A 72,089-nucleotide genomic window follows, 5' to 3' on the forward strand; every position below is an offset into this window, starting at 1 on the left:
CGACATTTCGTAATGATGTGGAACGTGTCACTTTAACATAAGTTTTCTTTACATAACATGATTAATTAATTTTTTTTTACTACTTCATATCTAAGAATTCATCTATTAAATAGAAGGAGTTGTCATTCAGAAATTCTTTTAATTTGCTTTTAAATGTTGGCTGTCTGCCTGTCCGACTTTTAGTACTATTTGGCAAATGACCAATGATTTTTGTGGCAGTATAATTCACCCCTTTCTGTACCAAAGTGAGATAATCCAGAATAGTGAATAGCATCCTCTCTTCTAGTGTTGTAGCTATACACTTCGCTGTTATTTTTGAATTGGGATGGGTTATTAATGACAATTTCCATAAGTGAATATATATATTGCGAAGGTACTGTGAATATCCCGAGTTCCTTAAATAAATGTCTGCAAGGTGATCTTGTCTGGGCTCCAGCTATTATTCTGATTACACGCTTTTGTGAAATGAACACTGTCTCTCTTAATGACGAATTGCCCTAAAATATGATGCCATATGAAAGCAGTGAATGAAAATAGATGATGATGATGTTTGGTTTGTGGGGCGCTCAACTGCGTGGTTATCAGCGCCCGTACAATTATCCAATCTTTGCTCAGTCCAATTTCGCCACTTTCCGGGATGATGATGAAATGATGAGGACAACACAAACACCCAGTCATCTCGAGGCAGGTGAAAATCCCTGACCCCGCCGGGAATCGAACCCGGGACCCCGTGCTCGGGAAGCGAGAACGCTACCGCGAGACCACGAGCAGCGGACAGTGAATGAAAATAGGCATTGTAGGCTAATTTACTGATGTGTTTATCACCAAAATTTACAATAACCGTAATAGCATAAGTAGCTGAACCTAACCGTTTCAGCAGATCTTCCAATTCAATTTCCCATCAAAGCACACACCCATCGCCGGAAGTGGCGAAGACCCAAGCATCATCAGGCAAGGCAAGGCTGGGTGTGTCTTTGGGACTGTCATTGCGTGGTTCTAACATATCACGCTCGCAAGAGGCGAGCCATCACAGTAGCATATTACCGAAATCTCCTGACGAGCGTGCGGAATGCAGTGAAGACAAGAGTGCCGCGAGAAGCTGTTCGTGGAGATGTTCCTCTTTCATGACAGTCCCACAGGTCATCCTGTACTGGGCAGAGCTACACACGGTGCTGCTAAGGTCTGTCATTTTTGACTCATCCCCTTGTTCTCATGCCATGGTATACAATGACTTCTTCCTCGTTCCTTGGGTGAAGAAAGTAATGCATGCAGGAATTTCCAGATTGACAAAGAGGTTATTTTCAAGGCATAACGTGCTCTGAAGAGCCAAAATGCAGACTTAACTACAACAAAGATCTCAGCCTTGTCATCACGTGCTGGGAAAAACGGGCCACGTAGGAGGGTGAATATGTAGAGAAAGGCAACACTGTTTCATAGTCGCAGCTTTTTTTATGTGATGATAACGCTTTGTGGTTAGCCTCGTACTTACACGTTTCATAGATCGCATTCACGGTTAACGTTATGATGTGGGACGTCAATCGAACAAGAGAACGCAGAAAACACAGTTTCAGAAATATGCATTGATATAACTAAACGCTGGTCATTTCCAGTTTTGTGATTTATTATTTATTTCTAATCAAGAAGTCCTCTAGGGCACAGAAGGATTTTTTAAGGAGAAAGGGCTTTAATAAACACTTGGAAACACTGTTGCTGTCTGGGTAAATGACGAAAGAAATTTGTAGCTGTCTATTTAACACTTTTCTGCCCCAGATTTGTTTGCAATGGAGCGAAGTGCAGATTATTTTTTCTCTTTGTATTTGCGAATAACTAAATTACGAAGCATTCGATTGTTAGCAAGATATTTCATTATTGAATTAATGTACAGTGCGGATTTGACTAATATTGCCAATTGCTTAAAGAGGTGGTATAGAAGATAGAAAACGTCTGCGTAAGCAACATTTCTTGCTCGAGTCAGGAGTTACCCAGGAGTCCTGTTGTGTATGCAAAATACTTTAACTTGCTGATTTTTATGTCACCCAAAGTTGGCAATGGTTATTATGGCAAAAGTAGCTGAACCTAATCAGTTTAACAAGTTTCCTATATGCTCTTTTACTTTAAATTGTCATCAACATCAGCTGGCCGCTGTGGCCGAGCGGTTCCAGGCGCTTCAGTCCGGAACCGCGCAGCTGCTACGGTCGCAGGTTCGAATCCTGCCTCGGGCATGGATGCGTGTGATGTCGTTAGGTTTAAGTAGTTCTAAGTCTAGGGAACTGATGACCTCAGATGTTAAGTCCCATAATGCTTAGAGCCATCTGAACCATTTCATCAACATCCATTTCCAAGAACTTCAAACTCGTAAACACTTTATTATTTATGGTTGTATCGCTACTTTAATGGGCAGTGGGATATTTTCAACAGTAAAAACCTCGATGATTGTTTCTCTTCATGGTTTAAAGATTTTCAAGTTCTGCAAACAAGTTAATAAATTTAACAAAAATATGTTTCCTGTTTCAGTTTTGGAGACTTTCTTGCTTTGCTTGGAATTAAGCCTTGAATCATCTACAAAAAGACTATTCAAATAAAATGTTATATCATTAACATACAGCAAGAACAGAAAGTACTGTGAGCTAACTCTGTGGAACTCCGTTTGTAATTTCACCCTATAAAGATGAAGTGGCCTCTGTGTTTGTATTATTCGAGCATCCTAATGTAACTTCCTTTGGACTGATTCTTAAATGCATACTAAACCAGGTAAATGCTGAACCATGCATCCTACAAAATCTTAATTTGTCTAATACGGTATTAGGACTAACAAAATAGAATGCCTGCGTTAAGCTGCAGAAGATTCCGATTGGTAATATTTTGTCATTTAAAAGCTTTATTATGTTCTCAGAGAAAGTATAAATTGCTGTCTCAGTACAGCAAATCTTATGAAATCCAAATTATGATCGGTTAAGCGTCACGTTACTATACGGGGGTTGACAGTCCTCAGTACATTAACGTCTCAAAAATTGTATAAATCTGAGGGGATTTCTTATTTAATGGTGCTACTACTCGTGACTCTCACAGTAGCCAGTGGCACGGTTTATAACGTCTTAACGAAGCTTCCGTGTTCGGCAGGTATCTGCCTCGCTGTTTAATGCATACATGGAGTGGGTCAGATGAACGGCAAGAGTCCATGCGCGGTGCGCGCTTTGGTCCCAGTATAATGGAAGGGCAGAAAGACAAGCTGCCAGAAGCCGTGACAAGTCAAATAATGCATGCTAGTGACCGCAGCTGCTGTTCAGTTCAACATACACCACAGTCGGACGCAGTTGGCTACTAGCTAGAGGACTGCCCAGGATAATAAACAAAGGTAGGAATTCAGTTCCAATTTTAACATATTTTAAGGTGATTAATTTCACAAGTCTGTCAGAGTCGAAATATTATCTTAAATTCAGACAGTAGTAATTACGAATGAACTTTATTTATTTTGCATCAAGTTGTGGGATCCAAAACGACGCTTTGCCAATTGCTACAGACACGATTCATAAGGTAGTTGGGTTGGGTTGTTTGGGGAAGGAGACCAGACAGCGAGGTCATCGGTCTCATCGGATTAGGGATGGACGGGGAAGGAAGTCGGCCGTGCCCTTTGAAAGGAACCATCCCGGCATTTGCCTGGACCGATTTAGGGAAGTCACGGAAAACATAAATCAGGATGGCCGGACGCGGGATTGAACCGTCGTCCTCTCGAATGCGAGTTCAGTGTCTAACCACTGCGCCACCTCGCTCGGTCATAAGATAGTTCAAATGGCTCTAAACACTATGGGACTTAACATCTGAGGTCATCAGTCCCTAGCCGAGCGGTCTAAGGCGCTGCAGTCGTGGACTGCGCGGCTGGTCCCGGCGGAGGTTCGAGTCCTCCCTCGGGCATGGGTGTGTGTGTTTGTCCTTAGGATAATTTAGGTTAAGTAGTGTGTAAGCTTAGGGACTGATGACTTTAGCAGTTAAGTCCCATAAGATTTCACACACATTTGAACATTTTTTCATCAGTCCCCTAGACTTAGAAACTACTTAAACCTAACTAACCTAAGGATATCACACACATCCATGCCCGAGGCAGGATTCGAACCTGCGACCGTAGCAGTCGCGCCATTCCGGACTGAAGCGCCTAGAACAGCTCGTCCACAACGGCCGGCCGCTTCATAATAGCGTGGCTCTATCGAGGGTTACATGTAACAGTAAACGCGAAAGTGTACTGGCACGCTGTAGCAGCCTACTGTGATGCCTAGCGCCAGTTTCTTTCTCAGGGAGCTATCCGTCGATACTGTGTGTCTGATGTCTGAGATGGAGTAGTCTGTTGCTTCAAACAATCTAATAACCTGTACTAAAGGAGAAAGTAACTGGTTAGATACCTGCATATTCTGTGACTCATAACTGCGAACTCTCGTTATGTTGTGAACTGAGCTATTTTTACAATTATTGCACAGTCAGGAATTCCTTAAGCGAATAAAAAGAGTTGTCAAGCAGAAATAATTTCAGGTTTCGTTTAAAGTTACTTTTACTATCTGTTAAATACTTTACATCACTGGTCAAAGATTTTCATGGCTGAATATCTCAGTCTCTTCTGTCGCACGCTGCAACTGTGCAAAGATATACAGTGTACAGAGTACGTAACCTTGTTACTCAGACGAAAGCTGCTAGGTCAACAGAACGCTGAAGGACAACACAGCCAAACAACGGGACAGACACTTGCGAGAAATTTTCTCTGCAGGCTCTTGATTGAGCAACTTGTCTTACTGTATGAAATTTGTGGAAACTATAGTGTCTGAAATGGATAGAGAAAGCGAATACTTTACCAAAGAATTGCGTCTGCCGTGGCACAAATCCTGGATTGTCATCGCGCTGACAGTACTAACCTGCAAGAAACACGAAAAAAATGCATGAGACATTACGTCGTTGACGCACAGTTACACAGCAATAAAGTACTAAATCAAATACAGAAACTGTTCATACTGAAAGAAAACGTAAAACGGAATTCATTTTCTTCTACTTGGGCTCCATAGACTCAATAGATTTAAAGTACGATATTTTTCCATCAGACTGTGTATAAAACTTTATTTTTCACACCATCGGTTTCGAGCTATGCCCATTCTCAAGTGGGTCACGAAACATAACCACGCATCACAGAAAAAGAAGCCTAACACAAATCATGAAATTACATTGAACGTACCATTATACAAAGATAATATTTACCTCTAGTAACAAATGTAGCAACATCTTCGTCATTAATTAAAAAATCGAACAGAACAGTCGTCAAAGGTTCGCATCTAAAATTTAATTGTGCATGTTATGAAACTGCTTATGAGAGAAAGTATTATCACGTTAACATACAGCCAGAAGCACTAAGAAAACAAACCTTGCAATATATCCTACGAAACACATGGTATACACTCACTAAACGAGCTGCTAAACGTGCAGTTTGTATGGGAAAAATTTTAACTCTCAGTCAGAGAATAAAAATACAAGGATCTTACAACTGTCGGCACGACTTCAAAAATATCTCTGTCTCTTAGTAATAGTTACATGAAAAACACATTATACAAATAAATCGGTGTCACACGTAAGCACCATTATAAAACACATGTCGAGACATATTTCATGGATTCAATAAAAACTATTTACATCGCATATATACAGTATAATATATTACTAAACGATGTAATTAATTTCGAATCTCAAATGTAGCATCTTAGTACGTAAAGTATAAAAATATGTTAAAATATATCAATATCTTTCATGTAAAACAAAGTATTCACAATTACTACATGTGACAAACATGGGGAAACGATGTCACCAATAGATTGTGGGCAAAACTTACTTGTTAAGTGTCATAATAACCGTGTCCGTATAGAGGGTAATTACGATAAAACATTAACAGTTGAATCCTGCAGGGCTGGCCATAAATCCGTAAGAATATGAGCGGGTGGAGATCTCTTCTGAAAAGCACGTTGCAAGGCATCTCACATATGCTCAATAATGTTCATTTCTGGGGGAGTTTGGTGGCCAGTGGAAGTGTTTAAACTCAGAAGAGCGTTCTTGGAGCCACTCTGTAGCAATTCTGGACGTTTAGGGTGTCGCATTGTCCTGCTGGAATTGCCCAAGTCCATCGGAATGCACAATGAACACGAATGGATGCAGGTGATCATACAGGATGCTTACGTACGTGTCAGCTGTCAGAGTCGTATCTAGACGCATTAGGGGTCCCATATAACTCCAACTACACAGGCCACATGCCATTACAGAGCCTCTATCAGCCTGAACATTCCCCTGCTGACATGCAGGGTCCATGGATTCTTGAGGTTGTCTCCATACCCGCACACGTGCATCCGTACGATATAATTTGAAACTAAGACTCGTCCGACCAGGCGACACGTTTCCACTCATCAACAGTCAAATGGTTCAAATGGCTCTGAGCACTATGGGACTCAACTGCTGAGGTCATTAGTCCCCTAGAACTTAGAACTAGTTAAACCTAACTAACCTAAGGACATCACAAACATCCATGCCCGAGGCAGGATTCGAACCTGCGACCTTAGCGGTCTTGCGGTTCCAGACTGCAGCGCCTTTAACCGCACGGCCACTTCGGCCGGCTCATCAACAGTCCAATGTTGTTGATGGCCCAGCATTGAAATAGGCAGCAGTTTGCCGAAGGGTTGCACTTCTGTCACGTTGAAGAATTCTTTTCAGTCATCGTTGGACCCGTTCTTGCAAGATCTTTTTTGCGGCAGCAGTGATGTCGGAAATTTGATGTTTTACCGGATTCCTGATATTCACGGTACACTGGTGAAATGGTAGTACGGGAAAATCCCCACTTCATCTCTATCTCGGATATACTGTGTCCCATCGCTTGTGTGCCGACTATAACACCACGTTCAAACTCGCTTCAATCTTGATAACCTGCTATTGTATCAGCAGTAACCGATCTAAAAACTGCGCCAGACGGTTATTGTCTTATATAGGCGTTGCCGATCGCGGCGCCGTAATCTGACTGTTTACATATATTTGTATTTGGAAAATTCAAATGTCTCTGAGCACTATGGGACTTAACTTCTGAAGTCATCAGTCCCCTAGAACTTAGAACTACTTAAACCTAACTAACCTAAGGACATTACATACATCCAGGCCCGAGGCAGGATTCGAACCTGCGACCGTAGCCGTCGCGCGGTTCCACACTGTAGCGCCTAGAACCGCTCGGCCACGCCGGGCGGCTTGTATTTGAATACGCATGCCTATACAAGTTTCTCTGGCGCTCCCGTGTATACGGGATAAGTTGCGGCGCAAGGTGGTCCTTAAAGAACCATCCCCGAATTCGCTTGGAGAGACAAAGAAGGATCAGAATACAATGCTAGGATTTGATCTCTTCGTGCTCCACACTCAGAGCCTGTTGTCTCGATCAGCGGCTGGCAACAGACGCAAGGCTTCTGAATCGAGATTTTAAACAGCAATCCGTAATGATAGTCTGACCATATTTTATTGTATTATTTTAGTTGCAACCGGCAATTATTCGCAATTATTGACTGCTATAGAGGCAGCATGTCTCAATATATCTGTAGGAGACTTCCATCTAATTTTTGGGTCCATGCCACGGCGAGTGGCTGCACTATGTGGGATTATGGAAGTCCGATATGATATTAAGAGGCATCCCATGACTTTTGTCATCTCAGTGTACATCCATGAATGGCTGCAAATTATCTCCAAGTGGCCGAATACAACCATACCCAATCAATGATGGGTTCAATCTGGCTAGAGGACACAATCCACTGTGTGTAAACACAGCCCGTAACATTATGTAGCCAGCACTAGCTCGATCAGTCCGTTGTTGGCAATTTGTGCATGGCTACGTGGGGTCTGAAAAAATGGTTCAAATGGCTCTGAGCACTATGGAACTTAACATCCGAGGTCATCAGTCCCCTGGAACTTAGAACTACTTAAACCTAACTAACCTAAGGACATCACACACAACCATGCCCGAGGCAGGATTCGACCATGCGACCGTAGCAGCAGCGCGGTTCCGGACTGAAGTGCCTAGAACCGTTCGGTCATCGCGGCCGGCACGTGGGGTCTCCGCCACACTCGAACCCTATCATCAGGTCACAACAACTGAAACCGAGACTCAGTCGATCAGGCCACAATTTTCCAGTCGTCTAATTCCCAGCTGATATGTGTAGGAGCCCAGGACAGGCATTGCAGGCGATGTCGTTCTGTTAGCAGAAGTACTGGCGTCGGTTGTCTGTTGCCACAGCTCATTAACGCCAAATTTCGCCACACTACCCTAAGGGATGCGTTCGTTTATGCACCACATTGATTCCTGCGGTTATTTCACGCAATGTTGCTTATCTGTAAGCACTGACAGCTATACGTTAACGCCGCTGCTCTCTGTCGTTAAGTGTATGCCGTCGGCCACTGAGTTGTCCGAGGTGAAAGGTAATGCCGGAAATTTGGTATTCTCGACACACTCCTGGCACAGTGGACTTCGGAATATTAATTCCCAAACCATTACCTAAGTAAAATGTCCCATGCGTATAGCTGCAACTACCATTCCGTGTTCAGAGTCTGTTAATTCACGTAATGTGGCCATAACCACGTAAGAAATCTTTTCACATAAATCATGTGAGAACAAATAACAGCTGCGTCAACGTATTGCACTTCTACAGCTTGTGCACGCGGTACTACCACCATCTGTGTATGTGACTATTGCTGTACCATGATTTACCATCCAGTGTAACTAACCATCAACAGACTGACAACCGAAGCAACCCAGGTTACGTACTCTTATGAGCTATTCGTCGAAAATATTACTGGAAGCGAGCCATTTAATTTCATACGAAAGACGTGAGAAATTCATTGGTGAAACGGAGTTGTGGTTTAGAAAAGATTTAGGTATTAGGGAAGCAATAGTTAGTTATAGTACAAATTCAAGTGCAAAAATGCTACCATCAGCATATTTTACTGCTTTTGATAGAGTACTCTGCTTCCGTAGCTGAGTGGTCAACAGAGATGGCTGTTGTGTGTAGAATCCGGACATGATTCCCGGTTCTGTCGAGGGTTTTTCGTTGGTGGGAAGACAGCACTCAGCCTCACGATACTTGAATGATAAATAGAAGCTCCACTATATGGAAAGTCGGCATACTGGACGGGACAGCGGTGTGCTGACCCCATGTCAAACATGTTCAAATGTGTGTGAAATCTTATGGGACTTAACTGCTAAGGTTATCAGTCCCTAAGCTTACACACTTCTTAACCTAGATTATCTTAAGGACAAACACACACACCCATACCCGAGGGAGGACTCGAACCTCCGCCAGGACCAGCCGCACAGTCCATGACTGCAGCGCATCACACCTCTCGGCTAATCCCGCGCGGCTGACCCCATGTCCCTCCATATCGCACCCACATGATTCTACAAGGTATGGTGTGGCGGCCCCCCAGCCACTGGACGAAGAGCTCGTGTTCTTTATAGGTACATCATAAACTTATTATTCTCAAAAGAATGGGATCAGAAAGCAGTTGTATAGATAATTTATATTTGTATCAGATAGCAATAGATTAAGTTTGATGATGAGGTCACCGACTTGGTGAGAGTATCTTTCGGGAAGCGCTTGGTGATAAACAAAACGGCGTAAAGGTTACTGGATGGCATCTTCATCAACAATATTCGCTGATACAGTCCTGACTGCTGCTAGTTTAGAAGATTTTCAGCATGGTGGAGGATAACAGCTGTAATCTAGGTGTCATCATTAACACCTACAAAATTTTTTGACTGTCACATGGAAGCCCGATTCCTTCACAAGTGCAAATTATGATTCAGTGGCTCCTTGATACTATATTATTTTCAGGACATGTTCTGTAAAGACTGGAGATTAGACATGTAGATAAAATGTTGGACAGAGAATGTTTTCGCGAAATTCAAGAAAATTAAAAAAAAAAGCCCACCACGAAGGAATTATCCTAGTGGGATGGAAATCGGATGATGCGATGTTCATGTACAGAAAAGAAATGATCACAACTTCAGAATAATTGGATGATTTATTCACGAGAACGAGCTTCACAAACCGCACAAGCCAAGAATGCGTTGATGCACATCTGGCCATCAAGCAAGTAGTTATTCTATTTGGCGACTGATTGAAAGAGTTGTTGAATGTCCTTCTGAGCGACAGCACTCGTCTTCAGGCCAGAAGTGGGCCACCGGTACCATCCGACAGCCGTGTCATCCTCAGATGAGGATGCGGATAGGACGGGAGTGTGGTCAACACACCGCTCTCCCAGTCGTTATGATGGGTGTCTTTGACCAGAGCCGCTACTATTCGGTCGACGAGCTCCTCAGTTGGGATCACGAGGCTGACTTCACCCAGAAAAATGGCAACAGCGCATAGCAGCCCGGATGGTCACCCATCCAAGTGCGGGCCACGCCCGACAGCGCTTAACTTCGGTGATCTGCCGGGAAACGGTGTATCCACTGCGGCAAGGCCGTTGCCTCTTTCTAAAGGACAATGTGCCAAATTCAGTGTAATACACGCGTTACATCTCCCAAATCCCGAATTGGTAGGAGGGCCCTGCCACTAACGCTCCAAACGTTCTCAACTGGTTTCTGGATTTAGGGGCTCATTTCGAAGCGAGACTCTTCGCTGAACACAGTTACACTCCATTCAATAAGATCCCAGGCCGAAGATGTGTCTGGAGACGACCCAGACAGCATTGGCATACCATCGTGATTGTCGCCCGCCATACGAACCGATATCGAGGAGTGATGGTCTGGGATGCCATTTGTTTTCATAGCAGGACCCCTTTGGTTGTCATTCGCGGCACCCTTACAGCACAGTGGTACGTCGATGATATACCACGCACCGTTACGTTCCCCTTCATGGCAAGGACTCCTGGGCATACATTTTGGCAAAATAAAGCCCGCCTGCATACAGCGAGTTTCTGCTGCTTGTCTTCGCGCTATTCGAACACTACCTTGGCCAGCAAGATCGCCGTATCTCTCCCCAGTTGAGAACGCTTGGAGCATTATGGGCAGAGCCCTGCAACCAGATCGAGATTTTCGTGTTCTAAAGCGTCAATTGGACAGAATTTGGCACGATATCCCCCAGGAGGACACGCAACACCGCTCTCAATCAAGCCGAATATCCGGTTCCATAAGGACCACAGGTGGAGCGACGCTTTATTGGCTTGCTCAAATTGTGAAACACTTTCTCTTGTATAAATCATCCAATTGTTCTGAAACCGTAATAATTTGTTTGTCTCTGTAAGTACATCACATCTACCGGTTTCCGTCCCATCCGGATAATTATTTCATAGTGCATCATTTTCTTTTTTGTGTTTTGCAGTGTGTACGAATAGCAAAGAAGATCGAGGGCTTATATGTGTGGATTGACTGCAGAATGCAGAAAAGACCATGGACAGCTAGAATAACTAACACCGATGTATTGCGAAGAATGCACAAACATCGAGAAATGTTGAAAGCCTAGAACCGCCACAGCGGCCGGCTGATAGGATACCAAGTACAGATCAATTACTATAATACTCTGGTCCATAGAATAATGATGCATCGCATGGTCGCCAACATACATTAATGGATAGGCATAAGAAGAATAAGAAAAATCACCTTCCGCAGCTCTGTATTAAAAACTGAATAAACCCGTGTAGCGTACAACAGTGCCTTCACACGACGGTCAGAGTGGCTTGTAAGTAGGTTGTTTAGGTTTTTACGTTGGTAACGCCACATAGCGCTCTATATGAAAATCACTGACTGTGCTGTGTGAAGTCTGTGGCTGGTTTGCATTGTTGGAATATTTGTTATTGTAGTGTTGGGCAGTTGGATGTGAACAGCATGTAGCGTTGCGCAGTTGGAGGTGAGCCGCCAGCAGTAGAGATGTGGGAAGAGAGATGGCAGAATTTTGAGAGCGGACGATCTGGACGTATGCCCATCAGAAAGAGTAAATTTGTAACATTGGTTATCATGAACAGATTATGACTTTTGAACACTATTAAGGTAAATACATTGTTTGTTCTCTATCAAAATCTTTCATTTGCTAACTATGCCTATCAGTAGTTAGTGCCTTACGTACTTAGAAACTTTTATTTAACTAGCAGTATTGGCGCTCGCAGCATTGCAGTAGTTCGAGTAACGAGATTTTTGTAAGTGATTCATGAAAGGTATAGGTTATTGTTAGTCAGGGCCATTCTTTTGTAAGGATTATTGAAAGTAAGATGCGTTGCGCTAGCCGGCCGGTGTGGCCGTGCGGTTCTAGGGGGTTCAGTCTGGAACCGCGTGACCGCTCCGGTCGCAGGTTCGAATCCTGCCTCGGGCATGGATGTGTGTGATGTCCTTAGGTTAGTTAGGTTTAAGTAGTTCGAAGTTATAGGGGACTGATGACCACAGATGTTAAGTCCGATAGTGCTCAGAGCCATTTGAACCATTTTGCGATGCGCTAGAAATATTGTGTGTCAGTTTAGTGATGATCAGAATAAGTAAAGAGCGAAATGTCCGAGTACGTTCAGTTCTGCTCAGCTGTTTGAAAATCAAATAACGTAAGAGGTTTATCAGCACTGTAATTCATTAACTTTTCTAAGGGGACTTCTCATATTTGTTGCGATGGTTTGTGAATTAGTAAGTTGTTGTCGTTTTTGTGGTCTTCAGTCCAGAGACTGGTTTGATGCAGCTCTCCATGCTACTCTATCCTGTCCAAGCTTCTTCATCTCCCAGTACCTACCGAAACCTACATCCTTCTGAATCTGTTTAGTGTATTCATCTGTTTGTCTCCCTCTACGATTTTTACCCTCCACGCTGCCCTCCAGTGCTAAATTTGTGATACCTTGATGCCTCAGAACATGTCCTACCAACCGGTCCCTTCTTCTTGTCAAGTTGTGCCACAAACTCCTCTTCTCCCCAATTCTATTCAATACCTCCTCATTAGTTATGTGATCCACCCATCTAATCTTCAGCATTCTTCTGTAGCACCACATTTCAAAAGCTTCTATTCTCTTCTTGTCCAAACTATTTATCGTCCATGTTTCACTTCCATACACTCCATACAAATACTTTCAGAAATGACTTCCTGACACTTAAATCTATACTCGATGTTAACATATTTCTCTTCTTCAAAAACGCTTTCCTTGCCATTGACAGTCTACATTTTATATCCTCTCTACTTCGACCATCATCAGTTATTTTGCTCCCCAAATGCAAAGCTCATTTACTACTTTAAGCATCTCATTTCCTAATGTAATTCCCTGACCATCACCCGATTTAATTCGACTACATTCTATTATCCTCGTTTTGCTTTTGTTGATGTTCATCTTATATCCTCCTTTCAAGACACTGTCCATTCCGTTCAACTGCTCTTCCAAGTCCTTTGCTGTCTCTGACAGAATTACAATGTCATCGGCGAACCTTAATGTTTTTATTTCTTCTCCATGGATTTTAATACCTATTCCGAATTTTTCTTATGTTTCCTTCACTGCTTGCCCAATATACAGATTAAATAACACGGTGGAGAGGCTACAACCCTGTCTCACTCCCTTCACAACCGCTGTTTCCCTTTCATGCCCCTCGACTCTTAGAACTGCCATCTGGTTTCTGTACAAATTGTAAATAGCCTTCCGCTCCCCTGTATTTTAACCCTGCCACCTTTAGTATTTGAAAGAGAGTATTCCAGTCAACATTATCAAAAGCTTTCTCTAAGTCTACAAATGCTAGAAACGTAGGTTTGCCTTTCCTTAATCTATTTTCTAAGATAAGTCGTAGGGTCAGTATTGCCTCATGTGTTCCCATATTTCTATGGAATCCAAACTGATCTTCCCCGAGGTCAGCTTCTACCACATTTTCCATTCGTCTGTAAAGAATTCGCGTTAGTATTTTGCAGCTGTGACTTATTAAACTGATAGTTCGGTAATTTTCACATCTGTCAACACCTGCTTTCTTTGGGATTGGAATTAATATATTCTTCTTGAAGTCTGAGGGTATTTCGCCTGTCTCATACATCTTGCTCACCATATGTTAGAGTTTTGTCAGGACTGGCTCTCCCAAGGGCATCAGTAGTTCCAGTGGAATGTTGTCTACTCTCCGGGCCTTGTTTTGACTTTCAGTGCTCTGTCAGCTCTTCACGCAGTATCGTATCTCCCATTTCATCTTCATCTACATCCTCTTCCAATTTCCATAATATTGTCCTCAAGTACATCGCCTTTGTATAGACCCTCTATATACTCCTTCCACCTTTCTGCTTTCCCTTCTTTGCTTAGAACTGAGTTTCCATCTGAGCTCTTGATATTCATACAAGTGGCTCTCTTTTCTCCAAAGGTCTCTTTAATTTTCCTTTAGGGAGTATCTATCTTGCCCCTAGTGAAATGAGCCTCCTTACATTTGTCCTCTATCCATCCCTGCTTTGCCATTTTGCACTTCCTGTCGACCTCATTTTTGAGACGTTTGTATTCCTTTTTGCCTGCTTCATTTACTGCATTTTTATATTTTCTCCTTTCATCAATTAATTTCAATATTTCTTCTGTTACCCAAGGATTTCTACTAGCGTTCGTCTTTTTACCTACTTGATCCTCTGCTGCCTTCACTACTTCATCCCTCAAAGCTACCCATTATTCTTCTACTGTATTTCTTTCCCCCATTCCTGTCAATTGTTCCCTTATGCCCTCCCTGAAACTCTGTACAACCTCTGGTTTAGTCAGTCTATCCAGGTGCCATCTCCTTAAATTCCCACCTTTTTGCAGTTTCTTCAGTTTTAATCTACAGTTCATAACCAATAAATTGTGGTCAGGGTCCACATCTGCCCCTGGAAATGTCTTACAGTTTAAAACCTGGTTCCTAAATCTCTGTCTTACCATTATATAATCTATCTGATACCTTCTAGTATCTCCAGGTTTCTTCCATGTATACAACCTTCTTTTACGATTCTTGAACTAAGTGTTAGCTATGATTAACTTATGCTCTGTGAAAAATGCTACCAGGTGGCTTCCTCTTTCATTTCTTACCCCCAATCCATAATCACCTACTGCGTTTCCTTCTCTCCCTTTTCCTCCTCTCGAATTCCAATCACCCATGACTACTAAATTTTCGTCTCCCTTCACTACCTGAATAATTTCTTTTATCTCATCATACATTTCACCAATTTCTTCATCATCTGCAGAGCTAGTTGGCATATAAACTTGTACTACTGTAGTAGGCATGAGCTTCGTGTCTATCTTGGCCACAATAATGCGTTCACTATGCTGTTTGTAGTAGCTTACCCGCACTCCTATTTTTTTTATTCATTATTAAAGCTACTCCTGCATTATTTGTATTTATGTTATTTGTATTTATAACCCTGTATTCACCTAACCAAAAGTCTTGTTCATCCTGCAACCGAACTTCACTTATTCCCACTATATCTAACTTTAACCTATCCATTTCCCTTTTTAAATTTTCTAACCTACCTGCCCGATTAAGGGATCTGACATTCCGCGCTCCGATTCGTAGAACGCCAGTTTTCTTTCTCCTGATAACGACGTCCTCTTGAGTAGTCCCCTCCCGGAGATCCGAATGGGGGACTATTTTACCTACGGAATATTTTACCCAAGAGGACGCCATCACCATTTAACCATACAGCAAAGCTGCATGCCCTCGGGAAAAATTACTGCTGTAGTTTCCCCTTGCTTTCAGCCATTCACAGTACCAGCACAGCATTGTCGTTTTGGTTAGTGTTACAAGGCCACATCAGTCTATCATCCAGACTGTTGCCCCTGCAACTACTGAAAAGGCTGCTGCTACTCTTCAGGAACCACACGTTTGTCTGGCCTCTCAACCTCCGTTGTGGTTGCACCTACGGTTCAGCTATGTGTATCGCTGAGGCACGATGCACGCATGCCTCCCCACCAACGGCAAGGTCCGTGGTTCGGCGGGAGGGGGGGGGGGGGGTTGGGAGGGGTGGGGGGGGGGGGAATTAGTAAGCATTTCAATATAAAATTGTACGTGGAGATGCTAAACTCTCAGCGATGTTATTCATTGCTGCGTGATGCATTTGTAATTTTAAGAACATGTTTCCCAGTTTCATGTAAATATTTGATAATAACTGAAAATGACCCGCAACGCGTGGTATTTTCTCCACTCTGGTGCAAACACGAATGGTTTGTGGCTGTCTCACACACTAACATGCTACGTATAGTTTTCTCCCAGAGAAACACGATACTTTCAAATTCACTCCACAACACTGGAATTTATGCACTTGTCCTTTACTTAAAGTCACACCATGTGTTAATCTTACAAGAAACTGGCGCCTTTAAAGCTGAAAATTAGTTCAAATGAGTGGAATTCGTGGTACGAATACTAACATGCCATCTCCGTTTCCGGTTAGTATTCCGTTTATGTGATATTGTTGACGACCGTAAAGTGATGCCCACCACTACACTGGTATCTTTACAATATCTACAGCTACCACTGCACAACCACTATAGCTCACAATGAGGAACCAAGGATAGCACCTGATATAGAAACCAGTGACGCGATGAGAGTGCTTCGACGGATAATAAACTTCATCTACAAACATTTTATCTGTTACTCATACACTGATCAGTAGACGACTTGTGCGCACTGCAGAAACTTTTAACCTTACACGTCAAACTGATTGTGATGTCCTTCTCAACGAATGATTTACCGTGACTCAAAATCTTGACAGATGTTAGCGCTTAACATTAACAACAGTCGCAATCTACCTCTAATGCCAAGGGAGCAGAGCACAGTGCGTCGTTTGGCTAAGGTGGAAATGCAGCGGCTAGCCGACAGCCATATCCGTCGAAGGCCATAAAGAGAATAACGGCAACTCCGCCGAAAATGACCGCTGTAAAACCGAGCTCCCACTTCTCTAGAAAATGGTTTTCCACTGCTAGCAGGCCCTTTCTGATATGCGTTCTTGAAGATCTCACGTACATTTTATACTGCTCCTTACTTGGAAACTATTTTGTGACTGAAAACTCAAAGTAAGAAGCCATATTGCTGAGAGAGCACTCCCGTCACATGTCGTGGAAACAATACGTCGGATCACGCTACTCGGATGACGTCTTAACTTGTACCAACTGTTGGTGTAACAATTGAGAACAGATCGATCAAGAAAGATAGTAGCACATTATTTATTTAATGCACCTGTGTGTACACCAATACCGCCAGCACAAATTCACATGCTAGCTTTTGAATTGAAGACAAAGAGTTTCTTTCCCACAAATAGCTAAGTAATATTTCTTCCGCAAATATTTCGGGCGCATACATTCCGGCCGTCTTCAGACGTAGCCGACAGATCGACGCCACGACACTTGCTACGTCCTTTTAAACCCGCAGACAGTATCACTGAGCATGCGACCACAGATACACAAGCGTCACAGAGATTGTTCAGTGGCAAAGAAGTGTGCACAAATTGAATCTGTGCCTACGCGCTGGATACACGTTGGAATATCGATGTATTATTACGAGGTGCACTATAGCGACATCGTTGCAATTCTATTAAAGAAAGCGCCGGATTTCCTAATTTCTCCACACTAAAATTGCTACACTATATGATCAAGTATCCGGACACCACCAAAAATATACGTTTTTCATGTTAAGTGCATTGTGCTGCCACCTGCTGCCAGGTACTCCATATCAGCGACTCAATAGTCATTAGACATTATGAGAGAGCAGAATGGGACGCTCCGCGGAAATCACGGACTTCGAACGTGGTCAGGTGATTGGGTGTCACTCGTGTCATACGTCTGTACGCGAGGTTTCCACGCTCCTAAACATCCCTAGGTCCACTGTTTCCGATGTGATAGTGAAGTGGAAACCTGAAGGGACACGTACAGCACAAAAGCGTACAGGCCGACCTAGTCTGTTGACTGACAGAGTAATGCGTAATAGGCAGACATCTATCCAGACCCACACACAGGAATTCCAAACTGCATCAGGATCCACTGCAAGTACTACGACTATTAGGTGGGAGGTGAGAAAACTTGGATTTCACGGTCGAGCGGCTGCTCATAAGGCACACATCACGCCGGTAAATGCCAAACAACACCTGGCTTCGTGTAAGGAGCGTAAACATTGGACGACTGAACAGTGGAAAAACGTTGTATGGAGTGACAAATCACAGTACACAATGTGGCGATCCGATGGCAGAGTGTGGGTATGGCGAATGCCCAGTGAACGTCATCTGCCAGCGTGTGTAGTGCCAACAGTAAAATTCGGAGGCGGTGGTGTTATGGTGTGGTAGTGTTTTTCATGGAGGGGGTTTGCTTTATCACAGCACAGGCCTACATTGAGGTATTAAGTATCTTCTTGCTCCCCACTGTTGAAGAGCAATCCGGGGACGGCGATTGCATCTTTCAACACGATCGAGCACCCGTTCATAATGCACGGATGTGGCGGAGCGGTTACACGACAGTAACATCCCTGTAATGGACTGGCCTGCGCAGAGTCCTGTCCTGAATCCTATAGAACACCTTTGGGATTGTTTTGGAACACCGACTTCGTGCCAGGCATCACCGACCGACATCGATACCTCTCCTCAGGTCAGCACTCCGTGAAGAATGGGCTGCTATTCCCCAAGAAAACTTCCAGCACATAATTGAACGTATGCCTGCGAGAGTATAAGATGTCATCAAGGCTAAGGTGGGTCAACACCACGTTTAATTCCAACATTACCGATGGAGGGCGCCACGAACGTATAAGTCATTTTCAGCCAGGTGTCCGAATTCTTTTGATCACATAGTATATATATTACTTGAATTCTTCGCCGAACGAACTTCATCCGCTTCTTTCAACATCAAGCCTCAAAATGATGAAGTCGACACTAGACTCACGAAATTTTCGTACAGCATAGAATGATCGTTGCCGATGTAGTGCTCTGCCACAGTTATATTTAGCTGCAAGAGCCGAGTGTCCCTTCGGTCTTCAGTGCATCTTTCATGGATTGCACTGGCGATCTGCCCGAGAAGTAACAAAAAACTTGCAAAGACTTCGGTGTCCTCGCATGGATCGACCGTGTGGCCACAGTTTTAATTAATGCACATTTTTTTGCCGCCTGTCAATATCTCTGGCGCTTGTGTATCTGTGACCGCATGCACAGTGGCGTGGTCCCCGGGTTTAAAAGGATGTAACTGCAATCAGTAGGCTCACTCCGAAAATGGCCGAAAGGTAGACGCCGTAATGTCATCAGAAGAAATAGGGTTTATGCGGTTGCACGTCCGAAATTTAACGGGTGAGTTATTGCGCTGTGTAAACGTTAAGACCCCCTAACGCAAAAATGGCTCTAAGCACTATGGGACTTAACTTCTAAGGTCATCAGTCCCCTAGAACTTAGAACTACTTAAACCTAACTATCCTAAGGACATCACACACATCCATGCCCGAGGCAGGATTCGAACCTGCGACCGTAGCAGTCGCGCGGCTCCGGACTGAGCGCCCAGAACCGCCTTACTACATTTTAAACAGCTCTGTAGGTAAGTAGTGTGATACCTGGCTCACTCCACAGTCGCAGTGTGTTGGTGGGATGATGCGAATTCTGTGGGAGTGTTGTCAGTAGAACCCGTGGATGAATTTCAGTTTGGTTACTGTCATTACGGACTACCTGTAATCCCCTTTAACATCAATGTTACGTTTCAGATCATATTTTCCAGCGTACCATTGTATCTTAGAAATACGTACGCGGTTTGATTTGTCTGTACCAGGTGCCTTTGTGCAGATCTTCGGACTAGCACTGTTGTTCCGTTCACCTCTGCTCATGTATCTGTCTACAGCGATTCGACGTATGTTGTATTCCACTCCTTGCTGCGTTTCTTGCCAGTTGCTTGACCTTCTCATTGTTCACAGTCGCGACACGCCCCTTCGTCATACAATCGCATATAGATCTCAGGTACTTGCTGTATGTGTGGTGTCGTCCGCAGAACGAGGTCTCGTGCAAAACTTGGTACCTCACAACGGCACCACAAGTAAAGACAGTCGTTGGCAGAGGCATTAACGTAGACACGCCCCAAGTGTCTCGTTTCGCCCCCTTAGCCAGAAACTTACTTTTGTCCGAGCGCAGAACCGCTCACCCCCAGTATGTATGTAATAGTCCAGTATCTACGTAATCAGCGGCCACTTGTAATCATAGCTTACGGCGATAATTGCGTCCTATCACAGATGCGGCTGCATGCTAATAGAACATTTATGCACAATTTTATATCAAGTTACAGACAATTGTACTCAGATGTGAAACTATCATCCTGCAATGAACGGACTGCTAAATGTTACAAGTGTTAGCGATAGTATTAAATGCCGGCCGGAGTGGCCAAGCGGTTAAAGGCGCTACAGTCTGGAACCGCACGACCGCTACGGTCGCAGGTTCGAATCCTGCCTCGGGCATGGATGTGTGTGATGTCCTTAGGTTAGTTAGGTTTAAGTAGTTCTAAGTTCTAGGGGACTTATGACCACAGCAGTTGAGTCCCATAGTGCTCAGAGCCATTTTTTAGTATCAGATACATACGATATTGCAGTGCCTGTGTTGTGCAGAAGTACGACGCAAAGTTCCTCTACAGGCACTGCTGCGACTGCAGCTGTTATGAAACACGTGGGAGCGCGGAGTGGCCGCGCGGTTGACGGGGGCCATTGCGTGGCGTCTCCTGCCGGATGTTCGATTCCTCCCTCGGGCATGGATGTGTGTGTTGTCCTTACCGTAAGTTATTTTAAGTAGTGTGTAAGTCTAGGGACCGTGGCCTCAGCAGTTTTGTCCCTTAGGAATTCACACACATTTGAACATTTTTTGAAATACATGAAATGTATTCCCAACCAGGAATATGGACAGCCATCAGCTGTACGATGGCTGACGACAACGAAAATCTGTGCCGGGCCGGGACTCGAACAAGGACTTCCCGAGCTTTTGCTTCCATTCATTTACATCTACATCATACGCCGCAAGCCACCTAATGTTGTGTGGCGAAGGACACTTTTTATATCAGTAACTGAGCCCTTCAATACCGTTCCACTCGCGAAAAGCGCTTGGGAAGAATGATGGTCGGTAAGCTCTGTATTGGCTCTAGTTACTCTAATTTTCTTCTCATGGCTATTGAGCGAGACGTATGTACGGGAAGTAATATGTTCGCTCGACTCTTCTCGCAAAGTTCTCTCCCGAAATTTCTGTAATAAATCTCTCTGTGATACTCAATCCTCTCTTCTAACATCTAACAAGGGAGTTTTGAGCATCCCCTTAAAGCTCTCGTTCCGTCTAAACGATCACATGACTAAACGTGCCGCTCTTCGTTGGATCTTATCTCTCTCTCTCTCTCTCTCTCTCTGTTCTCTTCCCGCATCATTCGTGACAGTGGCTAGATTGGATTGCGTAAAAAACTGTACTGTGAAAAAATTGTGACTCTGGACGGGCGCTGATGACCGCGCAGTTGAGCGCACCACAAACTAATCATTATCATTCTCTCACTCTCTCTCTCTCTCTCTCTCTCTCTCTCTCTCTGCTATCAGTACTATCTGGTAGGGAACCCAGATAAATGAACAATAGACTAGATCAAACAAGAGCCTTATAAGCCACTTCCTTCCTGGATGACATACATTTCCTTATGATTCTCCCTATGAATATGAGTCAGGCATCTGCTTTTCCCACTATTTGTTTTATATGGTAATTCCGCTTAAGGTCGCTGCGGATAGTTACTCTCAGATATTTCACGGCTGATATTGTTTCCAGCGATTTGTCATCAATAGTGTAGCTCTATAGTAGTGGATTTCTTTTCCTATGTATGCTAAATGTATCACATTTACTTACGTTCAGGGTTAACTCCCAGAGACTGAACCATTCGGCCGGCCGCTGTGTCCGAGCGGTTGTAGGCGCTTCAGTCCGGAACCACTTTGCTGTTACGGTCACAGGTTCAAATCCTGCGTCGGGCATGGATGTGTGTGATGTCCTTTGGTTAGTTAGGTTTAAGTAGTTCTAAGTCTAGGGCACTGATGACCTCAGATGTTAAGTCCCAGAGTGCTTAGAGCCATTTGAACCTGCGCCATTCATCATTTCTTTGGAGATCATTCCGCAAATCGTTGCTACTTTGTTACAGACAACCGCATCATCTGCGAACGGCCTTAGAAAGCAACCAAGGCTTTCTACTAGATCATTTATATATATTGTAAACATTAATGGTCCTATCACACTTCCTTGGGGTACACTGGTAACTACCTCTACATCAGCTATTCTGTTCCTTTAAGAGGGACGTGTTGAATTCTGTCTTCAAGTAGTCTTGAATCCAGTCGCAAATCTGCTACGATACTCGATAAGCTCGTATTTCTTTCACTAAACGGCGGTGCGCGACGGTGTTAAATGCGTTCCTGAAGTCAACGAACACGGCATCAAAATGAGCGCCATTGTCTACTGCACTGTGGATCTCATCGAAGAACAGAAAATGGTTCGAATGGCTCTGAGCATTCTGAGGTCATCAGTCCCTTAGAACTCAGAACTACTTAAACCTAACTAACCTAAAGACATCACACACGCCCATGCCCGAGGCAGGATTCGAACCTGCGACCGTATCAGTCGCGCGGTTCCGGACTGAAGCGCCTAGAACCGCTCGACCACCGTGGCCGGCGAGGAACAGAGCGAGTTGAGTTTCGCAGGGTCTCTGTTTGGGGAATCCATGTTGATTTTTATAGTGGAGATTTTCCTTCTTGAAGAACGACATAATTCTTGAGCATAAAACTTGTTCCATAATTTTACAACAGATTGACGTCAACGATATAGGTCTATAATTGTGTGCATCGTTCTTAAAAACGGAAATGACCTACGCTTTCTTCCAGTCGCTAGGGACCCTTCGTTGCTCAACCGATCTACGATAAATTACTGCTAGAAGGGGAGTAAGTTCTTTCGCATAATCTTTGTAGACTCCACTAGGCCATAATGCTTGTACGAGTGCAGGCTGTAGACACTTGGTTGACGACATATGGAAGACTGGGTTTAGTCGTGAGTCGTACTTGGATAGCATAATCGTAAAGCAACCTTTCGCGATAAGCGGGGAATCCGGTTTCGAGTTTCGGTCTGGCAAAAATTTTCATTATCATCATTCCATTATAAAACTGACCAGCTGATAGTTATCCATATTCGCACCTGCTAACACATCCCATGTATCAACTACATGTCATCTCTGAGGATAATAATTTTTCCCAAAGTTATGTTTTTGTCATACTCAAGTTTTCATAAATCACTAGTAATTTGTGTATGTGTTCTAGTATCTGCTCGACCTCCTCCTGAAGTAATATAGTCTTGCTACACTACACCTCAGTATGAATCACGTCGTCGTACAGGCACTGGATTTATCGCGTGCCAGAGTGTCAAACGATCGAATTTGAGTTGGCGGTAGCCGAAAACCAAATTTTTTTTTAAAAAAGAGGAAGTAATCAACCACAGCAGTAACCCTTGTATCTAAGCTGCAGACGTGAGGTAAACGGCATGGCGACGAGAACTTGAAAGCGTAATTCAAAACAGAGAGCGCCACTTGCCACTCTAGTTCTTGCCCTCAGCGCCGCGGGAAACATGCACAACAATCTTCTCCCGACACGTGTGGTGGCACAAGTCGTGATCCGTCAACGACCGTATGTGAGCCTCTCACTGCGGACGGATACCGGAAGGCTGAAGCATTCGGTACGCTCAGCTGCTTAGATCAGAAAAGCTCCTATGACAGGTCGCTCGCGGCTCACACTACATCAAATATTCACGGGATCCTCCGTCCGCAATTAATGTCAATTACGCACCTGATACATGAGGAATGAAACGGAGTAGAATTGAGGATGACATCCGAATAGTGTAGAGATCAAGTAGAGCTTTATGTCTCGGGAATGAAAGCTTCCGTACTGCACACATAAATGTGACAGTTTAGTTATTCGGACGATGAATGGTTGGATGACTTATGGTTGCAGCACAGTCAACATAATGGTCATCAGCGCCCATCAGATAAAATTTATTGTCTGGATAATGGAGAGATTCGGACGTACCAGATACACTCAACGCTAAATTCCAAACAGTCGCTTAGGAATAATCAAATTTCTGCTGATATGTTTATATTACTCAGTAAATTTTCAAATACTGTCATGAACAGTTCTGGATATATTCGTCCGTATATCGGTACGGGACAGTGGAACACTGGAAACGAGTCGCTGGAGTGACGGATCACGAAACATCTTGTGTCAGTCCGATTGAAAAAATGGCTCTGAGCACTATGGAACTTAATAGCTGAGGTCATCAGTGCCCTAGAACTTAGAACTACTTAAACGTAACTAACCTAACTACATCACACACATCCAAGCCCGAGGCAGGATTCGAACCTGCGACCGTAGCGGTCGCGCGGTTCCAGACTGAAGCGCCTAGAACCCCTCGGCCACTCCGGCTGGCAGTCCGATTGAAGGGTTTGGGTTTGGCGAATGCATGGAGAACGTTACTCTCCATCATGCGTAGTGCCAACAGTGAGGTATGGCAGAGGTGGTGTTACGACGTGATCGTGTTTTCGTGGCTACGGTGTGGTCTCATTAAGAAAACGCTAAATGCGAAAGGATGTGGCAACATTTTACAGCATTGCGCACTGCGTACAGTAGAGCAATAGTTCGGAAACAGTCATTGTTTGTACCAACCTGCCAACGCACTGTGTTACAAAGCAGCATGTCTGAACAATGGTTTCTGGCCAATGACATCCCTGAAATTGATTGGTCTTTCCAAGAGACCCGGTCTTAACACACTGGAACATCTCTGAGGTAAGTTAGAAGGTCAACTTTGCACCAGACCCCAGCACCAAACAGCTCTATCTTTTCTCGTTTCATAGCGCTTACAAGGGAACCTCCCCATCGCACCCCTCTCAGATTTAGTTATAAGTTGGCACAGTGGATAGGCCGTGAAAAACTGAACACAGATCAATCGAGAAAACAGGAAGAAGTTGTGTGGAATTATGAAAAAAATTAGTAAAATATACAAACTGAGTAGTCCACGCGAAGATAGGCAACATCAAGGAGAGTGGGAGTCAAATAGCGCCGTGGTCGCGTGGTTAGCAAGAGCAGCTACGGAACGAGAGGTCCTAGGTTCAAGTCTTCCCTCCAGTGAAAATTTTAATTTTTTATTTTCAGTTTATGTGAAAAACTCTTATGTTTTCATCACTTTTTTGGGAGTGTTATCACATCCACAAGGAAACCTAAATCGGGCAAGGTAGAAGAATCTTTTTACCCATTCGCTAAGTGTACAAGTTAGGTGGGTCGACAACATATTCCTGTCATGTGACGCACATGCCGTCACCAGTGTCGTATCGAATATATGAGACGTGTTTTCCTGTGGAGGAATCGGTTGACCTATGACTTTGCGATCAAATGTTTTCAGTCCCATTGGAGAGGCACGTCCTTTCGTCTACTAATCGCACAGTTTTGCGGTGCGGTCGCAAAACACAGACACTAAACTTATTGCAGTGAACAGAGACGTCAATGAACGAACGGACAGATCAAAACTTTGCGAAAATAAAGAAAGTAAAATTTTCAGTCGAGGGGAGACGTGAACCAAGGACTTCTTGTTCCGCAGCTACTCATGCTAACCACGGGACCACGACGCTCCTGAGGTCACATTCTCCTTGATGTTGCCTATGTTGCGCATGGACTACTTAATTCGTATATTTTACTAATTTTTTTTTCATAGTTCCACACAACTTCTTCCTGTTTTCTCGATTGATCTGTGTTCAGTTTTTCAAGGCCTATCCACTGTGCCAACTTATAACTAAGTCTGAGGGGGGTGCAATGGGGAGGTTCCCTTGTTAGAGCTATTTGAACCATTTTGGACAACCGCTGGATGGTCGCTGTAGCGTATGGAGCAGTTGCTGCAATACGTCTCCTAATGCGTCCCACTCTTGGTCGTTAGCATTTAAGTCGGGAGGCGGGCAGGTGAGTCCATTCGCCAAGTATACACTCCTTGCACGATCTCCTGCACCTGTGTTGTTCGATTCGGTCGGGCATAGTCATCCGCAGAAATGAAGTCAGGGCCGAGTGCACCCCTGAAAAGACGCACATAGGGAAAGAGCACGGTGTCACAATTACGTTAACCGGTGAGTGCTCCCGTGCAACACTCTGCTCCCCGCGTCATAAAATCTGTGCCATCAAAACGGCCGTCTTCGACAGTGTTTCTGGATGCATTATGTATTCCCACCTCTCACCATATGAGATTCTCACCCCTCGGCAGATGGGAGTGTGTCCAGAATCACTGCTCAAGAGTGAATCTCCTCTTATTCTAAATGAACAGTCGGCCCCACTCCTCGTTGGTCCGGCCCCTGGTCTAGCTACCATCGCAAACGGCGTCACCGATGTGACTGGCGAGCGTAAGGTTGTGTGCTCAACGAACTGAATTTGGGCTGCCTGGTAGTTCGAGTTAGTCTTCCGTAGTGTGCAGACGTGCTACGCGTGCGCTGCCATGAGTTCGGCATCTAGCTCAGCGAAGGGTGTGGCGGATCGCCGTCCGGCGGAGCTCGCTTCGTCGGCGGCCCCATCCGGCCCCCCAACCATGACGACCCGGCAAAGGCGTAAGGGCAATGATTTATTGACGACCACAGCGAGGACTCTGGACATGGCAATGGATTATTCTTCTGACGCGTCGTTGGACGACGACGCTACTCGCCCGTCGACGTCCCAGTTTCGACGGAAGCGCAGCGATCCTGGACCTGGACTGCCCCATGTGGCGCCCACTGAAGACGGCTTTCTTCGTCCGCCGAAAAAGAAGCAGGCGAAGAACCAGGCCCCGGCGGCCGCACCTGTCGTGCCTGTAAGCAACAGGTTTGACGTCATCGACGATGGAGGTGTGGCGCCGCCGGCTAATGCGGCACCACCGCAGTCACAACACCACCAACAACAACAGCAGCAGCAGCAACCACAACAGCAGCAGCATAAAATTCCACCGATCGTCCTGCAATATCCGGACACTTATCTGAAATTGTACGATTGGCTGACGCAAAATCTGAAGCAGCCTTTCACAGCGAAGCAGGCTGGAGGCGATAAGTTAAAACTCACTGTCACGGCCACTGAAGACTACGTCAAGGTTATGGACATGGTGGGCGCCGAGGGAATCCCGTGCTACACGTTTCCCACTGTTCGACCGCCCACTCTGAAGCTGATATTTCGAGGTATCGTCGATTCTCTTCCGAACGACAGACTCAAGGACGAATTGTCTGCATTGGGATTTGCGGCAACGGTCGTCGACTACCATCGGATGCCTGGCACGCAGCAGAAGTCAGGCCTCCGTGTGGTGGTTCTCCCGGACACACCAGAAAATCGTGATGTGTTTAAAGTCACCAGAATTTGTGCACTCTCCGTTTCTGTCGAGAAGCTGCGTAAATCACGAGGAGTGACTCAGTGCTTCCGCTGTCAGGGCTTTAACCACGTGGCGCGGCTCTGCACGATGCCATTTCTATGTGTGAAGTGTGGCGGCCCTCATGACAGCCGCCAGTGTCCCGTCCCCAAAGAAGAACCTGCAACATGCGGACTGTGTGGCGGCAAGCACCCAGCCAGCTATCGTTCCTGCCAGAAACACAAAGATGCTAGTCGCCGACAGAGGGGTTTACCACCTCTCAATGCCAAGACTAGACGTGCTGGGACCCGTGTCGTCAGAAGCACACCTGCCAGCAGCAGATACACCGATGCACCGCAGCAGGAGCGTGTTCCACTGATGCAACGGCGCGCAGCTTACGTCCTCCAGTCTCCGACGGCGGCGGACGTCTTGCGGGGCGACGCCTCTCCGGCGGCACCCCCACCAGCGGCATTTGAGATTGCCTCGGCGTCCTTTCCACCTCTTCGCGGCCGGCGCACCGACGACTTTGGACGTCCCCAACCGACCACTGCGGCGGCTGACGTCAACCAACTTCTGGCGCTCATGCAGACCATGATGACGGCCGTCACCGAGATGAGCCGAGCAATTCAAGCGCTCCCGGCAGTTCTTGCCACGACAGTTGAAGCGGCCATTCGTAGTTCGCTTCGAGCCACCAGCGACGTCGCACCTACTCAACATGCCTAGGCCCCGACGCTATGAAGACCTCTGTATAGCCACCTATAATGCGGATGGCATTTACCACGACCTACTGGAGGTTCGCCAATTCTTAGAAGATGAGCATGTCGACATCCGCATGGTCAGTGAAACGCATCTGAAGCCGGGCCTGAGGGCTAATATCGCAAATTATCTCTGCTATCGGAACGATCGCCCCACTCAAGGCGGCGGTACAGCCATCTACATCAAGAGGACGATCTCGCACTATGTTGTCCCGACGCCTCCTTTGCGGAAGATGGAAGCGACAGCTGTGGCCGTCGAGACTTCGGTCGGCGCCGTCACCTTTGTGGCCGTCTACCGCCCACCTAAGCCGCACATTGACGTCGACGATGCGAAGGCATTGTTGCGCCTTCCTGGGAAGCTGTTCCTCGCCGGTGACTTTAACGCAAAGCATGCGGCGTGGAACTCACTCACCACCACTTATGATGGTCGACGTCTCCTCCACGTCCTTGAGCAAGCTGATGCGCATGCTTGTGGGCCCGATGAACCGACATGCTACCCCTCCAGGGGCACTCCGGACGTCCTGGATATCGCAATCACCAAGGGCCTGAATCAGTTCATGACGGCAGAAGTGAGACATGCTCTCAATTCTAACCATCTGCCTGTCATTTTCCAGCTGAATGTCCATCTTCCTCCGCAGACGCCGCGGTGGAATCTGCGACGTACACATTGGGATGGCTACCGGGAACGGCTCCCCCATCTGCTGGCATTCACTCCACCGGATGCGCCCGTCGATGTTGCCGCGGCGGAGTTCACCACTGCTGTTACCACAGCCCTCCGGCAGTCCACGCCACAGGCCGGTCAGCGGCGGCCACTTCGTCCAGGGTTACCTCATGAGATCCTGGACCTTATCCGTCTCCGCAATCGTCTCTGCAAAGACTGGCGTCTCACCAGGGATCCGGACCTTAAGAGACGTATCAACCAACTTCGGCGCGACGTCAAGGCCGCCCTCATCGCCCACAGGAACCAGCAGTGGGCCTCGAAACTCGAGGCCTTTACGCCGGATGCCAATCATTGGGACACGGTTCGATTCTTCACTAAACGTCGGACGACTGTTCCTCCGTTGGACGCCCCAGCTGGACTCGTCTACACCCCTGAGGACAAGGCCAACGCACTCGCCGATGTATTTGAAGCTAACTTCGTCCCTGTGAATGACCCGATAGACGTCCATCACGTTCAGCGCGTGGAAGCGGAAGTCCGGCAATACCTGGACCAACCTGCTGCTGTCGGTGAGGACCAAATTCCGCCCGTTACGACGGACGAAGTTCGGACGTGCATCGCTGGCCTGAACACCGCCAAGGCGCCGGGGGCAGATGACATACCCAACCGAGCCCTGAAGGAACTTCCTCCCGCAGCCTATGTCTGGCTGGCTGCGGTTTTCAACAACATATTCCGGGCGCTGACATATCCAGAGGCATGGAAACGAGCTACAGTTATCCCCGTTCCAAAACCGGGGAAGAACAGGAAGGAACCGGCCAGTTATCGACCTATCAGCCTCCTCCCTCATATCAGTAAGGTCTTCGAACGGCTGCTGCTACGACGAATCCGCACCATAATGGACCAACGGAGGCTACTCCCGCCGGAGCAGTTTGGGTTTCGACGCGGCCACTCCACCGAACAACAGGTGATCCGCGTCGTCGAAGACATCACCCTCGCCTTTAATAACCGGGAATACTGTGGGGCCGTATTCCTCGACATCTCCAAGGCATTCGACAGCGTCTGGCATCAGGGGCTCCTCTGGAAATTGATGCAGCACGGCTTTCCCCGATCGCTGGTACGGCTGCTCGCATCCTACCTCCGAGGGCGAACCTTTTCTGTTCGCGTTGCCAACTCCTGCTCGACTCTCCGGAACATCGACGCTGGCGTCCCTCAGGGATCCGTCCTTGGGCCGATCCTTTACTGCCTCTTTACGTCGGACATCCCCACCTCCCCCAGGGTGGAAAAAGCTATATACGCTGACGACACCGCCATCTACACCCGCAGCCGCTGGCCTCAGGCCATGCACCGTCGACTTCAGGAAGCCTGTTCCGACCTTGAAGGATGGTCCCGCAAATGGCGGATCCGCTTCAACGCCCAGAAGAGCCAGGCCGTCATCTTTACCAGGAGACGACCGCCGCAAGTGCCGGAAATTCGGTTATTCGGCGAAGTCATCGCGTGGCTGCCCTCAGTGACATATCTCGGTGTCGTGCTGGATCGTCAGCTCATCTGGCAACAGCATGTCACGGCCACTCGCCGGAAAGTGGACCAGCGCCTGGGAGCACTTTACCCGCTGCTTAATGAAGGCTCCTCACTGTCGGTTGCGAATGGCCTCCTCATCTACAGGCTGTTCGTACGGCCGATTATGGACTATGCCTGCGTCGCCTGGGGCAATGCTGCCACCCGCCACATTCAACGACTTCAAGCGCTGGAGAATAAGGCGTTCCGACGAATCCTCCACGTGCACCCGCAGTTCCCGTCTCGTTACGTACACGAAGCTCTGCAGGAACCTGAGGTCCTTCGCAGATTTCAACAAAAAGCCAGACGCCTGTATCACAAAGCCGTGGTCTCGGAGAACCCACTCATAAGGAACATCGGAGTCCCGTCAGATGTTCGGGACACATACCAACGACCAGTCGCACTGCTTAACAGGTAAAGCACCTGGCAGTGTCCCACCCACAGAAGTCCAATTCCATTTGATTCTATAATCCGCAAATAAAGAAGACATTTTCCTCCACCTGAAGTTCCTTCTCACATACCCAGACTTAGTAGTCAATGCCTTCGGGTAAATACTACATTCCCTCAACCCTGTCGGTAGTTTAGATGATGCGGACCGGTGGGCTGCCTGGTGGCGCTGTGCTGCGGGCTTGACGAACGGTGCTGAGGCCCGCCGTTGCTAGCACTCGGGACGCTGTACGAAGTGCCTTTAGAGTTCCACAGTCGCCTCAAGGGTTCACTTGTTATTCTCACATTCGTATTTGACGATAAGCTGTTAACAATAATAAATAATGAGAGGAAAAAAAAATATGCTGAGCAGTTCTAAGTTCACAAGTGGATACATTGAAACACAGATGGGTACCAACCAACAACTGAAAATTCAGTTCTTGAGCGCAATGTTATTCCTACAAGGCATAGTTCAAAAACCCGATTCTGAAATGTATTGTTCAAGGAAAGAATTTCTTGAAACATCTACCTTCCGAAAAGTGTTGTGCATGCGATCGCTCCTCTAGTAGAAACCTTCATGAGACTGTCATCATAAACCAATTGTACAGCAACGTGCTTATTTCCGTAGTACACATTCCTGTTGCCAAAAGCTTCAAACTGTTAGCGACTTACAATCGCATCAATCACTTGATTTGATAAAATTGTACCGCAACGTGTCAGATTACGCCGCGCTGCAAGAAAACGCCGCGAGGCACGGGAATAATTACGCGCGTGGAAACGAAAAGTGGCACTAGGAACATCCCAGTCAAGGGGTCAAGTGTGGTTATAATTGCATCCGCTGATTGACATGGGTCCCTTCTTGCCTGTAACACAATGTAGCGATCATCTGCTGCTGTAATTGGCCATGCACGTCAGTAGTGCTGTGAGTAACACCAAATCACTGAGCTACAATCGTCGCACTTAGTCCTTCTCCAAATTTCCCTATGAAAACCCCTGTGGAGTCGTCCAGATGTTGTTTCCGAACCATGTAGCAGCATTTCATGCAGCCTTGGCAACATGCTTCTGCTCATTCATCTCTTTCACCAAATTGGTAACTATAATGTTAACTTGTGTACCTTGACCTTAAGGTTTGTACAGTAGTGTGCACTAGAAGTCTAGAAGTGAGTATTAGTTACCGTTGTATACATTTGAGATGTGGTGCTACAGACGAATGCTGAAAATTAGGTGCCGGCCGGTGTGGCCGAGCGGTTCTAGGCGCGTCAGTCTGGAACCGCGCGACCGCTACCGTCGCAGGTTCGAATCCTGCCTCGGGCATGGATGTGTGTGATGTCCTTAGGTTAGTTAGGTTTAAGTAGTTCTAAGTTCTAGGGAACTGATGACCTTCGCTTTTAAGTCCCATAGTGCTCAGAGCCATTTGAACCTTTCTTTTTTTTTTTTTTTTAAATTAGGTGGACTTATAAGGTGAGGACCCAACGGCCTTGCCGCAGTGGCTACACCGGTTCCCGTCAGATCACCGACGTCAAGCGCTGTCGGGCTGGGCTAGCACTTGGGTGGGTGACCATCCAGCCTGCCGAACCCTGTTGGCAAGCAGGATGCGCTCAGTCCTTGTGAGGAGAACTGAGGAGCTACTTGATTCATAAGTAGCGGCTCCGGTCTCGTAAACTGACATACGGCTGTCCTGACCACATGTCCCAACATATCCGTATCCAGTGACGCCTGTGGGCTGGTGATGACACGGCGGCCGGTCGGTAAAAATTGGGCCTTCCGAGGCCTATTATTAGGGGTTTAGTTTTAGATAAGGTGAAGAATAAGAAGGTTCTACATCTACATCTACATACATACTCCGCAATCCACCATACGGTGCGTGGCGGAGGGTACCTCGTACCACAACTAGCATCTTCTCTCCCTGTTCCACTCCCAAACAGAACGAGGGAAAAATGACTGCCCATAAGCTTCTGTACGAACTCTAATGTCTCTTGTCTTTGTGGTCTTTCCGCGAAATGTAAGTTGACGGCAGTAAAATTGTACAGTCAGCCTCAAATGCTGGTTCTCTAAATTTCTAGCGATTAACGGAAAGAACGCCTCCTTTCCTCTAGAAACTCCCACCCGAGTTCCTGAAGCATTTCCGTAACATTCGCGTGATGATCAAACCTATCAGTAACAAATCTAGCAGCCCTCCTCTGAATTGCTTCTAAGTCCTCCCTCAATCCGATCTGAAAGGGATCCCAAACGCTCGAGCAGTACTCAAGAATAGGTCGTATTAGTGTTTTATAAGCGGTCTCCTTTACAGATGAACCACATCTTTCCAAAATTCTACCAATGAACCGAAGACGACTATCCGCCTTCCCCACAACTGCCATCACATGCTTGTCCCACTTCATATCGCTCTGCAATGTTACGCCCAAATATTTAATCGGCGTGACTGTGTCAAGCGCTACACTACTAATGGAGTATTCAAACATTACAGGATTCTTTTTCCTATTCATCTGCATTAATTTACATTTATCTATATTTAGAGTTAGCTGCCATTCTTTACGCCAATCCCAAATCCTGTCCAAGTCATCTTGTATCCTCCAACAGTCACTAAACGACTCACAGGTTCAGCGCAGTATCGGAGAGGAAAGGAATATGTGGAAAACACTGACAAGGAGAAGGGACAGGATGTCTGTTAAAACGTGACGGAATGACCTTCATGGTACTAGAGGAAGCTGTAGACGGTAAAACCTGTAGAGGAAGACAGAGGTTGGACAACATCCAGCAAATAATTGAGGACATAGTTTGGAAGTGCTGCTCTGAGATGAAGAGGTCGGCACAGGACAGGGATTCGTGGAGGGTCGCATCAAACCAGGAAAAAGACTGATGACTCAAAACAAAAATGCAACTTTTTGTAGCTAGGGGGAAATGGAAGCCACAAGGTATTCCAAGTAGCGGGTGCCGAAACTGTAAGCAGTAATAAGTAAATAATAGTAGACGGAGGGCGCCCTCTGCTATCGATACAGACAGCAGCCACTGGCCTGCAGCTCGGGCCCCTTGTGCAGCGCGCAGTTCCCGTCGTGAATATTTGAGAGCGCCGCCCTAGGAGGGCAGTGGACGTCGGCCGCCAAAGTGCGCCTCTGGCCGGGCGCGGACAGGTGTGCGCGAGGCGGGCTCCGTCCCACGGGAGCGTCGCGTGTCCTCCGCCACTGGGTCAGCGCGGAGAGCCGGGCTCCCCTCGCGAGGGAAAAGAAAAAAGTTCACCACCCGCCAGTGTGTGCGAGGTCGCTGTGGCCGCGACGTAGCGACTGCCGTCTTCCTCGCCACACGGCGAAACGCCAGCAAGGTGTAGCAGAACAAAAGGCGCCCAGTTGTTCCTTTTCGCGCGAAGTTTGCGACCATTTACCACGAATACATGCCGGACATTTTAGATGTAGTTCTACACTACTCAGGCCAACTTACCGGGTGGGGCTGAGGTGGTAACATTTCCATTCCCCGACTTACGTGTGTCATTTTGAAAAGATTAGTGGATAGAGCGACTGTCGGTGAGCCCCTGGTTGAGCCGTAAAATCTCAGACGGCCTGTGTTGGAGGAAATAATACGTTGCCCGAGTCTTCTCGAAACGTAAGCTCTCTGCATCATAACACTTCAAATGGTTCTGAGAACTATGGGACTTAACAGCTGTGGTCATCAGTCCCCTAGAACTTAGAACTACTTAAACCTAACTAACCTAAGGACATCACACACATCCATGCCCGAGGCAGGATTCGAACCTGCGACCGTAGCAGTCGCGCGGTTCCGGACTGCGCGCCTAGAACCGCGAGACCACCGCGGCCGGCACATCATAACAGTGCAGGAGAGAAGCACGAATTCTGTTGCTGCTGGACCATGAAGTTGTTTTTGTATGTCAATCCTTAAAAAAAGGGGAAATTTAAGTTCAGGAGTACACTATTTGTAAAGAAGTGTAATGAATTGCACAATTAATTGATTGCAGAAATCTCTCAGAACAATGTGTGATGGTGAACTACCGCCAATAGTTTCACATTCTCCCGTGTCAGGGAGGGAGACACCACCTGCCTGCAACAGACCTGGCGTTCGCTGTGCCTAGCTGACGTGACATCACGAACAAGCGCCGAGGCCTTCCTTTGAGTCGGTGTTGGTCTGGGGCGCCTTGTCACGGTCCACGCGGCTCCCTCCGTCGGAGGTTTGAGTCCTCCCTCGGGCATGGCTGTGTGTGCTGTCCTTAGTGTAAGTTACTTTAAGTTAGATTAAGTAGTGTGAAAGCTTAGAGACCGATGACATTAGCAGTTTGGTCCCATGAGATCTTACGACAAATTTTCATCTGTCTACTCTCTGCCTCTCCTATTCTTTTCAGTAGATGTATCGTATTAAATTTTGTATTTCATTTCTAAAAACGTTTTGCATGTTAATACCTATTCTCGAATATTGTATCTCTGCTATTTTGGTTTCTGTGATTCCAAAATGGTTCAAATGGCTCTGAGGTCATCAGACCCCTAGAACTTAGAACCACTTAAACCTAACTAACCTAAGGACATCACACACATCCATGCCCGAGGCAGTATTCGAACCTGCGACCGTAGCGATTCCGGTGTTCAAGACTGTAGCGCCTAGAACCGCAGGGGCCACACCGGCCGGCTACAGACTACTGCATTCACTGTCTTATGCTTTTTTCAACTCGAGTTCCTTTTTGGTCTTCACTTATTATTGTTTTTCTCTTTATTCTCGTGAATAGTGCACGTTACCCTGTCTCAATAAGTGAGGGCTAATTATCTGACATACAGGGTGCTCAAAAAAGCGTCGAATACTATGAGTGGTGGTAGTACTCATCGAAACAAGAAAAAAGTCCAATGAAGGTAGTTCCAGAAATGCATACTTTCTGAGATAAGTCCAATAAACATAGGCCTGGAGATGCCTACTTTCTGCGATAAACATGTGTTTACAGGAAGTGTTCAATGTTTCGTCCATTCACGACAATACACCCCTTTGCCCTCCGGCGTAAGGAATGACGCGCCCTTTGTATTATACCGGATTATTTTGTTCCTGCTGGTACACACTGGAGACGTGACCCTGTAGTGTCTGCACAGCGTTGATTGGCGTGGCGTAGACCAATTCCTTCAAGTGTCCCCATAACCAAAAGTCCAGGGGATTGAGGTTGGGAGAATGAGCAGCCCAAGGTGTGGTAGCACCCCCCCCCCCCAACCAGACTTCCCCTCCACCACCATCCTCCAACCAATCCGGCGGTCCTGAAATGCGTGCTTCAGTTGTGCTCGCATATTAGGAGGAGTGTGTGCTGGTATGCCATCATGGATGAACCACATTTGTACTCGTTGCTGCAGTGGCACATCCTCCTACATTAATGAGAAAGTCCAGGTAATGCGCCCCAGTTAACCTTTATGGTAGCACGTGTGGCCCTATTAGTCTGTCGCCAAGTACACTTGTCAATACGTTGGTTGAGAATCGGTGTTGTGCCATCTTTTCCGAATTGCTTGGGGATGTTCATCTGCCCATACATGCTGGTTATGGAAATTCACAACAGCATCTCTTGTGAACCATGTCTCATCAGTAAATAAAATATTGGGTCACGTCTCAACCCATCTCTAGCAGACAATCACTCGGTTGACTATGGGGTGAGGAGCACTGAATGTTATGAAATATCTTGCGTTTGTACACGTTGGGGGAGGGGGTGGGGGACAGAAGAAGAGGCAAAAGAGAGATACTTGTTATATCAAATAAATTTTTTTTATCTTATAAAGATTCTCCTTTCAGTTACAAGAGGGGAATATTTATCTTTTATAATGTGCATGTTTAAAAAAGTTTAAGCTCAGCAGTATTTTCGAAGTATGAAGCTATTTTGTTTCCTGTTTAGAATTCCTTTCGTTGAAAACGATTGTAATCTAATGACTGGCAACAGTTGGACATTTACACATGTAAATTATTTGACATTTCCAATGACGATGTCAAACGAAAATAAATAAATAAATAAAAGAAACGAGTTCATTCTAAGTGGGTTGGGGTAAGTTTCGATAGCAAAATGGATCAAGGAAATATAGTTACTTGAATCTAAAATTTGCGAAGCTTGCAATGGGGCAAAACGTCTTCTCGTATTGATCTACGTTTGTTTCGACAGGATTCAGTAATACAGAATTATGATCTTCATTTGTAGCTTTACGATAGTAAGAAACTCTTTCATCTAAATAAAACTACAGAATCCAAAACAATACCAAACATTTTGTCCAAAAATAAGAGATTTATAGTAATAAGCACGCCCAGGTGTTTCTGCCTGCAACAGACCTGGCGTTCGCCGTGCCTAGCTGACGTGACGTCACCAACAAGCGCCGAGGCCTTCCTTTGAGTCGGTGTTGCCCAGACTCAGCGCGGCGACAGATGAAAGAATGAACACATGTACAGAAAGTGACATAATAATAAAAACACACGAGACTGAATGGAAAAAAGGAAGAAATTAAAGCCGGCCGGGATGGACGAGCAGTTCTAGGCGCTTTAGTCCGGAACCACGCGGCTGCCACGGTCGAAGGTTCGAATCCTGCCTCGGGCATGGATGTATGTGATGTCCTTAGCTTAGTCAGGTTTAAGTAGTTCCAAGTCTAGGGGACTGATGACAGCAGATGTTAAGTCCCACAGTGCTTAGAGCCATCTTGACAGAAAATCCTAGGAAGTTCTGGTCTTACGTTAAATCAGTAAGTGGCTCGAAACAGCATGTCCAGACACTCCGGGATGATGACGGCATTGAAACAGAGGATGACAAGCGTAAAGCTGAAATACACTCCTGGAAATGGAAAAAAGAACACATTGACACCGGTGTGTCAGACCCACCATACTTGCTCCGGACACTGCGAGAGGGCTGTACAAGCAATGATCACACGCACGGCACAGCGGACACACCAGGAACCGTGGTGTTGGCCGTCGAATGGCGCTAGCTGCGCAGCATTTGTGCACCGCCGCCGTCAGTGTCAGCCAGTTTGCCGTGGCATACGGAGCTCCATCGCAGTCTTTACCACTGGGAACATGCCGCGACAGCGTGGACGTGAACCGTATGTGCAGTTGACGGACTTTGAGCGAGGGCGTATAGTGGGCATGCGGGAGGCCGGATGGACGTACCGCCGAATTGCTCAACACGTGGGGCGTGAGGTCTCCACAGTACATCGATGTTGTCGCCAGTGGTCGGTGGAAGGTGCACGTGCCCGTCGACCTGGGACCGGACCGCAGCGACGCACGGATGCACGCCAAGACCGTAGGATCCTACGCAGTGCCGTAGGGGACCGCACCGCCACTTCCCAGCAAATTAGGGACACTGTTGCTCCTGGGGTATCGGCGAGGACCATTCGCAACCGTCTCCATGAAGCTGGGCTACGGTCCCGCACACCGTTAGGCCGTCTTCCGCTCACGCCCTAACATCGTGCAGCCCGCCTCCAGTGGTGTCGCGACAGGCGTGAATGGAGGGACGAATGGAGACGTGTCATCTTCAGCGATGAGAGTCGCTTCTGCCTTGGTGCCAATGATGGTCGTATGCGTGTTTGGCGCCGTGCAGGTGAGCGCCACAATCAGGACTGCATACGACCGAGGCACACAGGGCCAACACCCGGCATCATGGTGTGGGGAGCGATCTCCTACACTGGCCGTACACCACTGGTGATCGTCGAGGGGACACTGAATAGTGCACAGTACATCCAAACCGTCATCGAACCCATCGTTCTACCATTCCTAGACCGGCAAGGGAACTTGCTGTTCCAACAGGACAATGCACGTCCACATGTATCCCGTGCCACCCAACGTGCTCTAGAAGGTGTAAGTCAACTACCCTGGCCAGCAAGATCTCCGGATCTGTCCCCCATTGAGCATGTTTGGGACTGGATGAAGCGTCGTCTCACGCGGTCTGCACGTCCAGCACGAACGCTGGTCCAACTGAGGCGCCAGGTGGAAATGGCATGGCAAGCCGTTCCACAGGACTACATCCAGCATCTCTACGATCGTCTCCATGGGAGAACAGCAGCCTGCATTGCTGCGAAAGGTGGATATACACTGTACTAGTGCCGACATTGTGCATGCTCTGTTGCCTGTGTCTACGTGCCTGTGGTTCTGTAAGTGTGGTCATGTGATGTATCTGACCCCAGGAATGTGTCAATAAAGTTTCCCCTTCCTGGGACAATGAATTCACGGTGTTCTTATTTCAATTTCCAGGAGTGTACTAAACACCTTTTTCCAAAGCTGTTTCACAGAGGAAGACCGCACTGCAGTTCCTTCTCTAAATCCTCGCACAAACGAAAAAATGGCTGACATCGAAATAAGTGTCCAAGGAATAGTAAAGCAACTGGAATCACTCAACAGAGGAAAGTCCACTGGACCTGACGGGATACCAATTCGATTCTACACAGAGTACGCGAAAGAACTTGCCCCCCTTCTAACAGCCGTGTACCGCAAGTCTCTAGAGGAACGGAAGGTTCCAAATGATTGGAAAAGAGCACAGGTAGTCCCAGTCTTCAAGAAGGGTCATCGAGCAGATGCGCAAAACTATAGACCTATATCTCTGACGTCGATCTGTTGTAGAATTTTAGAACATGTTTTTTGCTCGAGTATCATGTCGTTTTTGGAAACTCAGAATCTACTATGTAGGAATCAACATGGATTCCGGAAACAGCGATCGTGTGAGACCCAACTCGCTCTATTTGTTCATGAGACCCAGAAAATATTAGATACAGGCTCCCAGGTAGATGCTATTTTTCTTGACTTCCGGAAGGCGTTCGATACAGTTCCGCACTGTCGCCTGATAAACAAAGTAAGAGCCTACGGAATATCAGACCAGCTGTGTGGCTGGATTGAAGAGTTTTTAGCAAACAGAACAGAGCATGTTGTTATCAACGGAGAGACGTCTACAGACGTTAAAGTAACCTCTGGCGTGCCACAGGGGAGTGTTATGGGACCATTGCTTTTCCCAGTATATATAAATGACCTAGTAGATAGTGTCGGAAGTTCCATGCGGCTTTTCGCAGATGATGCTGTAGTATACAGAGGAGTTGCAGCATTAGAAAATTGTAGCGAAATGCAGGAAGATCTGCAGCGGATAGGCACTTGGTGCAGGGAGTGGCAACTGACCCTTAACATAGAGAAATGTAATGTATTGCGAATACATAGAAAGAAGGATCCTTTATTGTATGATTATATGATAGCGGAACAAACACTGGTAGCAGTTAGTTCTGTAAAATATCTGGGAGTATGCGTACGGAACGATTTGAAGTGGAATGATCATATAAAATTAATTGTTGGTAAGGCGGGTACCAGGTTGAGATTCATTGGGAGCGTCCTTAGAAAATGTAGTCCATCAACAAAGGAGGTGGCTTACAAAACACTGGTTCGACCTATACTTGAGTATTGCTCATCAGTGTGGGATCCGTACCAGATCGGGTTGACGGAGGAGATAGAGAAGATCCAAAGAAGAGCGGCGCGTTTCGTCACAGGGTTATTTGGTAACCGTGATAGCGTTACGGAGATGTTTAACAAACTCAAGTGGCAGACTCTGCAAGAGAGGCGCTCTGCATCGCGGTGTAGCTTGCTCGCCAGGTTTCGAGAGGGTGCGTTTCTGGATGAGGTATCGAATATATTGCTTCCCCCTACTTATACCTCCCGAGGAGATCACGAATGTAAAATTAGAGAGATTAGAGCGCGCACAGAGGCTTTCAGACAGTCGTTCTTCCCGCGAACCATACGCGACTGGAACAGGAAAGGGAGGTAATGACAGTGGCACGTAAAGTGCCCTCCGCCATACACCGTTGGGTGGCTTGCGGAGTATAAATGTAAATGTAGATGTAGATGAATCATTTTGAAGAAATTAAAATTGCATTAAATCTGCAGCGTGCCTTCCCTTTGGACATAAGAGATGTAAGTAATGCAAAATAAATAAAACAATCATATTTGTACTGTAAAAACCAGTGAGTCATACCTTGATAGTGTCATTGGAATACAGGGTCGCAAATTTCCCGATTTGTAGTTCATACAGTGGATAATGTGAGGCAGACTACATGCTGAAAGTGGAATTACCGATTTCCCCATTCATGCTTCAGGACGTAACTGAAAACCATGAATTATACTGCATACTGACGAGACCAGTCTTGGAAATTCGCAGACTCTGGCGTTTAGACTACTGAAAATTATTCATGTTCACGAGCCGAGAGGCACTAATTCGCACTTGATTGTTACTAGGACTGCCGCATGGTTACAGTGCAGGATGGTGGGGCATAGTGCTGCAGAGCATAGCCACTTACAATAGTCGTCCATTACCTTCCCCATTTAAACGTAGTGAAAGCGTGTAGCAAGGGAAGAAGGCACCGCAGCATTCCTGAAAAGCAGCAGAGGGAACTGTAGAACTCATAGGAATGGTAGTGTGTATACGGGGGAATGTATTGAAAGAAACGTTACGGTTTAACGTTGCCTCGACATCGAGATCATTAGTGACAGAGCCGAAGCACGAAATGGGGAAGGAATGAAGAGGAAATTCGGCCCTACCCTTTCCAAATCTATATATGGATGGTTGTTCCTCTCGTTTGCGAATGCAGCATATTTGTTAACCACACCTAGCATGGCACGGTGGGAGCGGGGACACGTGTTGTAAAACCCGCAGCAAAGTCCAAACAAGCGTGTACGGACGAGAAAGAGGGACGTTCGTGTCTCATTAGAGATTGCCTCGTTTCGCAATTTCTCTCTCCTCCCAGCAGACACCGCCGGCGGAGCGTGTAAAAACCTAAGCCACGCTGGAGGCCCGTAACGAGATTAGGACGCGGCCTCTTCGTTATCCCGCACTCGGGCGCTCGCGCTGCTTTCAGGAGCGGTGCTTTTCTTCCGAAGCTCGCAGTTACGTCTGCAGAGGCCGCCGCAGACTCCATCTCGTTAGAAGGAAGCTGGGCGGTTGGTGGGAGGGCTTCCTTTGAAGACCACACGTACGCCAGAGGGCGAACGGCAGAAGCACTGGCCGAACGGCTCCTTCGAGGGTCGCCACAGCTGGGTTCCATCCCTGTACGCGTCTTCTCACACAAGGTGGGGAGGTGTTCACCAAACAGCGGAACGGCCGATCTCTCCATGAGACGGGCTTACACTTTGTTATGTACAGGTCCACAGCCGCTGTAAATTTCTAACAATAAGACGTTTTCCTTAGGACGACTCTTCCTTAATTTTAAGATAAAACTCTATTTCATTACTATAACAAAGTTTTTACCCAAAAGTCTACGCAGGAAAACGACGTGTTTGCGACGAATTGTTGTTTTAAAATGAAGGAACAGCATAGGCAGCAACAATACTTCTCCTGGAAAACCAGGAGTAGTGGAATTTTGAAAATTTCAGGACGTGACAGCGTATAGAGGTGCACAATGTGGTACCGACCATTACCTTCTGAAAACTGAAATATTTCGACAATATTATAAAACAGGCAGAATGCAACGATGAAGTAGAGTCGTTTCATAAGAGTGTTCCTTCATTTTATTCAAAAAATGGCTCTGAGCACTATGGGATTTAACTGCTGAGGTCATCAGTCCCCTATAACTTAGAACTACTTAAACCTAGCTAACCTAAGGACATCGCACACATCCATGCCCGAGGCAGGATTCGAACCTGTGACTGTAGGGGTCGCGCGGTTTCAGACTGTAGCGCTTAGAACCGCTCGGCCACTTCGGCCGGCCCATTTTATTCAATTACGGCTCATGTGGTTCACTGCGTAATTGCCGTTGTGCTTGTAACCTTCCCAGGAGGAATAAGCAAGGGAACGAAGTGAAATTTTAGGCCTATGCGGCGTAAAATGCATGGATTTTGTTGCACTGTATTAATATTTTAATAGTGTCAGTGTGTCTATAAATGATGACAACCTCTTCAATTTACATTTTTCTGACAGCCAAGTCATTTTAAGGGAGAATAAGGATGACATGAACTACAAGGTAAGAAAGTTGCACCATTAATTGAAAGAAAACGGAATATTTGGTTACTGGAGAAGAGTCAAGACCTGACGTTAGATTTTTGGATAGTAAGGTCTGTGGAACGATTACATAGTACATCGGGGAGTCAAATTAGTTTTTTTTAACCCTGCCGTACGTAAACACAAACTATTTCTTCTTCAGTTACCCAGGCATGTATGGGTAACTGAAAAGAAATTCCATTATGTTTGCGTAAGGAGGAGTTTAAAAAACACAAATATAATTTGAAAACATGCAAAAAACGTCAACATGAGTTTCCAAGCCGTGCAAGATGATTTAGGAGTCATTAGTAACAGGTGACTCCAGTAAAAGCGTAATTAAAACTGCATTCGCCAAGGTAGAGAAGCAACCAAACAGTTGAATGGACTTTTCTGGAGCGCACAAATTAACCAGAAACCAAGTCCATTGTATTTACAACTATGATAGAAAGTATAGCAACATATGGAACAGAACCATGTAAAATGAAGAAATTAAAAGGAACTTATTGTCCATGGAGACAGGATTGTGGTGGTGTTGCTATAGGCTGACTTTACGCGATAAAATTAAAAATGAATACATATGTAAGAAAAATAATCTGGGCACCACTGTAACGGATACAATCGAAGCAAAACGAATGAGGCGGTATGAGAATGTATGCCGCTTGAGTGAGGAAAAATGCCCTAAGAAGACGATGAAATGTATTTCAACTAACGCAAGAAGACGATGCCCGGAAAAAATATGGAAAGAGGGAGTCAGAAGAGCTGCGTCAGAGAACAATTTGCAGACGGTTGATTGGAAAGATGAGGGTAGGCACTGGTAACTATGATGCGAGAAACAACGATACTGTCGTGTTAAATAGCAATTAAAAAAGTACAAGATGAATCATTTTAATACAGTTACATTTCATGAAGAGAAGTGTGGTCATGTCATGGTTGTGTCATATTTATAGAAGAGACATAAATATAGATATGAGAAACATCATTCATATCACAAATGAATCTATTACTGCGCTCTGGATTTTATTTACGCGGCTACAGAACCTGCATGGTCCGCAGTTTGTCAGACAGTGTTTTCTTCTTCGGCGGTGAGGAATGTGTCGCCTGATTTTGTTTGGCTTCAAAGTATACTGATAATCCAAAACATTATGACTGTCTGATCAAGAGCGTGATGGTTCACCTTAGGAACGTAATGAAGCAGCGAAATTGCATCGCCTGTACAAGACAAGGCCTTCCTTGTTTTCCTGAGGTATTTGCACCAGATGTATACGCACTGGTCAAGCATTTTCCATAAATTTTGGTTCAGTGGACTGACGGCGCAGAGCTCCTACCTGATAGTGTCCCTACTGTGTTGCGTCGGTACACCAGTACACCACTGTAAGTTCGCTATCATACTCTTTAAAACGCTGTACCACGATTCTGGCGTTGTGACACGTTTATGTTAGTGGATTTCTCCAATTGCGGCCGTATGGTCTTTTGAATGGTTCCCCACTTACAAAGGGTGTCCCACCAGAAATGATCAATATTCAGGCATATGATGGGAACAACGATCATTCAAAGCAAAGAATTCTGGTATACATGGGCGCTAAAATGCATACCTAAAGAGTATGAGCACTTGCTCATCTTCCCTACTGTGTAACAAATCTCTTCTACTGAAGAAGTGTTCATGGCTGTCAAGCTGCATATTTTAGACCTCATGTTAACTATATATTTTTTTCATTGTTAGGTCCATACTATCTCCTCGTAAAATGCTGAAAGCAAATAACTTCCAGTAGAAGAAATCTGTTTCACAGTATCCGAAAAGAAGTGCTGTTAGCTCTTAAGGCATGTCTTTTAGAAGCCATGTTTAATGGGCCGCCTTGCATTGAACGATCGTCCCTATCATATCTCCGAATATTGGCCATTGCTCCTGGGACGCCCTGTATAAGACATTGACAACCTTACGGCATGTTTAATGAAACGAGTGAACTAATAGGAGCAATGAGACCAGTTGTTGACTTCGCTTGTCTGCAACGCCACGAGCCGGTATTCAGTGCCGCCGTGCGCTAAGATCGTGATTGTTTTACTGATCATTGTGTGTGTGTGTGTGTGTGTGTGTGTACCGAATAAATGGTTCAAATGGCTCTGAGCGCTATGGGACTTAACATCTATGGTCATCAGTCCCCTAGAACTTAGAACTACTTAAACCTAACTAACCTAAGGACAGCACACAACACCCAGTCATCACGAGGCAGAGAAAATCCCTGACCCCGCCGGGAATCGAACCCGGGAACCCGGGCGCGGGATGCGAAAACGCTACCGCACGACCACGAGCTGCGGACTGTACCGATATGTCTCCAAAATCTCTTAAGGGGCATTTCTCCCGTTGCTTCACCAAATGTTTACAATTAATTTTTTGCTATGTGCTGATATCGTCAGCCAAAAGCAAATGTTGATTATCGTGTGTTTTATACAACGTTCCGTGTCAACGGAAGACATCGATACGTTTCTCTATACAAAGAAAATGTTTTATAGGGAAATTTAATGTGACCATTTGCTAGTACGTTGCCAGATTTGGCCAGAGAAATTAACAGGGATATTCAACAAGAAATGCATGCATGAACATAGATTCACATGCTAGTGAAACCTGCACGGTGCACTGTTGTATTAGCACTAACGACACCTGCGCACTGTTCTCAATACGTTGCAAACGTCAGTCGTTGTCAAAATAGTGTTCCATGCAGTTTGAGGTATTATGTTGGAGCTAAATCAATTCGAACGTGGGCAGATTGTCGATGATCGTATGATGGGTGCTTCCGTAACCAAGGAAGTTGAAGTTTTTGGAGTTTCAAGTAGGAAATGTATCGAAGATTTATACCGCGAACAGGGAAAGCGGAATACCATCATCTGCTAATTCACATCGCGGACGAAGGTGTGTGTTGAATGATTGTGACAAATGGTCATTGAAGAGGATTACAACGAACAATAAGGGGCCGACAGCTGCATAGGCTATTGCCGAGCGGTTCTGGGCCCTTCAGTCCGGAACCGTGGTGCTGCTACGGTCGCAGGTTCGAATCCTGCCTCTGGCATGGATGTGTGTGATGTCCTTACGTTATATTGGTTTAAGTATTTCTAAGTCTAGGGGACTGATGACCTCAGATATTAAGTCCCGTAGTGCTTAGAGCCATTTGGACTATTTGAACAGCTGCGTAAGTCAGTGTAGAACTCAACGTCGCACTGCACTAACTAACTCTGTCTGCACCATAACAGTACCGAGGGAGCGCAGTAAACAGGAAATGCCAGATCGCGCTGCAATTCCGAAATCATCATCAATGTCGAAAATGATCGTAACAGAAATCGTAGTGCCATGAAACATGGCCTATGGAGCAGTGGAAGTAAGTCATTTTATCCGACAGTCTTGTCGCATAGGGTTCCCAACTTCTGGACGAGTTTTCGTCCCAAGACTGAAACATGGCGGGTTTTCGGTGATAGTTTGTACATCTATATCATGGTACTCAATGAGCGCCATAGTTGCTCTAGAATGTCGCACTACTTCCAAGGATTATGTGATCATTTTGACTGGTGAAGTCCATCCCGTGGTACAACGTTTGTTTCCCAAAGCTGACGCTGTGTTCCGAGACGGTATGGCCCACTTTCGCACAGCACAGACCTAGTTTTGTGAGCCCCATGGTGAATTGTCGCATCTTCCCTGATCGTCACAGCCAGTGGATTTCAATTTTATTGAGACTTTGTGGTCCACTTCTGAGAGAGAGTGGGTTATCGCTATCCAGCTATACCATCGTTATCCTAACTTACCACTACAGTCCAGGAAGAATGGCATAATATTACCTTGAAAACCATAAGGTATCTGTTACCCATTCTGAGACTACTGGAGTATGTTTTGCAGCGTTTTGTGTTTCCATGTTTTTGTCCAACCCCTTTACTATGCAAAGAACATCCCGGCACTCCAGCAGCGTTTGGGTAACGCCACTCCTTAGCCGTAACGCCGGCCAACACAGAAAACAGAAAGGGGCAAGTCGGTCAAGGAACTTTTTGAAGAAGTTTTACCGCTCTTTGGTGTCTGTTGTTTTCTACTTTTCTAGCTAGCTACTAATGAAGTCACAGTACTAATACATCGCGGTATAGTATCTTGCTGTTGCGATGTACGTATCCAAAACGATATCACTGCATGTTCGATAATTTACTATTTTTAGTACCCAAAAATCACAGCAGAAGGCTTTATTACTGCATTTTATCAAAACCGTTAAACATTTGTTAGCAGTTTTATTTTTTATTTTATTATATTTTATTTATTTGTTTATTTTTGCACGTCTTGCTCCGTCTTGTATGCTGGCCCGCTTTGCACTGTCCGTCTGATAAGCCCATGCAGGAGCGATACTTAGTCCTTGTTGGAAGGCTTGCTGTTCCTGATAACGTATATCGATAAACCTATTACTTCACTACACAATTTGTGGCTGCACTAGTGAACTACGGACGATGAGCTGTATTTGTTTGGGCTGAATCCATGCCCACATAGCAGAAAGTAAATTTCAAATATCTGCCGGAACATCACAGGAAGTGCTCCTGATGACTCTTAAGAGAGAGACGCAGTACTAACTTTTATTCCGTCTAATACTAGGTCCAATTTTTCCGGATTTTGCTATGTCAAATTTAATTTTGTTATTTAATTTTGTGTGCGGTTGCCCACCCGGATACCTCAATCGTCAAGGTAACCTAAGCAGGACAGTCGTGTGCGCCATCTTTTTTATGAATGGTTAAGCAACAAAACTACTATTCACGTTGGCGTGTAGAATATATGAGTCTGGCGATATACCATCTGACTTTCGGAAAAGCTTCATCCACACAATTCCGAAGACAGCAAGAGCTGACAAGTGCGAGAATTATCGCACAATCAGCTTAACATCTCATCCATCGAAGCTGCTTACAAGAATAATATACAGAAGAAGGGAAAAGAAAATTGAGAATGCGCTAGGTGACGATCAGTTTGGCTTTAGGAAAAGTAAAGGGACGAGAGAGGCAATTCTGACGTTACGGCTAATAATGGAAGCAAGGCTAAAGAAAAATCAAGACACTTTCATAGGATTTGTCGACCTGGAAAAAGCGTTCGACAATATAAAATCGTGCAAGCTGTTCGAGATTCTGAAAAAAGTAGGGGTAAGCTATAGGGAGAAACGGGTCATATACAATATGTACAACAACCAAGAGGGAATAATAAGAGTGGACGATCAAGAACGAAGTGCTCATATTAAGAAGGGTGTAAGACAAGGCTGTAGCCTTTCGCCCCTACTCTTCAATCTGTAGATCGAGGAAGCAATGATGGAAATAAAAGAAAGGTTCAGGAGTGGAATTAAAATACAAGGTGAAAGGATATCAATGATACGATTCGCTGATGACATTGCTGTCCTGAGTGAAAGTGAAGAAGAATTAAATGATCTCCTGAACGGAATGAACAGTCTAATGAGTACACAGTATGATTTGAGAGTAAATCGGAGAAAGACGAAGATAATGAGAAGTAGTAGAAATGAGAACAGCGAGAAACTTAACATCAGGATTGATGGTCACGAAGTCAATGAAGTTAAGGAATTCTGCTACCTAGGCAGTAAAATAACCAATGACGGACGGAGCAAGGAGGACATCAAAAGCAGACTCGCTATGGCAAAAAAGGCATTTCTGGCCAATAGAAGTCTACTAATATCAAATACCGGCCTTAATTTGAGGAAGAAATTTCTGGGGATGTACGTCTGGATTGTATGGTAGTGAAACATGGACTATGGGAAAACCGGAACAGAAGAGAATCGAAGCATTTGAGATGTGGTGCTATAGACGAATGTTGAAAATTAGGTGGACTGATAAGGTAAGGAATGAGGAGGTTCTGCACAGAATCGGAGAGAAAAGGAATATGTGGAAAACACTGATAAGGAGAAGGGACAGGATGATAGGACATCTGCTAAGACGTGAGGGAATGACTTCCATGGTACTAGAGGGAGCTGTAGAGGGCAAAAACTGTAGAGGAAGACAGAGATTGGAATACGTCAAGCAAATAATTGAGGACGTAGGTTGCAAGTGCTACTCTGAGATGAAGAGGTTAGCACAGGAAAGGAATTCGTGGCGGGCCGCATCAAACCAGTCAGTAGACTGATGCCAATAAAAAAAAAAGCTTTGTGTACTGTGCTACCTTATTTTAACTGTTTGCGTATCGTGTTCTCTGGCATAACAGAAATGATTATTTAAAAACAATTTGGTTTCATGAGCAAACAATAGAGAACTCTTCTGGTTTTAAGAACATCTTCTCCTTTACCGGAAAATTTCGTTATACTTTTCAGAAAGTGATTATCCCCACGTTGGCAACCATTGGTCTCTAGACAAGAGATCTGCATGGTTAAGGGAAACGCTATCCGCTTTCTTTTCGCATACGCAAGTGCCTTGTCACCATCCGTAAGTATTCGATCCGCATCCGCGGATATTAAAATTTCTTAAATCACTTTAATCCGATCGGTTCGCCGGAGCTCTGACTACGGGCTTTCGTCTCCTCGTAAGTCTCGTCTGCTAAGCCGCACCTCATAACTTAAATTTTACTCACAGAGCACGATCACGACTACATTGCACTACAATACAACACAGCCAGTGTTTTGTCGTAATTACTGTAACCGAAATTTGTGAATTTCTCTGCGGCATATTTCCGCAAAACTGGGAAGTCAAATAAAGTCGTTCCAAGTTGTCACACACTGCAGACAGTCATATGTTTGTAATGTAGTTCGTATATCAAATTTGCATCTACACCCACATGATTACTCTGTAATTTACAGTTATGTGTTTCTCTTCCGTTCCACTCTCGAATACCACGTGGGGAAAATTGAACACCTTAATTTTTCCGGGCGATCTCTGATGTCTTCTATCACGATTATCATTCTCCCTATTAGGGGAGATTCAGCAAAAGTTTTGGCGTTCGAAGGAACAAGATTCTGATTGTAATGTCATAGAAAGGTCGCATCGCAACGAAGAAATCTTTGTTTCAATGATTGGGGCCAATGATAGGTAACACGGTCTCCCCCAATTTGGTGATAATCCAAAACGAACTCCCCTTATTTAAACATTTTTCATGTTCTGGTTGTAAATCAAGTTAACGTGCTACACTTCTCAGTGTAATGACGTTGCGTTTTGTACTAAGAAATTATTTAAGTCAAATGTTTAGAGGTTCATTGAGTTTATGGGGAATAGTATTTCTGTCGTATGTGATACGCAAACTGGATTCAGGTCATGGAGCGGAGGTTTCAAAGGATGAGGTACCCTAGAAACACTTTCGTGTACCTTCATGTAGCTGTCTAAAATTAAGTACATGACTTCTGTTAAAGTTAACGAAAGAAAAATGAATGAGACGTAAGGTAGTTGCAGTTCTACAGACATCAGATGTACGTTTAATCGTGGAGGAAATCGTGTCGGCATCTTGAGCACTTGTCGATGTCCAGAACAGTGCGCAATCCCCATGCAGCAGACCAAACTCTGTAAGACAGTATTGAAACTGAAAATTTCCCTACACATAAATCCCTTAAGAGACGGGCATTCATCTGTAAATTTCGAGATATGAGGATGCTGATCTATATCAATCCCATTGTGTGAATAACATCGCAGTTGCACAACAGCCAACTGATGCCAGAGGAAAATAGCAACCGCACTCATTTCTGTAGTTGGTTATTTGGGAATTTCTTGTCTTGTTATTTATCTGTTTCCAGTGATGAATCGCCATAAAACTGCAAGTGAAACAGATCTGTCAAAAACTGACATCCTAAGAATCAGGCTGTTATATCATACGATTAATAAAAAATTATAATTAGACTAAGAAAGTGTCCATGACCATGTAATTTGGAGTAATAATAAAGAGTGGGAATGTCAAAACTTCAGCATAAAAGCATTAAATGAATATTTAATTTGTGATCGTATTAAATAACAATGCAATAAGGTAAGTAGCTGGGCAACTATAGTTCAAATAAATTCAGCTAAAAAAAAAAGACTGTGCACTCAAGTTGGTGTAGTGACACACCATTCTAAATGCGTAATAAAAGCACTCCAGGCCAGAGGTGGCCCATCGGGACCATCCGACCGCCGTGTCATTCTCAGATGAGGATGCGGATAGAAGGGGCGTGTGATCAGCACGCCGCTGTCCTGGTGATTATGATGGTTTTCTTTGACCAATGCTGCTACTAGCAACTATTCGGTCGAGTAGCTTCTCAATTGGCATCGCGACGCTGAGTGCATCCCAAAAAATGGCAACAGCGCATGGCGGCCCGGATGGTCACCCATCCAAGTGCTGGCCACGCGCCGGCTGGAGTGGCCGTGCGGTTCTAGGCGCTACAGTCTGGAGCCGAGCGACCGCTACGGTCGCAGGTTCGAATCCTGCCTCGGGCATGGATGTGTGTGATGTCCTTAGGTTAGTTAGGTTTAAGTAGTTCTAAGTTCTAGGGGACTGATGACCTCAGATGGTAAGTCCCATAGTGCTTAGAGCCAATTGAACCATTTGAACTACTCGCAAGTTTACGCACTACGTCTCTTCAAACTTCACATTTTTCAGGCTATCTTTTTCCCTCTGTCGGCCGCTGTGCCCGAGCGGTTCTATGCGCTTCAGTCCGGAACCGTGCTCCTGCGGTCGCAGGTTCGAATCTTGTCTCGGGCATGGATGTGTGTGATGTGCTTACCTTGGTTAGGTTTAAGTAGTTTCTAAGTCTAGGGGACTGATGACCTCAGAAGTCAAGTCTCATAGTGCTTAGATCCATTTGAACCATTTTTTAAAATTTTGGAACAATTACTCGTTTTGGGGGAAATGTTTTTAAATGGAGAAGAAACGCCTGATATAAGAAATTATAAAGACAGTAATAGCAATTCCATGCAGCAAGGCCTTTGTGGAAAGAATCTTCAGTTACACGATTCATTTATGGTCTGACGCAAGAAATAAATTGAGTACCCATACGGTAAAAGCGGATTATGCATTCGTTGTGATTTGAAGTTTGCAGCGTGCAAAAAACATGAAGGAGATAAAAAATTTTTGAAAGCTGTAACTAATAAAAGTAAATATACACTGTAGGCTTTCACGGTCGGTGTTGTCTTCAGTTGAAACTTCCGGGCTGACAGGCCGTGGTCGTAGCCGGAGGACCTCAGAAGATGTCTCCCGCAGATGGAGACGAAACGTCAGGTGGAAATTTTATACATCGACCACGGCCTCTCAGCCCGGAAGTTTCAACTGAACAAAAATAAATATAGTTTTTAATTTTTACCAAGTGTTTTGTTTGTTCACTCTCAGACCGCAGCTTAGCAAATGCTTTCTCCAGGGAATGTTCGGTAATTTTGTCAGTTTAATGTGGCAATCCTAGATAACACGTTCCACACCACTTCAGTGCAGCATGATTCCCGAAAGAGAATGCGTTCACTGCAGCTATGCATCGCTTCGAACAACCGCATTGTTTATAGAACTAACATTCGAAATAATTGTACATTTCCCTGCGCCACTTTGTTCAGTGCTTTTATTATTATTTTTGTTATTACTGTGGTCGGTAGAATGTAATCCAAACTGACGAAATCCAAAATACTGAAATTAACCTTTAACTTTTAAGCAAAAAAGTAATTATTAATGCAGATATTCGAATCGTCGCAAACTTCTATGTGTGCAACGATACAGCGTAGAGGAAATGAATATGAGGGGAGAGGGCAGGGACAATGAGAGTGGGGGCTCGGTGTTCGTGTTGTTTCGGAACGCGCTGGCTGGCGCGCTGTGGAGCTGGCGGTGGATCCCCGCGCCGGAGATGAGTGGTGGCGGAGCATCCCCACTGCCGCTGCTGCCCCCCGGGAAATCACGCGCCCCTTAAATAATTCGGAGGCCGCCTCGCCTCTGCCGGCCTGGTCTGGTCTGGTCTGGTCTGGCCATTAGAGGAGCCACCTCCTGCTGCTTCTGCTGCTGCTGTTGCTGACCGCTAAGGCTGCGAAGCTCACCTGCCGCCACAAGTGCCCCCAATTACTCTGCTGTATCATCAACCGTCCAGCGCTAACCGCGGTCTCTTTCTTATTGTGCAGGACCTGTTACACAGCAATCTTTGAGTCAATAACATATTCTGTGGCTGGTGCTTGGGCACATCGATTATGCTTGGGTACGCATAAAGTCATTGTGAGACGCGGCCAGAGGAGTGTTCTACTCAGAATCTCGGGGGCTTTCGGCAGAACCTCGATTGAGGTACTTTGTGTGTACTGGGAGTCTTCCCTATAGATATTACAATTCGCAGCAAAGCAGCTGCCTACTGGCTGAAGAGAGGAAGTTGCGACGAAATAAGAGAAATAACTGAACAACACATAACAGAAATTAAACGAGTGGATAATTTATAAAAGGCAGACAGAATGGTGAGAGGTGCCATGCCTTTACAATGGACACAGTGACTTGTCCCCCTCTCACATTTACATCTTGCTCTGATTAATTCGATTTGCGGAAGTATAGCCGAGTACGGTCTTTACAAGGCTCTAATTGCATGCGGTGAAAAGTTGCTATTCCTTCACACGCGGACTTCCCACTCAGCGTGCCTCGTCACTCGGTGGTCCGGTGACAGGCGGGTTCTGCTGATCTTGAAGGGGTTATGCCGACGGATGTGAATGAGTCGAGTGGATGCTGTCCAGACGCCGACATTGTCCTAAGAGCGTGGGCGACACGCCCACAGGGGCCTGAAGGAGCGGCTGGGGTTAGACATTCCGTTACTTCGCAGAAACTTTGTGAAAACACTTCCTGACGGGCTACCAGCGTGGTGTGGGAATGACGTGTGTTCCCAGGCAGTCTTGGCGGGCAAATTCCCGCGTTTTCTGCATAATCATAACTGTGATTGGCTTGCCCAGGGGATAGCTCCGTGACGTAGCAAAATAGGCGCAGAAATTGAATTCCTCCATTGGTGGAATAGTTGTGCTTCGGCAATAGAGTGAACTTTTCCACCGGTTTTCGAGTTGCTGATTGGCACATTTGACCACAGCCACTGTGGTGGGGGTGGTAATGTTCTGTGTTTGGCTTGTGTGGGTGCTCTTGGTAGAGTCGGCTCTCGCCTTTCGGTCGGAGTAGGTTACAAGACTGAGCTCTCGCTGCTCTAGACAGCCTACATTCCGTTGGCTGTCTAATGTACTTTCGTTTAATTGTAACTGTTTGACGAAGTTGCTGAAGTTTCGACTTCAACGTAACTTTTCGAGTATAGTTGGCAATTGAGCGTTCTGCGTACAAGCGGCCTATGTTGTCCATCTTGAGCAGTTTTGGCTAAAGTTCACAATATCGGAGTTATTGTGTGACTTCGCTTGTTAAAATCAACCACTGTACTGTCAGTGATTGTGTGGCGAGCCTTCTTCGTCCCACTCAGAGGCCCATTTGTGTTGCTAGGAAGTCTTAAGTCTAGAACAACCAGACCAGGATAATTTGTTTTGGGCTATACTCGCGACATTACCATCACCACGACGGGAAGTCGAAGTAACCAGCCTCCGGTACGCAAGATCGTGTCCTTGCAGTTAAGAAGACAGCTTGGTAATGTATGTCCGCAGCACTGGCAGATTAGGGAATTTTGCTATGTGATAATCAGAGCTCAGCAGAGCGCGCCTTTCGTCTTTTCTAACGTAGTTCTGTCTTGGGTGTTCATCGTCTGAGTTCTCACTACTGTAGCAGCAATTAATGTTGGGTTGGCTGGGTGTTTCTCTTAAGATTTGAGTTGCAAGGAATTGGCTCCACATACCACTTGGTCATAAATGTCACAAGCTAGTTTATGGACAACTTCACCTTCGCAGCATTTATTTGAGTATCCAATTTGACGTATTGTAAATGTTTCATGTGTTGTGTTTATTATTTTGAGTTTAGCCATAATAAATCAAATTGTTGTTTTGGACACAACTTTCATTCTGTAGATCGGTAGAGCAACCCTTTCATTTCTCACTACGTTAATGAAACTTTCCTTTATGAAATTAATCGCGTGTGAAGTTTCACTGAGCCCTCGCACCTGATGCAGCTGACAGTGACATTTAAAATCAACTCCCAATCTTCACTGTTACTTGAAGTTCGGAAAATCATTATAACCTATCTAATCAATACATTAAATTAAGTGTCACCACTGTCAAGTCAACATACGTAAAAGATGGAACCATACACGCAGAAGGTATAAAGAGAAAAACTGTCACATCATATGTAAATCAAGCTGCCACGTCTTGTTTCTTCCATTAAATACACTTTTAATTTAAATTTAAAATACATCCACAAACTATAATGTACCTCATTTATTATCATTATCTAAGTTAGGAAAAAGTTACAACAAAATTGCGTGCATGCATTTGTACTTTATATATATACATAACTGTATTCTTTTGTAAAATTTTCAACAACAAAAAAATGTACCAGCAGTCACACTGAATTTGTATGATACAACATGTAAAATCGCACACTGTACGACCTGCTGTATAATAACAGGATGCACGTCTTTACTTTGGAAATAAATGAATAAGAAAATAAAACTGCGCTCTACTTCAAATAGGGCTAGTAATTTATATAGCTGGCTAGTGATTTAGTAGCAGTACTAAAAGAAAAAACGGGTGCGTGCTCGTTGACACAGTTTAGGTGGTCTAGTGTTGACTGCTCCGGAGCGAGCACAGCACGATTATTCGGAGAGTTAGCCCAAATAAACTAATATTTGGATGAGGAAATTAAAAATGTAAAGAAGAGAAGAAGTTGCCTTGGTCTAATACAAACACGAAAACAATCGCAACACTAAAAAATAAAAAACTTTGAGTAATATAATTTCGGGAATACCAGCCAGGTTAGCCGAGAGCGCTAACGCACTGCTTCCAGGACTCGAGTAGGTGCGCTGAACCTGGATCGAATCCGCCTGGCGGATTAACGACGAGGGTCGGTGTGCCAGCCAGCCTGGAAGTGGTTTTTAGGCGGTTTTCCACATCCCACTAGGTGAATACCAGGCTGGTCCCCATGTATTTAATGATTTACACTAGACACAAACAGCTGGGCTGGGGTACACTCATTCCGTCCCGGGGGGGGGGGGGGGGATATGGGGTGGCGGCAGGAAGGGCATCTGGGGCCACCCCTTAAAATTAACCATGCGAAATCCGTACATAGCTCTGCCCACCCTGTGCATGATGTGGGACAAAGGCAGTAGCAAAAGAAGAAGTAGAAGATTTCCCAAGGTAAAATATTTAAGATATTAAGACTGCAAGATCACAGGTTAATGTAGGCGCGAGATAAGCTATTGCAAATGTGAAATGTTGGTGCATTAATAACCGGTGCAACCACCAAAATGTGGAATGTCATCATGCAAATGTGCATTCATTGTGTTGTATAGGTGCCAGATGTCAGTTTGTGAAACAGAGTTCCATGTGTGTTGCACTTGGTCTGTCAATACAGGGACAGTTAATTGTGTTTGTTGACGACGCTGGAGATGTCGTCCGGGGATGTCCCATATGTGGTCGTCTGGAGAGAGAGACCTGGTGATCGAGCAGGCCAGGGAAACATATCGAGACTGTGAAGAGCATGTTGGCTTAAAACAGCGGTATGTGGGCCAGTGTTAACCTGTTGGAAAACAATTCCTTGGAATGCTCTTCATGAATTGCAGCACAGCTGGCAGAATACCACACTGACGTACAAACGTGCAGTCAGGCTATGTAGGATAACTACGAGAGTGCTCCCGCTGTCATACGAAATCAAATCCCAGATCATAACTCCAGGTGCTCCGTCCAGTGTGTCCAACACGCAGACAGGTTTACTGCAGGGCTTCTACTGGTCTCCTCTTAACCAAAATACGACCATCAGTGCCACCAAGGCAGAGCCGGCTGAAATCAGAAAACACAACAGACCTGTACCGTGCCCTCCAATAAGCTCTCGCTTGACACCTCTGAGATCGCATACAACGCTGGTTTGGGATCAGTGGAATGCATGCTACAGGGCATCTGGTTCGGAGCTGTCCTTGAAGTAACCCATTTGTGAGTCATTTCTGCCACAGTGGTGTGAATTGCTGCTCCAATTGCTGCTGCAGACGCAGTACGATCGGGCAGACTAATACGCCAAACGATTTTGGTCTTCCCTCTCGGTAGTGCCACGTGGCCGCCCAGAGCCTCACCTTCTTCCGACTAAACATTCTCGTGACCACCGCTACGAGCAATCATGTACAGTGGATACATTCCTTCCTGTCTTTCTGCAAAATAGCAGAATGAACATCCAGCTTCTCGTAACCCTATTAAACGACTCCGTTCAAGTTCAGTGGGGTGTTAATAATGGCGTCTTTGTCCCCTTAAAGACATTTACAAAGACCATTACATACTGAGTACTGCTATCAGCGTAGCCCCGTGAAGTTTCCTGCAATATTCCCAGCCATACGAAAACCAGCCACACGTCCGGCACCGTTGCTGGCAATTGGTTCTGGGCTATGTTAGCAGCAATACTTTTCTGGGTCGGCAGTGTTTACACGGCCCACCAGGGCCACGAACGGAAGATATCTGGCTGCTGTAAGCGAAGACAGCTTTTATTTTTTTGCATCAGACAAAAAAAGAGTTAGCAACTGATCGAGAAATTGGTCTGTGCATTGTTTTTTAAGTTATGGAACTTCTTCCTTAGGTTTAAGTAGAGAACTGATGCTGGATACAAAACTTCTCTAGAACGTTTCAACACAATTTATAATATATAGTACAAGCAACTGCTCCTAGCGTTGGTAATATACCAAAATGAGAGTCTGTGTAGCATATGCAACCAGACAGGCGATCATCCTTCGGTTTTTGGCTACTGGTGATTGATGTAAACCTTTAAAGAGAACTTCTCATCGCTTCGTACCAGACTTTTGCAACAGTTTAGAAGGACTCCATCTGTTTCTCCTGTATTTCACTGCCCCTCGTGGAATATAGTTATTGACCATTGCTTCATATGTTCCACTACAATGTTAGCAGCAAGATTGGCGTTTTTCCACTGCAATCTGTTTATACCGAGTGATCAAAAAGTCAGTATAATTTTGAAAACTGAATAGATCACGTAATAATATAGATAGAGAGGTACAAATTGACACACATGCTTGGAATGACATGGGGTTTTATTAGAACCAAAAAAATACAAAAGTTCAAAAAATTTCCGACAGATGGCGCTTCATCTGATCAGAATAGCAGTAATTAGCATAAGTAAGACAAAGCAAAGCTGATGTCCTTTACTGGAAATGCTCAATATGTCCACCGTCAATCCTCAACAATAGCTGTAATCGAGGAATAATGCTGTGAAAAGCACTGTAAAGCATGTCCGGAGTTATGGTGAGGTATTGGCGTCGGATGTTGTCTTTCAGCATCCCTAGAGATGTCGGTCGATGCCGATACACTTGCGACTTCAGGTATCCCCAAAGCCAATAATCTCATGGACTGAGGTCTGGGGACCTGGGAGGCCAAGCATGACGAAAGTGGCGGCTGAGCACACGATCATCACCAAACGACGCGCGCAAGAGGTCTTTCAAGCGTCTAGCAATATGGGGTGGAGCGCCATCCTGCATAAACATCGTACGTTCCAGCAGGTGTTTATCAGCCAGGCTGGGGATGATGCGATTCTGTAACATATCGGCGTACCTCTCACCCGTCACGGTAGCAGTTATAAAACCAGAATCACACATTTCCTGGAAGAAAAAAGGCCCGATAACGGTAGTTGTGGTAAATCCAACCCATACCGTGACTTTCGCGTCGTGCAATGGAGTTTTCACGACAGTTCTAGGATCTTCGATAGCCCAAATTCTGCAGTTGTGGGTGTTGACAGACCCTCGGGGCGTGATATGAGCTTCGTCGGTCCACAACACGTTACTCAAACAATCGTCATCTTCCGCCATCTTTTGGAACGCCCACACCGCAAATGTCCTCCGCTTCACTAAATCGCCAGGTAACAGTTCATAATGCCGACGGGTTTTGTACGGATAGCATCGGAGGGTACGCCTAAGTGCCAACCAAACAGTAGTCTATGGAATGCCGGTGCAACGTGCGACTGCACGAGCGCTGACTTCCCCGTGCATAGACGAACCCGCTATAATCTCCATTTCTTCCTGACCTGTCTCAGCAGCATTACGCCTTGTGCTCGGTCGGCCACTACGGCGTCTATCGTCTAAACAACCCGTGGCTTTGAACTTCGAAATCATTCTCGCCACAGCTGCATTTGTCAACGGCCCTTTACCCGTTCCAATCCGCTTCCTATGGCGATAGGATCGTAACGCTGAACTAGAACATTCCCCATTCTGATAATACAGCTTCACTAAAAGCGCCTTTCCAGGTAACGTCAACATGCTGCGACTGCTGGCGCATCTGATTCTCTCTCTCTCTCTCTCCTTTTATACACGATTGTCATGCGCAGTCATTGACGTTTTGCTGTCAAGCACCATCCGTCGGACATTTTGTGAACTTTGTTTTTTTGTTTTTGGTTCTAATAAACCCAATGTCAATCCAAGCATGTGTGTCAATTTTTACCTCTCTATCCACATTATTCCGTGGTTTATTAAGTATTCAAATTTATGCTGACTTTTTGACCACCCGGTATATTACTTTCTACGTTACAAAGCTCTGTCGTGCTGTATCACGTTTGTCAAATCCATGTTACTCTCGTTTCCTCACTTCTACATTCCTGTAAACAAAAAATCCCCCTTAGCGACAAAACACCTGCTATAGGCATACGTTCTGGAATACAGAGATAGTAAACAGGTGCAATACGGCGCTGCGGTCGTCAACGCCTATATGAGACAACAAGTGTCTGGCGAAGTTGTTAGACCAGTTACTGCTGCTGCAATGGCAGGTTATCAAGATTTAAGTGAGTCCGAACGTGGTGTTATGGTGTTAGAGCCGGCACACAAACGATGGGACATAACATCTCCGAGGTGGCGATGAAGTGGAGATTTTCCTGTACGGTCATTCCACGAGTATACCGTGAATATCCTGTAAAACATCAAATCTCCGACATCGCTGCGCGCGGAAAAAGATCCTGCGAGAACGGGACCAACGACGACTGAAGAGAATCGTTCAACGGGAGAGAAGTGCAACCCTTCCGCAAATTGCTGCAGATTTCAATGCTGGGGCATCACCAAGTGTCAGCGTACGAACCATTCAACGAAACATGATTGATATGGGCTTTCGGAGCCGAAGGCCCACTCGTGCACCCTTCATGAATACACGACACAAAGGTTTACGCCTCACCTGGGCCCGTCAACACAGGTATTGGACTCTCAATGACTGGAAACATTTTGCCTTGTCAGCTGAGTCTCGTTTGAAATTGTATCGAGCGGATGGACGTGTACGATTTGGAGACAATATCATGAATACATGGACCCTGCAAGTCAACAGGGACTGTTCAAGCTGATGGAGGCTCTGTAAAGATGTGGAGCGTGTGCAGATGGAGTGATATCGGACCCCCGAGAGGTCTAGATACGACTCTGATAGGCGACAGGTACGTAAGCATCTTGCCTGATCACCTGTGTACGTTCATGTCCCTTGTGAATTCTGACGGACTTGGAAATTCCAGCAGTACAGTGTGACACCCCAGACGTCCAGAATTGCTACAGAGTGGCTCCGGAAACACTGTTCTAAGTTTAAACACTTCTTCTGGCCGCCAAACGCCTTGAGACATGAACATTATTAAGCGTATCTGGGATGCCTTGCAATGTGCTGTTCAGAAGAGATCTCCACCCCTGCAGGATTCATAGTGTTAGACCCCTCCAGCACTACTTCAGACAACAGTCGAGTCCATGGCACGTCGTTTCGCGGCACTTCTGCGTGCTCGCGAAAGACCAACACGATATTAGGCAGGTGTACTAGTTTGTTTGGTTGTATAGTTTCCGTTCCTCTATCTACGCGCACCAGATATATAATTGAAGCGAAATAATGTTCTTTCACCGCCGATATTATGTGACTTGGATCAGTAGTGGTGTCGGCGTGAGAACGAGGAAGCATCTGAGAGGGATGCGCTTACGCTAAAGACAGAGCTAGACATGGCACCGGCCATACGAAATATTCTGTACACAAGGCAACACCGGCCATACCTCGGCATCTAGTTGCAACAGAAAGCTCTATGGACCATATCGCTCAGCTGTACCGTAATAATGCCGTGTATTGCAGCGACATTGCAGCAATATTGACGACACCACCACTGCGGACACACGCAGCCGTAAAATACGGCCGTGTTAACGCTCCTTAAGAATTCGGCAGTGTGGTGCTGGGAAGTGGAAGCTAGAAGGTAGCGCAGAAGGCGGACCGGAGGGCCAATAGGCGGCGCCAAATAAGAAGCAAGAGGACAGCCGGCAATGTTTACGAGCCTTGGAGCGGGCGTCCTCGCCGGGATTTCCATACAAAGGCCCAGCGCCACCTGCTAGCGAGGGCTCAGTGGCCTGGGATTCGCCGCCGTGCCGTCTGCGAAGTTGCGAGATAATAGCTTCGAAAGAACTGAGACGGGGCCTTGCTATCCCTCCACTGGACCACAAGAAGATAAGCTCTTGCTGCCATGGCCTAGAGTCCTAGGACTCTCCACGCCTATCTATCCTGTACAAACCTCTTCATCTCTGCATAACTATTACAACCTACATTCACTTGAATCTGCTAATTGTATTCAAATCTTAGTCACACTCCTCAATTTTTACTCTTACACATCACGAACCCCTTCAACAGCCGACCTGCAAAATCTCTTGGACGAACTGGCCAGTGCTGGATTAAGCCAGCAAGGGGCCCGTATTAAATGTTACGAAGAGGTCTATGGTTTGGTTTAGGACTCAAATTTTAGGATACAGAATAAAACAAAACTTTCCTTTGGTAACGAAATGTACATTTCCTTGGATGGTATTGTATTGTATTGTATGTTAACTGGGGGCCTAAAAACAAATAAGAGGCTCCGTCCCTACCGCAGCCGCAGTGGTCCACAACCCCACGACGATTACCACAGTCCACTTCACCCCTCCTCCACCCCACACCGAACCACTCTTTCAGGGTTATGGTGCAATTCGGCCCCCGGTGCCCCCCCCCCCCCCCACCCCCGTTCCCACAGGGAACGTCTCACACCAGATGAGTAACCCCTACGTTTCCGTGGTACACTAATGGTGGTGTACGCGTACGAGGAGAACTTGTTTGCGCAGCAATCGCGACATAGTGTAGCTGAAGCGGAATAAGGGCAACGAGCCCGCATTCGCCGAGGAAGATGGAAAACCGCCTAAAAACCATCCACGGACTGGCCGGCTCGCCGGACCTCGACAGAAGTCCACTGGGCGGATTCGTGCCGGGGACCAGGCGCTCCTTCCCAATCCTGAAAGCCGTGCGTTAGACCGCACGGCAAACCGGGCGGGCTCCTTGGATGGTTATCGTCATATAAACCTTTGAAACGTACATTCATTTCGCACTACGAGAAAATACACTACGGGCCATTAAAATTGCTACACCACGAAGATGACATGCTACAGACGCGAAATTTAACCGACAGGAAGAAGATGCTGTGATATGCGAATGATTAGCATTTCAGAGCATTCACACAAGGTTGGCGCCGGTGGCGACACCTACAACGTGCTGACATGAGACAAAGATTCCAACCGATTTCTCATACACAAACAGCAGTTGACCGGCGTTGCCTGGTGAAACGTTGTTGTAATGTCTCGCGTAAGGAGAAGAAACGCGTATCATCCGTTTCCGACTATGATAAAGGTCGGATTGTAGCCTATCGCGATTGCGGTTTATCGTATCGCGTCATTGTTGCTCTCGTTGGTCGATATGCAATGACTGTTAGCAGAATATGGAATCGGTGGGTTCAGGAGGTTAATACGGAACGCCGTGCTGGATCCCAACGGCCTCGTATCACTAGCAGTCGAGGTGACAGGCATCTTATACGCATGGCTGTAACGGATCGTGCAGCCACGTCTCGATCCCTGAGTCAATAGATGGGGACGTTTGCAAAACAACAACCGTCTGCACGAACAGTTCTACGACGTTTGCAGCAGCTTGGACTATCACCTCGGAGACCATGGCTGCGGTTACCCTTGAAGCTACATCACAAAAAGGAGCGCCTGCGATGGTGTACTCAACGCCGAACCTGGGTGCATAAATGGGAAAAGGTAATTTTTTTCGGATGAATCCAGGTTCTGTTTACAGCATCATGATGGTCGCATCCGTGTTTGGCGACATCATGGTGAACGCACATTGGAAGCGTGTATTCGTCATCGTCATACTGGCGTATCACCCGGCGTGATGTTACGGGGTGCCACTGTTTACACGTCTCGGTCACCGCATTGACGGCACTTTGAACAGTGGACGTTATATTTCAGATGTGTTACGACCCGTGGATCTACCCTTCATTCGAACCGCGCGAAACCCTACATTTCAGCAGGATAATGCACGACCGCTTGTTGTAGGTCCTGTACGGGCCTTTCTGGATACAGAAAATGTTCGACTGCTGCCCTGGGCAGCACATTCTCCAGATCTCTCACCAATTGAAAACGTCTGGTCAATGGTGGCCGAGCAACTGGCTCGTCACAATATGCCAGTCACTACTCTTGATGAACTGTGGTATCGTGTTGAAGCTGTATGGGCAGCTGTACCTGTACACGCCATCCAAGCTCTGTTTGGCTCAATGCCTATACGCATCAAGGCCGTTATTATGGCCAGAGGTGGTTGTTCTGGGCACTGATTTCTCAGGATCTATGCACCTAAATTGCGTGAAAATGTAATCACATGTCAGTTCTAGTATAATATATTTGTCCAAATGAATACCCGTTTATCATCTGCATTTCTTCTTGGTGTAGCAATTTTAATGGCCAGTAGTGTATAAATACTGCCTTACACCAAACATATTTTTATGCGATTTCACTTGCTTAAATTTGTGTACAATAATAAAATAAATGTAATTACTGAAATGATTTTTCAAGGATCATAAATTAAATGTAAGAAAAGAATTGTATTTAAAACCAAATTAAACGAATAAAAATCGCCCGCTTCGTTCAGTGGGGGGCGCCATTCCAGAACAATACCAAGTGGGCTAAGGCTTGGGTGGGAATTGTGATTGAGAAGGGAGGCATGCTTTGGTAGACTGTGCAGTTGTGCAAAGACACTGTGCCAGGGTGGCGTAGTGGTCAGGGCATCAGCCTAGTGAGCACGAGACTCCGGTTCGAATCCCGGCCTTGGCATAAATCATCATTCGTCGCTTCGGTCTGCACATATACATCAATGATGCCATGCAATCGACTGGATCATTCATTGCACATCACTGCCGTGACTTACGCCACCGGTACTGCCTGCTACCTACATCATCTGAAGCGCTACAGAGCGACGAGTACGCTTTTTCAGACATTCGTTTTAAAAAGCGGGTCTCTATTTCAATGACTCCCTCTAATACACTGAGAAATTCGCAATCAGTGTACCACCCGTACAGAAACAAAAGCCGGCCGTGGTGGCCAAGCGGTTAAAGGCGCTACAGTCTGGAACCGCGCGACCGCTACGGTCGCAGGTTCGAATCCTGCCTCGGGCATGGATGTGTGTGATGTCCTTAGGTTAGTTAGGTTTAATTAGTTCTCACTTCTAGGCGACTGATTACCTTAGAAGTTAAGTCGCATAGTGCTCAGAGCCATTTGAACCAGAAACAAAAACGATGTAACGCAAGTAGAGGTGCAATGAAGCTCTCTCTCTACACAGGACATATTTCGAATAAATTGTATCACTTTCTCTGCGGTAACGCCAACTTCCATTACCATTCGCGCTTCGCAGCTGTTTGACGCGTCACGTCAACTTTAAAGAGCAATCAATGTTGCGGGCATTGCGGGCCATTTAACGACCGCCGCTAAACACACCACGTGCGTGCGTGTGTGTGTGTGTGTGTGTGTGTGTGTGTGTGTGTGTGTGTGTTTGCGCGTCACACGGTAGTTTTATTGCAGGCCACGCCCTCGCGACCTCGTCCGGAAATCGCGAGCCACATGCGTGACAGAGGACACAGAACGCAAGCGCGTTCACGTCACGTTCCCTTCGCGTTTTCCGGCCTAGGGACAGTGCGGCGCTTTGTAACGCAACGCTCAGTCACCGCCGATTACAACATAGCACCGTGTACGCTGTTGGCGTCGTTTTTCTGTGCGCTGCTGGCAGTCTTCAGTGATTAACAACTGCTTTCCAGAATTAATGCTCACTCCGCAGAGGACTGTGCGCTGATTTGTAACTTTCTGGCAGATCAAAACTGTCTGTCTGTCGGAACTGGGACATTTGACGTCCACGGAAAAGTGCTCTACCGATCGAGATATCGAAGCATGACTTACAACCCATCGTATCAGCTTGACTTTCGGCAGTATCTCATCACCTACCTTCCATTCTTCACAGAAGCTTTGTGCATTGCTACAAACACACCTCTATACTCCACAAAAGAACTCACATAGTACTAAGATTAGCGATTTTGCACTATTCCGTATCAGTATTGAACGATGGAAAAATCTGTAAAGATTTTTCAGTAATCACTACCAGTCATAAATTTTTGTTGACTTACTTCAATTATTTAATGAAGCAACATGTTTCGAAATACAAACCTCGTGTTCATGTTACAATGACAGCACAAGAGACAGTAAGTAAAAAATATACAGATACTGAACTTTTGTTTACAACTTAGTATCGTCACTTGTTGGTCTCCTTGTCATACAAAAAATGTAAATAATTACCTACTCTGCTCATAGTTCGCCGAGTGACAAAACTCATGGAATATCTCCTTTAGAACGACGTGACGTGGACGCTAAAAATCTCTGAAAGTCCCCTGCAGAAATACTGATTCATCCTTCCTCTATATCCGTCTACAATTGCGAAAGTGTTGTCGGTGCAGGAGTCTGTGCGCGAACTGATCTCTCTATTATGTCCCATAAATGTTCGACGGGTTTCATGTGGGCGATCAGGGTGGCCAAATCATTCGATCGAAATGTCGAGAATGAATCTTTTTAAAATAAGTCAAAAAAATTGTGAGTGGTAGTGGTGTCTGAGAAACTTTTTCAAACTTCTGAAACAACAGACACGGTCGATTAAAAGTCAATAATGCTTTAAACTGAGGGAAAAATTGCATTGTATATGCACCTAAGCGCATGCTCTTTTATCTTACTGTCGGGGCCCTACACAGCGGAACTGGCGCGCATGATTTATCGATTACTGATTCTCTACATTTAACCACTTTACTGAGAACAATGTCGTCTTCCTTCCAAATTTATTTAAGACGCTCCCCCCCCCTCCCAAACACGTGTATGAACTTGTTCGATTTCTACTTCATGTCTACTTGATATGATTTCAAAGGCTAGAACAGCGTTCTAGAGCTGGTAAGGTATCGGATTTCCTTTACTAATGGGCTGCAGTGTCCCAGAACCGCTCCAACTAATCTCTTATTCGCCTTCCCTATCACTGATTTCACGTTTACAGCATTTTTCACACAGCTTATTTCTATTACCCATAATCACTTACACAATGCAACGTGCTCCAGTGTTTCTGCATTTCGTTGCGATTATCCAACGACGATATATTCCGATGTATTTCTGTTCACCTATACTGAGCGCCAATTATTCGAGCTGTGTTTCATACGATTTTTTTTTTTTTTTACATCTAATAATTTGTTCGAAGTCGATCATTGCGACCCATTTTAATGGTACATATCGAAATACTAAGGTACGCTTTCTCTTTCCTCGGCTTAATGCGTCACGATGTTTCTGTGCCTTGAGGTTCGTTGTAACGTGTGTTTGTACGATGCACTGTGTGTATACTTCGGCATATGCAACGAACTGGGGGATTAAATCTACTGTCCTACAAGCCAGAGCTCGGGGCTTCTGCTCCACATCAGAAAAATAGATTTCAGTCAACAGTACCAGATGTTCTTCTCCTGCGAGACACGCTGGTATGATTCTTAATGAAACATAGGACACCGACGTAAGGTCATCATCTTTTCAGGAGCAAACACCACCCCTCAAACAGAATACTGCTACACCTAGTGACACCACTAAAATGTGTGTTAACAAGCTCGTATTCTGAGAGAGAAACTATTAGGGAGATGTTCCACATCGAAATAATTTAAAAATCCCCTTACGCCTCACAAAGAATTTTTTCTCCTCTGGCCAAATATGCTGTCAATTATCTAATGTAACACCTATTGATAGCAACTTACCGTAGTCCTCTGTGTCCTAAATCGTAGCTGCAATATGAAAATCAAATTTAAGACATGTCTCCCCCTAAACTACCCAAACTTTTGGCTATAGATGTGCGTGTTATTAAAACAGCGGTATTATAACTGCTGTAATTTATAATGGTTGAGAACCTTCTCGCAATGGAGCGAAAATATACGTCCTACTAATATACTTCCTACTAATCTGCTAAGCTGCATTTACTTGGCCTAAAACGAATAATGTTTAGCATAATTCTGATAATTTATTGTTAGTACTAGGTAAGTATTACGTCTCTAAGAGTTACTCTTCTTCTGTTGATGTACCGGGTGGTTATAACTGAACTGACGGCGGTCCGTGCACTGTAGTGCGGGCTGTATACATCGCAGGACAGTGAAACACACTAGTTAATGGCACTAATCGGTGAGCTCGCGGAGTATGCTGAAAAAATAATAGTTCCACTTTATGCCACCAGGTGAAAATATGGCGCTGTAAAGAGTCACAACGCGAAATGTTTCCTGTTTTGATTTCACTATACTGTTTGTCGCTTGCCGGCACATGTTTATTTCTTTTGTGAAGTGAGTGTTGGTGTAAAGAGTCAAGAAGGTTGTTGTTTTCTGTAAGGAACACAATGGCTATTGAGAAGAAAACCCGTGCGCTGCTGGTCAAGTTGTATGTAACAGAATGGCACCAATAGCAGCGCTTCATTGCGAGTGTATCGCCGACACGAAAATCTGCGAAGACGCTCCATGTCAATAAATGGACTAAAGAATATGATCAGAAAATCTGAAGAAACAGGTGACTTAACTGGCGCAGCAGGGAGAGGAAGGTGTCTCATTCCTATGGCAATTGTTGATGAAGTGCCTATAGCTATAGCCGACGGTGCACCACATGCCTCAAATTCTGTAGCCAGTGCACGAGCTGTGTCGCAGACTTTCCCCTAGTCAATGGTTCAAAAGATTTTGCTGCGCGTTTTAAACTGATATCCCTACTAGATTCAGGCTGTGCACCAAATGAAGCTTAAGATAGGCTACGATGCCGTGATTTTGCCATTCATTTTTTCGCCCACATGCAGTGTGCCCGGTGAATATTCCTTGAACAGACATGGCACATTTTACTCTGTACGGTGCCATGAATGCACAATACTATGTAGGAATCAACATGGATTCCGGAAACAGCGATCGTGTGAGACCCAACTCGCTTTATTTGTTCATGAGACCCAGAAAATATTAGATACAGGCTCCCAGGTAGATGCTATTTTTCTTGACTTCCGGAAGGCGTTCGATACAGTTCCGCACTGTCGCCTGATAAACAAAGTAAGAGCCTACGGAATATCAGACCAGCTGTGTGGCTGGATTGAAGAGTTTTTAGCAAACAGAACACAGCATGTTGTTATCAACGGAGAGACGTCTACAGACGTTAAAGTAACCTCTGGCGTGCCACAGTGGAGTGTTATGGGACCATTGCTTTACACAACATATATAAATAACCTAGTAGATAGTGTCGGAAGTTCAATGCGGCTTTTCGCGGATGATGCTGTAGTATACAGAGAAGTTGTAGCATTAGAAAATTGTAGCGAAATGCAGTAAGATCTGCAGCGAATAGGCACTCGGTGCAGGGAGTGGCAACTGACCCTTAACATAGACAAGTGTAATGTATTGCGAATACATAGAAAGAAGGATCCTTTATTGTATGATTATATGATAGCGGAACAAACACTGGTAGCAGTTACTTCTGTAAAATATCTGGGAGTATGCGTGCGGAACGATTTGAAGTGAAATGATCATATAAAATTAATTGTTGGTAAGGCGGTACCAGGTTGAGATTCATTGGGAGAGTCCTTAGAAAATGTAGTCCATCAACAAAGGAGGTGGCTTACAAAACACTCATTCGACCTATACTTGAGTGTTGCTCATCAGTGTGGGATCCGTACCAGATCGAGTTGACGGAGGAGATAGAGAAGATCCAAAGAAGAGCGGCGCGTTTCGTCACAGGGTTATTTGGTAACCGTGATTGCGTTACGGAGATGTTTAACAAACTCAAGTGGCAGACTCTGCAAGAGAGGCGCTCTGCATCGCGGTGTAGCTTGCTCGCCAGGTTTCGAGAGGGTGCGTTTCTGGATGAGGTATCGAATATATTGCTTCCCCCTACTTATACCTCCCGAGGAGATCACGAGTGTAAAATTAGAGAGATTAGAGCGCGCACAGAGGCTTTCAGACAGTCGTTCTTCCCGCGAACCATACGCGACTGGAACAGGAAAGGGAGGTAATGACAGTGGCACGTAAAGTGCCCTCCGCCACACACCGTTCGGTGGCTTGCGGAGTATAAATGTAGATGTACTACTATTCCGTCACATGTTGTGCAGGGACATGCTTTACGCTCACCTTTGCGACTATGTGGTGTCGTTTCACAAGCTCTTTCATTCTCGGTCCGCTTTTCTTCGAGAAGATGACACCTCGCGAGCTTCTTAGTGAAACTGTGACCGCCTTGTGCAACACGTGATTTCAGTTTGCAAGAACGCCACTGTATCCACACTACTATTTTCATGCAAGATGGCAAGACACCACATGTCGCTTGCCAGGTGAAAGATCTGCTTCGAGAAATCTTCGGTAACGACCCCATCACCTCCACGCAATTTCAAGATGTGTGGTCTTTCCGATCCCCCGACCTCAGTCCATGTGTTTTCTGTTTTTGGGGATATATGAAATACCGTTTCTGCCAGGGATGTATCTGGACTGCTCCTGATCTGAAGGGTAGCATACGACGACATAACACTCTGATTACACGAATATGTTGCGAGGAATTGTTGAGTATGCTGTGTTACGGAGGCAGCATGTTGCTGAGTGTGGAGACCATATTTAATGCATGTTGTTACTTGTGATCATTTCTTAATATACGTGGCAGAATTACCTTTATCATGTGTTTGATCGTTCCTCCCCTTTTCCTTCAATCACATTCTGACAGCTCACAGCGCCATACCTTCACCTGGTGGCAGAATGTTCCACTATTATTTTTTCATCACACCGATTAATGAACATACCTACGGTACATCAGCTGCCTGCAACGTATACAACCCTCACGGCAGAACTCGGAATATCCTCAAATTAATTGTAACCATTCAGTATGTGCAGCAAGATGAATAAATCTTGACGATTACTGACACTAACATCCACGTCATAATTTACGGGAATTAACGACTTCCATTAGAAGTTCATGCACAGCTAACAAGTTAGACTCCGGAGTTTCGACTGCTAAGAGACTATCGAGAACAAAGTATTTTGTGCTCCTTCATTTTCTTGAGCAGAAACGTAGTTCGTAGTGCTGAAGTACCGTCAGGAGTTCTAAGACATACAACGTAATTGAAGCCGAAAAATAGAGGCGGTCACAGCGCTCACATGACGCCGGCGCACATCGTCCTGGAGCTGGACTGGACTGGATAGGGCAGCCAGGGGGTTCGGTCGATGCGGCGGTGGCGTGCGTGTCCAACCAGAGAGTGGCGTGCGAACAGCAGCGCGAAGCACGCAACCACTGCGCGGGCGCCGGAAGCACCCGCTACCAGCTACATTTTCCGCCCGACAAGTAGAGTTGCGTGCACGCCTCTTAATTAGATCCTCTCGGTCGAGAACCCTTCAACGAGACCTTTTACCTAATTACCTGCAGCGAAAGGTAATGCCAGCATACGAGGGGTGTCTGAAAAGTCCGTGCAAAAATAGAAACTACTTACGTTTTTGGGGTAAACCTTTTCTATTTTTCAGCATAGTCTCCTTTTAGACTTACACACTTCGTCCAACGCTGTTCTAATTTGTTGATCCCTTCCGAATAATAGGAATTGTCCAAGTCTTCAGATTAACTATAAGTTGCTGCAATCACCTCCTCGTGTGAATAAAATATTTGTTCTGCCAGGAACAAATAGTACTCCGAGGGAGCCAAGTCTCGAGAATAGGGGGGATGTGAGACGAGTTGGAATCCTATTTCCATTAATTTTGCGACCACAACTGCTGAGGTGTGTGCTGCATTGTAGTGATGGAAAAGGACTTTTTTGCGGTCCAATCACCGGCGTTTTTCTTGCAGCTCGCTTTTCAAACGGTCCAATAACGATGACTAATATACATCTATAACAGTTTTACTCTTTTACAGATAGTCGATGAGGATTATCCCTTGCTAATCCCAAAGGACAGTCACCATAACCTTTCCGGCCGAAGGACTGGCTTTCGCCTTTTTTGGTGCAGATTCTCCCTTGGTAACCCATTGTTAAGACTGTTGTTTGATTTTAGGAGTATAGTAATGTATCCAGGTTTCTTACACAGTAACGAATCGACGCTTTAAGTCCTGCGGATTCTTCCTGAACACCTGCAAACCATCCTTGCTCCGTACACATAAATCTCTCCAGCTCCCACAACTGTTTCTTCATTACTGTACAGGTTCCTTCTTGAAACATTAAGATCAACGACACATTTACGCCAAAAAGATAAACACAGCAACATTTTCGTATGGGTACGGGAACTAAAGGAGAGAAGGCATATGATCAGTCTCCTACCAAATTAACTTTGCGATCACCACCGACTTACTTAGTTAATACCAGGCAGGTTTCTGGACAAACAGGATATCATCGTATGCAACTGGACATGAAAGAGACTGGTACTCGTGAACTACACCGCCCCACTCATGAATGAAATATGTACATTTTAAAGCCTATCTAGCGAAATTTCCTGAAGTCCAAGGGTAACAGCAGCGAATGGTTTGCCGGACATGTATATTTTATTCTGCCTACTGCTCCTCAGACATCCAAAATTATTTTGTTCATCTCTGAACACATCGGCAAATAGTGAATCAACTGCAGTACCTGTGTCAAGACACGTCCCACAACTACTTACGTATTTCCTGACGGTCTGTTCCTAAAGACTGGAAAGTAGCACAGGTCACACCAATATTCAAGAAAGGAAATAGGAGTAACCCACTGAATTACAGACCCATATCACTGACCTCAATCTGCAGTAGGATTTTAGAGCATATACTGTACTTGAACATTACCAATCACTTTGAAGAAAATGACTTATTGATACATAACCAACACGGATTCAGAAAATATCGTTCTTGTGCAATACAGCTAGCTCTTTATTTCCATGAAATAATGAGTGATGTCGACAAGGGATCTCAGATCGTTTCTATATTCCTAGATTTCCAGAAGGATTTTGATACCTTTCCTCACAAACGACCACTAATCAAATTGCATTCATATGGAGTATAGTCTCAGTTGTGTGACTGGATTTGTGATTTTCTCTCAAAGTCGTCACAGTT

The sequence above is a fragment of the Schistocerca cancellata genome, chromosome 9 (assembly GCF_023864275.1).
Source record: "Schistocerca cancellata isolate TAMUIC-IGC-003103 chromosome 9, iqSchCanc2.1, whole genome shotgun sequence".
NCBI lineage: Eukaryota > Metazoa > Arthropoda > Insecta > Orthoptera > Acrididae > Schistocerca > Schistocerca cancellata.